Here is a 72,089-nt window from a genome sequence, read left to right on the forward strand (position 1 = left end):
CTGGGGCGGCGGATAAGCAGCCATCTCCAGGAGCAACCGGATGTGGACGACATGCAGCTATGGTGCGCTTTGCAAGCGGCCAAGCTTCGTGACATTGAGCTCACTACCGGTATGTCTGTCAATTTGTCTAATTCGATTTTGCATTTTTCCAATGATGAGATAGTTCATAATGCAAATCAATTAGGGGTCTCCCTAGGTAGTAATGATACTGAGATCAATAAATCCGTTAATGATATTCTCGATCTCGAAGCGGAGCGCGCTTTGGAGATGATTCGTAACATAGTTGCGGTTGAACCCATGAATGATCACGACATAGAGGCGTTGGGAGTTAGGGCTCTTGATAGCTTGTGTGCGGATCTGGCCCCTGAGGTACAGGAGGATGTGGGACTCGATTCCCCTTTGGTTTCAATCCATGTAGATGTTCTAGAAGATAAATCCCCAGAGCCCGGTTTTGAGGACCGGCAGGTGGGCACGTATAAGCCTAAGCGGAAGTGGAAACGGAAGGTTTATCCAGTTTCGGCTGTGCATAGAAGTGCTAGGATCCGTACCTCTAAAAAATTTCATGATGAAATATGAGAGGAATATTTTGAAACAGCAGAGGTCTTAAGGACTTGGCTAAAAGAAGGTTTCTAGCTGAAGCGTCTATTGATTACCACTTGGATTTTATTGCCCTATCCGAGATGGGAAGGGACAATTTTACACCCCAATTCCTTAGTACGTTATCTGGAGGTATTGACTTTGACTGGCACAGCTTACCTCCAAGAGGAAGGTCCGGCGGGATCCTACTTGGAGTTAGGTGTGATTCATTGGAAGTGCGTAGTGTGGTCATGGGGGATTTTGCGGTAAAATTTCGGGTCAGATCTAAAGTCGATGGGTTGACTGGGCTTTAGTGGCGGTTTATGGGGCCGTGCAACCAGAACTCAAACCAGATTTTCTGGCTGATCTAGTTTGTATTTGTGGTAGCGAGCAACTCCCAATCCTAGTTGGGGGTGATTTTAACATTATTCGAAGGAGGGAGGAGAAGAATAATGATAATTTTGACGGCAGATGGTCGTTTATGTTCAACACTATAATCAAAAGCTTGGATCTAAGAGAGATAGAGCTATCTGGTAGGAAATTCACTTGGGCTAATTCTCTACCTAACCCGACTTTTGAGAAGCTGGACCGTGTTCTCGCTAGTGTCGAATGGGAACAAAAGTTCCCACTCGTAACAGTCCAGGCATTATCGCGCGGAATTTCGGATCACACCCCGTTGTTGGTTGATTCTGGAGATCCATCTCACGTGGGGAATAAGAATATCTTTTCTTTTGAGCTCTCGTGGTTAGATAGAGAAGGGTTCTTTGAGATGGTTGCTAGAGAATGGGCGAAAGAGTCAGGAGGAAGGTATCCTATCGAGAGATGGCAAAATAAGATCAGGCATCTCCGAAGTTCCTGCGTGGCTGGGCTAAACATACGCATGGGATTTATAAGGCTAAGAAGGAAAGACTCCTTTTACTTATTCAGTCCCTTGACTTAAAAGCCGAATCCACTATTTTAGATACCAGGGAGATAGAAGCTTAGGTAGAGGCGGAATTAAGGCTGAAAGATCTCCTTCGGGAGGAGGAATTGAAGTGGGCATTGCGAGCTAAGGTTCGCAAGATCGTCCAAGGGGATGACAACACTCGGTTCTTCCATATGATTGCCAATGGCAAGCACCGCAAGAAGAGGATATTTCAGCTTGAGCAGGAAGAGGGGCCGATTGTAGGTCAAGAGAATCTACAAGTCTACACTAAGAATTACTATAAGAAGTTGTTTGGGCCGCCGGAAGATAACCATGTGTCTCTAGATGAGAAAAGAGTTGAGGATGTACCTCAACTTGCGTCCGACGAGAATGGAGTCTTGAATGCCCCTTTTACGGAGAAAGAGGTGTTTGAAGCTATTTCACAAATGAAGAACAATAAGGCTCCCGGGCCGGATGGCTTCCCGGCGGAGTTTGATAAAAAATGTTGGCATATTATCAAAGGGGACTTACTCCCGATATTCCATGATCTTTTCTCTGGATAGCTTCAGTTGTTTCAACTTAATTTTGAAACGATTACTTTACTTCCCAAGAAGACAGAAGCTGTTCGCATTGAGCAGTTCAGGCCCATCTGTCTTCTTAATGTAAGTTTCAAAATTTTCACCAAGGTCGGGACTAATAGATTTACGCAAATTGCGCACTCTGTTGTGCAGCCGTCCCAAACTGCTTTCATGCCAGATAGAAACATCCTGGAAGGGGTTGTCGTTCTGCATGAAACACTCCATGAAATCCACTAAAAAAACTTGATGGAGTAGTTTTCAAAGTGGACTTTGAGAAGGCATACGACAAGGTCAAATGGCCATTCCTTCAGCAAGCTTTGCGTATGAAAGGTTTTGATCAGGCCTGGAGAAATCAGGTAGACTCTTTCTCGCAAAAAGGGAGTGTTGGAATTAAAGTGAATGATGACATAGGTCACTACTTTCAAACACATAAAGGACTGAGGCAAGGGGATCCGATGTCTCCTGTACTCTTTAACATAGTGGCCGATATGTTGGCAATTCTTATAGGAAGGGCCAAGGATGCAGGTCAGGTAGGAGACCTCGTCCCGCACTTAGTAGACGGAGGTGTATCCATTTTACAGTATGCCGATGATACCATCATTTTCATGGAGCACGACTTGGCGAAAGCCCGCAACATGAAGCTCGTGTTATGCTTGTTCGAACAATTGTCCGGGTTAAAGATTAACTTCCACAAGAGCGAGTTGTTCTGTTTCGGAAGAGCTAATGATGAACAAGATGCGTACAGGCAATTGTTTGGGTGTGAATTGGGGGCTTTACCTTTTACGTATTTAGGTATACCAATTCACCATCGTAAGCTCACCAACAAAGAATGGAAGTGCATTGAGGATCGTTTCGAGAAGAAATTGAGTTGCTGGAAAGGCAAGCTGATGTCATACGGAGGACGATTAATTCTTATTAATTCGGTCCTCACGAGTATGCCCATGTTTCTTCTCTCGTTTTTCGAGGTTCCGGTAGGAGTCCCGAAGAGGCTAGATTTCTATCGTTCATGATACTTTTGGCAGAGTGATGAAGTTAAGCGAAAATACAGACTTGCTAAATGGGACATTATCTGTAGGCCAAAAGACCAAGGGGGTCTTGGTATTGAGAATCTGGAAGTGAAGAACAGATGTCTCCTTAGCAAGTGGCTGTTTAAGCTTTCTGTCGAGATGGAGGCTACTTGGGTGCAGATCTTGCGGAACAAGTACCTTCACTCCAGAACCTTGTCCCAGGTGACAGTGAGACCGACAGACTCGCCTTTTTGGAAAGGATTGATGAGAGTTAAATCACTCTTTTTCAACAGGACACGTTTTTTAGTGGGAAACGGTACTGCTATGAGGTTTTGGGAGGATACATGGCTAGGGGAGACGCCCCTCGCACTCCAATATCCTTCCTTGTATAACATTGTTCAGCGTAGAGATGCCAACGTTGCAACAGTGATGTAGTCCGTTTCGCTTAATATCCAGTTTCGGAGGACACTAGTGGGGACCCATTGGGAAGCTTGGCTCCATCTTGTTCGAAGATTGATGGATGTTCAACTGTCTCAACAGCCTGATCAATTGTGCTGGAAATTGTCTAAGAATGGCGAATTTTCGGTTAAATCCATGTATTTGGATGTTATCAACTCTAGTGTGATTCCTAGATCGAAACATGTTTGGAAAGTCAAAGTTCCTTTAAAGATCGAAGTATTTATGTAGTTTGTGCATAAACAAGTTATTTTAACGAAGGATAACTTAGCAAAACGCAATTGGACAGGATCTACCAGATGTAGTTTCTGCAACCAACACCAATCCATCAAACATCTCTTTCTGGATTGTCCCTTAGCAAAAAATTTGTGGCGGTCGGTCTATATTGCTTTTAACATTACACCACAAAATTCCATCAATACGTTATTTGGGACATGGCTTGATGGGATAAATTTTGATACAGCGCGACACATTCGTGTGGGAGTGTGTGCTTTATTATGGGCAATATGGAATTGCAGAAATGATTGGTTTTTAACAGAACAACAAATATTCATTTTTTGCAGGTTATATTCAGAGCCACGGAGTTGATCCGTATGTGGTCGCTACTCACTCCGACGGAGGCCAGGGAGCGTTTGGTTACTGCGTCTATCCGATGGGAGATGGTAGCTCGGGGTATTTTCAACCGGTTTGGATGGTGGTCATGTAATAGGATAGGCATGTAGTGCTCTTATCCTTCTTTGCCAGCCGGTTGTGGCTTTTTCTTTTCAGCTCTGGTGGAGCTTTTTAACTTTTTTTTATTCGAGACTTGGAGACCTTTGTTGGATATTTTGCTTATTAATAATATTAGCCGTATGCATCATTCAAATGCAGAGGCTGGGACATACCCCCTTTTCAAAAAAAAGAAAAAAATATATATAGGGTCCTGATATCTGCCACACGTGTGGCAGGGGAGGAGGCTGCCCACACGTTCGGTCTGGAGGGGCAACGACCGAATGATTTTCACGTGTGGCAGGGGAGGAGGCTGCCCGCACGTCCGGTCTGGAGGGGCAACTACCGAACGATTTTCGTTGCGTATGATCTCCCTAGCGCTCGAACAGCCTCCAGATCGCCATACAGGTCGTTTCCTTGTCAAGCCAAAAAAGAGCCCAGTAACCAAAAAAAAGCCCAGTTTTCGCTATGATATGAAAAATAAAATACCAGCCCCTATAAAAAGCAGAAAAATGCCATTGGTGAAAATGTTTTTTTTATGACCCAGAAGAAAACAAGACATGGAAACTCCCATCATACAAACAAAGATTATATTGCCATGGCAAATTCATAAGTTAAAAATGCCATGGTATTTTTCATGGCAAAAATAGAGTAAAATTTGCCATGGAAAAAACTGTAGTAAATTTTGCCATGGCAAAAATGGATTAAAATTTGCCATGGCAAAAATAGAGTAATTTTGCCATGGGAATAAAGTAAAAATTTCCATGGCTACATAAGTATATTTGCCATGCTATATATTTAAAAAAAATCATGTTCTAGAAAAATGTAAAATTTTCCATCGTATTAAAATTAATATTGCCATGCCCTATATAATAAATTTGCCATGTCAAAAAAATAGTAAAAAATGACATGTCAAAGAAAAGTAAAAAGTTCCCATTCCAAATAAAATGTAGAAAAATCCCACTTTTGGTTTGTGAAATTAAATACTTTTGTCGTGCCCCGTGAACAACAATTGCCATGCCCGTTAAGTTTGACATGGCAAGATTTGAATGTTTTTGAACATAATAAGTATCCATCTTTTTGAACATCTACAACTTTGCCATGTTTTTGAACATGGTAAAGTTTCCATGGCAAGTGTAGCGTGTCGTTTAACATAGTATGTTGCCATGTTTTTTTAATATCTATAAATTTGTGATGTTTTCGAACATGGCAAAGTTGTCATGGCAAGTTTGCCGTGTTCTTGAACATATTAAGTTGCCATGTTTTTTGAACATCTACAACTTTGCCATGTTTTCGAACACGGCAAAGTTGCCATGGCAAGTTCGCCGTGTTGTTGAACATATTAAGTTGCCATATTTTTTGAACATCTACAACTTTCACATGTTTCCGAACATGGCAAAAGTTGCCATGGCAAGTTTGTCGTGTTGTTGAACATATTAACTTGCCATGTTTTTTGAATATCTATAAATTTCCGATGTTTTTGAACATGGCAAAGTTGCCATGGCAAGTTTGTTGTGTTGTTAAACATATTAAGTTGCCATGTTTTTTGAGCATCTACAACTTATCCATGTTTTCGAACATCTACAAACTTTGCCATGTTTTGGAACACGGCAAAGTTGCCATGGCAAGTTTGCGTGTTGTTGAACATATTAAGTTGCCATGTTTTTTGAACATCTACAACTTTGACATGTTTTCGAACATGGCAAAATTTGCCATGGCAAGTTTGTCGTGTTGTTGAACATACTAAGTTGCCATGTTTTTTGAATATCTATAAATTTGCGATGTTTTCGAACATGGCAAAGTTGCCATGGCAAGTTTGCCGTGTTGTTGAACATATTAAGTTGAAATGTTTTTTCAACATCTACAACTTTGACACATTTTCGAACATGGCAAAAGTTGCCATGGCAAGTTTGCCGTGTTCTTGAACATACAAAGTTGCCATGTTTTTGGAATATCTATAAATTTGCGATGTTTTCGAACATGGCAAAGTTGCCATGGCAAGTTTGCCATGTTTTTATATAAAGAATGTGCCATGGCAAATCACATGAAAAAGTCATATGTGGCAAAATGTCATTGTTTACGAACAAGGACAGAGATAAAACTTGCAATGGCTAATGCATATACAAAATTGCCATGGAATTTTTTGTCATATTTGCCATGTAAAGATAAAAAAGATACAAGTCTGCAACCACAAAAAGTTCACAGATCTGAAACCTGGTGCTCTCTAGTTCATCACCCTACAAGCAGATTCTAACTAGTTTCGGTGCTATATGAAATTAATCAAAGGTACCAGATGAATCACATAGTGCAATAATCTAGCAACATCCTACAGAAATAGTAAACCCACATGAGGATTTCAGTAGCAACAACAGAGATCTATGGGTCGGTGCACACAAGGAGGGAAGGAGTGTTACCCTGAAGATGGATGGGAGGGTCATGGTCCATGGCGGCGCGCTCGCATCAGTGTGGGACGTGCCTGTCCACGTTGCGCTGAGCGCCGCCAACGGCCACCGCATCTCGGCCCTGTGGCCGGGCGCCGCTCGAGCTAGGCCATGACGGCCTCGTCCGCATCAGCGCGGGACACGCCCGTTTGCGTCGCTCCGGGCACCGCCAAGCAGCCGCCGCATCTCGGAGCGGCTCCTCCGTCGAGCTCGCCAATGCTGGGCTCGTCGTCTCTCCCGATGGCGGCGTGCTCCATCAGCCGAGCTCAGATCCGCCCACTCCAGCATCAGCCACCATGGGCCTCCCATCCTGTCGACGACGAGGCTCTCCTCTACGGGCGCGGTCGAGGACGTCCCCTCAACCCCGACCTTGTCGTCGTCGTTGAGGTAGTTGAGGGCCTCCGCCTGCTCGTCCCCTCGGCGGCCATGGGGAGCCAAGCCGACCCAGCATCCCCTCGCCGTCACCCTCGCTTTGGTCCCCGTCCAGGAGCTCACCATGAGGGATTTGAGATGTGGTGGTGAAGAGTGGGGGGGAGATACGGATGTGGGTAGGGAACTGATACGGCTCTGGGTGGGGAAGTGGGCTCTATGCGGGCGATGGGAGGCAACTGAGCTGCGTTCAGTCATGCGGCATGTTCGTCCTTCCTGCCACATGCTCAGTTGATGACGTGGCTGGGACACGCTTCAAGATTCGTGCTTTTTTCATCTGATGGCTCTGGACGCGTTTGGACGGTGTTGTGAACGCCCACACGTGTGGGCGTTAATATTTCCCTATATATATGCACACGAGGCTCAATCAATACAATCAATCGATTTCCCCAATCTCTCTTTATTCCCTTGTAACATGGTAACAGGCTAACTGATCCAAACCCTAATCGCCGCCCGTCGCTTCCACCCCGCGCGCCGTCCTTGTGGCGGTCGTCCGTCATGACCGCCGCTGGGGGCCGCGCCGCCCGTACCTAGGGTTCATCCGCCGGTCGTGGTGACCGGCTGTCCTAGAGAGTCTTTTTCTCGAGCCCTTGCTCTAGGTTTTTCTCTCTCCCGCTGATCATCTTGATCGGCGTCCTCTTTTTGGTTTTTCGATCTAAGATCAGTTTGCGTCGCCTGTCGCCGCCGTCAACCCCCGCGCCTCTATTCCGACATCGGCATGGACTACACCGGCCACTTCGTCATCAACCGTGCGGCAAGACTAGACGCGCCGCCCAAGGGACGCCTTCGTGGTTGCTGCCGGATGCTCGTCCGTGCGGTCTCCATTGCCGGTCCGTCTTCATCGTCCTCGCCCAGGACACCATCGACAACGTCGCCATCGACTCTGATCTATGCGTCGTCCCCCGCCATGGTGTGTACAGCGCCGTCATTGGTCTAATCAACCGATCACGCGCTTGTCTTTGCCAAGCACGTCCCCAAGCACGCGCCTACCGCCGATCAAGTCCCAAGTTGTCGTCGCGTCGTCCCTTCGGACCGCTGCGTCGCCGCCCCAAGGTCTTCCCGCTGGCTACCTCGATCCGCGCGCCGCTCCCGCCGATGCCCCTTCAGGTTGCCGCGTCATGGCCCACGGTCCACGCTGCCGCCCCCGAGATCCCGCCAGCTAGCCCCGTAGCCGCCACCGCCTTTGTGTCGCCCCTTAGGGCTGACGCGCCGCAGTACGCGGTCGACGCCCCCTCCCGTCGGGTCGTCGCCCCCGGGCAGTGGTTCTCCCCGCGGCTACCCCGCCTCTTCGGGCTGTAGCACCGCGGAATGCGGTCACCGCCGCCGCCTGAGGCCAACCACGCGGCATCACCGACCCATGCACCACCGCTGCGCCGCCCCTTCGGGCCGTAGCGACGCGGCACGTGGTTCACGCCGCCTCGAGGTCTTCCCGCCGTCGCCCCGATCTACCGCCGTCACTGTGTCCCCCCTTGGGTCGTAGCGTCCCGGCCCGCGGTCCACTGCGCTGTCACCGCGTGTCGACTTCCTGTGATATGGGTCACGCCGCCTCCCTCGGCGCGGGAACGCCATCGTCCGCGCCGGTCTTCGTCACGCTGTCGGGTTCCTCGCCTACTTCGAGCACCACCGACGCGCTCCTAACCAAGCCGCCGCCGTCTGGCCGCCGCCGCCGCTGCTACCCCCGTAGCCGCCGTCGGTCCACCTCCTTCGTCTTCGTCTAGCACTAGCCCGTCGCCAGTGTCGCCGTCAGCTACCCCGATCACTTCGTCTACCTCGACCACCGTTTGTGACATCGATCCCACGCCGATTGGCGTCATAACCGTCGTCGAGTCTCCTTCTATGCTGGCCCCTCCGACTCCTCGACATGTCGTACAACACGTGCAGGTCCTTCTTCTACACATGCCTGATGCTGGCAACACCGATGCGTGCCTTCGTCCACGACGTGTCCCCGGGCTTGGAAAGCCTGGTGCGGCGCTTCGTCACTTCGTATTTGTCCGTCTATGTATACCCGGTGCTGGCAACACCGACGTGTGCCTTCGTCTACGACATGTCCTCGGGCATGGCAAACCCGGTGCGAGCTCGTCATCTGCGTCGCTACCGTTGTGACTGCGGGGGATGTTGAGTATAATGGTTATTTAGGAAACGTAGGATAGCGTAGGGTTTATCTTACCTTGACTTGTACTCCAAGATGATCATGTATTTCTATATATATATATATGCTCAAGAGGCTCAAGCAGTACAATCAATCGATTGCACCAATCTCTCTCTATTCCTGTCTAACACAAACTAACTTTCGTCTACATTGGACGAGTGGCACTGCTGAGCAAATACAAATAGTGCTCTTTGTACTCTATGCACAGTAAGAGAGAAAATATGAAGAATTGGTTCATTGCACTGTGTTGCTAATCATTTTGTCTAGGAATGTAATTGCACCGCTAATCCAATACTGTTGTTAATCTGGATGTTTGATCAAGATTATTCCAGACGATTCATTGCCGGAACTGTTGCTAGATTGCGGCCGGGTCGTCCATCGATCGCTCTGATACGTGCTGACACTCAAGACTACATGATATATCGATCGGATACGGAGAGATCGGATACTGGATATGTGTATGCACTTGGTGAGATGCGTTCAGACCAATTTGGAAAAAATGATCGACAAAACGCGAGCAGATTGAACGGGGAACAGCCATGTTTTAACCGATTCTTGCTTGTTGGTGCGGCATTTAATTCCGGTGACGTCGACTGCTCCCTGCTGATCGTGAGAGATCACCTTTTTTTATTTTGTCCGAAAAAATGCACTTATATATTGTCCACTAATATATAAGCACACCGTCACACGTGTATGGCACAGGTAACAAAAATATAATGAAAAAGCATTAGGTGCATTCCCCTCGTCCCTCGAGACGAGAAAAATATTAAGGCATCTTCAACACGGACTCTCTAAACACCCACAAACATTCAAACATTCTGACCGAGTTATCCGTACGCTGCAAGCCATGCAACACGGACCGTATTTGTTTGCGGGTGCATCCGCGTCATTTGCCCGTAAACCGGAGACAAACTAGGCAGGCTTTACGGGAGTTCGGACCTCCGACACGTTGGACTCCGACACCCCCGGCCCACCCAAAACTGAGATAGAGTCCGCTCATTTTTAGCGGTCCGCAATGTTTCCTCTCCAAAACCGCCTCTTTTTTCCCACCCTTAACCCCAATTTTTGCGGGTTTTTTTTATTCCGCCGCCGTCTGGTGATTCAACCGACCCAAACAAAAGTGCCGCCCAAGAAGGTTAGAAGGGCGTTCCGGCAAAAAAGTTGGAGGAGGAAAAGGAGAAGTGAGAAGGGGTGGCGGCCAAGATGACGGAGATGTTCAAGGGCATCTTGACGAAGAAGAAGGAGGCATGTGTCAAGCGCTCCGACATGAAGGAGAAAAAGAAGACAAAGAGGTTTAACATCTTGATGGTGGTGACCGAGAAGAAGATCAACCTCGAAGAGAAGGAGGCCAAGCTCGAAGAGAGAAAGATTGAGCTCGCGGCTGCTTCGAAGGATACTCGGGTGTTGACCATGAGAATGGAAAAATTGGATGACCGGTGTGGCAATGATCATGCGTGTCATACGTGTCAAGATGTTCAAGTGCTTGGCGGCCGTGATGGGGGTAGCCAAGAAGGCGGATGGTGAGGAGGAGCCGGCGGCAGACTGAGCGAGAAGGCTCGGACAACCGGTCTGGCAGGGCAAAATTGCCATTTTTTAATGGACTACCAGACAGGAACTTCTGTGATGGGACACATGTAAAAGCTATGAACATCCACCTTTTCTTTTTGGTATGATCGGGCGTTATGAACACCGCATTTTAATTTGCTCATATACTATGCATTTGAAATGAAATTGACTAGACCAAACGAACGTTTAGGGGATGCGGTTGGTTGGATGACCGCCTCCTATATCCGTGCTTATGCACTTGTCCAACAAGTCCACGAACAAATAGTATGTCTGTTTTAGGAAGCGGCGTTGGAGATGCGCCTGAATCCATCCGGTCACGACAGCAATTTTCACAGTAACCTACCGATGTAGCGCCATCTCCCTACCCGTCATGCCCAGTTTGTCTTTGAGAGCTATCGACAGCAGTTGAGCCAGAAAGTTTAAGACGCTGGACACATGTAGGGAATGTAGTGTTTCAATCAACGGAAACAAAGAACATTGGCATGTGGCATGGACACACATGCGGGGTGGCGATTATGCAGATACGACTACTACATGATGTCATGATAGCTAAGTCCATGTGGTATGTAGACTCATGATGGATCACTGGCCAGGAAGACAGATAGCGAGGTGGAGGAGGAAGAAGGGGTCGCCGCACCGCCAGGGCCGGCCGGAGCTGTTGCGTCGTGTGCGCGGCGCGTGCATCGGCCATCGGTACTTGATTTGCTACGGAGAGCCCCACCCACACCCTTGTCTCAACTCTCAAGCCGGCTGGATTGACCCTTTCTTCTCTGCCTTCCCTCATCTTCTCATCCGTGATCATGGCGTCCTTCCATTTAAGAGCCAAAAATTGCAGACGGGAGGGCACGCAGGAGGAAGCGGGGGGCTCACGCTCAGGCGCCCAATGGTCAAGCCGTGCTGACTTTTCATTGAACAACCTCATCGGTCGATGGTTCAACCGCTGCTACTTGGGTGGGGGTTCGCCGTTTGGGGCCGGCTGTTGTCTCGGCGGGACAATTTGTCGGTCCGGCCAGCAATCGCAAACGCATGATGGTGAAATAAAATGACGAGCCACCATCTCTCACTCGCTCCCATGTAAGGGGCATCTCTAACATTGGTCGACTCTGATCGCTAGCACGAACAAACAACTGCGGAGATGTTCCCAAAGAAGCTGGATACAAGTAACTTCTAAAAGTTATAACTGGCTCTTAACAAAGATCACTTTTATCCCTCAACAGTCTCGATATACTCCCTCCATCTTTAAAAGAGTGCACTTTCAACTTGGTTCAGGGGCCAAACTATCTTAAAGTTTGACCGAGTTTGTGCAAAAATATATCAATGTTTGTGAAACCAAATAGGTATAGATGAAAACATATTTTATCATAAATTTAATGCTACTAATTTGATGGTATAAATATTGATGTATTATTGTATAAATATGATCAAACATAAAAAGAAGTTTTATAACTTCTACTATCTCCGTCAGAAGTAGTACTACAGATGCATGACCGTTGTTTGCACACGTAAGAAGATCCAAAAGAATACAAACTAAAAAATTATTGGGCAACTAGAAATGGAACCAAATATTTCGAAGGAAAACAGAAGTAAAAATATCAAAAGAAAAATATAATTTTAGCCAACAAATGTCAAATGAAATCTGATCTTAAAGGAAAATATGCAATTATCAAGAAAAACATAACTTTTTAGCTAAAATTTTACTGTGCAACTAGAAATGTAACCAGGTATTTTGAATAAAAATTCAGGAAAAATATATCAAAATAAGAACATAACTTTAGCTATGAAATTACTGAGTAATTAGAAATGGAACCAACATTTTGAATGAAAATATCAAAAGAAAACATAAGGTTTAGCTAACTTTCTTTTTGCGGTGTTAGCTAACAGATTATTGAACAGTTAGAAATGGGAGCGAGACACTCAGAAGCTGTTTTCCTTTTCGAATTCAAAGATCGATGGTGTCCACGTAGGACTAGAAAAGGGCAGTACTCCCTTCGTTCATAATGGTTGGTATTCTAGATATTGATAATTTTATCTATAAAATTGATTGAAATTTGCTAGATTTGATTTTGGAACGGAGAGAGTATTAAGAACCAGGTGTATATTGAACTGGAAAAAATGGAGTAGAAAAACATGTAGTGCAGAATCTGCGTTGTTTCACCACATGGCACATGCGATAAGCAATTAAAACCATTTAAAAACCTATTTAAAAAAGAATATGCGCTGTCTCATCCACCCACAACCCTGGACGACCAAAAAGGATAGGCCTCGCATGCCAAAAGCGGTGGCCGGCTGCTATCTTTGAGGCGCGCCATTACTGCTGGATCAGCGGCGCTGCGCCTCTGGGTGTTAATTAAGCACGGTACTATTTGCACCATTATTGAGGGCAATGAAGGAGGCTAACAACAGTGACCTTTACGCTAATATGGAGGAGCAGACGGCGACGAATCAATGGCCGGGCCGTGCTTCATCGTTGTAGCTATACTGGGCGCAATGTTCGGCCGCTGATTTGCCGAAACAGAATTGTGGGTGAGCGATGGCGATGGCTCCATGGATAATACTACATGCAATGCAACACATGGCTCGCCGCCCACCGACGTCCAACCAACCTGTCCGTCCGTGAGCAAAAGATGGATCGATCGATCAGCGTACGTCGGGCAGCAGCCGGTGAATGCATGCGAGGAAAGATGGATGGAAAGAGCTTTGTGCTATTTTTGACATTATTGCATAAACTCAATCAGAACACTACAACGACAGCTCGACGCGTCAATCTCTTGTACTAAGGGCATCTTCAAGGCGGACCGGCAAAGTTCCGGCAAGGGTCGCGTAATTCATTCAACTCGGTACTTTATCGGTCCGCAGAGTGGTCCAGACGCGATTTCTTCTACAAATGTGTGTGTGTGGGGGGGGGGGGGGGGGGGGCTTTACGGGAGTCCGGAACGATCCTACGCCCTCTTCTGGCCGTCCTGACCCACTAAAATCCCTCCGCCGTCACCTGCGGCGAACCCCAACTTCGTCGCAGAGTAGTGTGCCTGGCGTCCGCGCTCTAGCCGCCACTCGCCAGGAAAAGGCCGTTCGCGGAAGCTCAGTTGCAAGCGATCGCGGAGGAGAACAACGGCAGTCGCGCCTGCTACACCCTGTCGACGAACCATCAGCCGGCCCGGTTGGATGAAGACAACGTCAGCGCCACCATTTTCACCGTGAACCTCACATTCACCGGTGACGGACAGGTCGCAGATTCCTCCGAGAATGAGTAGGCCACGGGAGGCGGTGGTACCTTGTGTCCTATGTGGGTCAGTCCGTCTCCCGTGTTCTACTCTTCCTCGTCGAAGACCGCACCTTCACTTCATTGGTCTTATCGCCGGTGCTCACGGATACGGCGGATGGGGGACGACACGGGCTTGAACACCGGGCTCCGCTGCCGTAGGATAGGTTTAGGGTCGGGTCTTTTATTTTTTGTTCTAGATGTTCAAAATGTAATGAAAATTCATCATGTTTGTATGAAATCCATCATGTTTACGCGAAATCCGGTCGTGTTTGGATGAATTTCGTCCTATTAGTTTGATTTGTTGTCAAAATATATACGGCTACGGTTGGATGACGATTTCCCGCATCTGTACCCGTGGACTAATCTCCCTCCACGGACGGATGCGGGAGAAAATTTGCAGGTTGCCGTTGGAGATGCCCTAGCAAACTATGGAGGTGATAAGTAGGCACAGGACCTCACTCACTCCCCCCACTGCATTGCATTGCATGAACCGCACGATCCCACGAGCACGTAGGCCTGCACCTTCCTTCGTCACCAAAATGAATGAACACCGGTTGTCCTTAAAAAAAAGGGTGGGCATTGAGTTGTGGATGTAGACGTCACTCCTTGAAAAGCGGTGGATCTTGCATGTTCAGATCATGCAGGAAGCACACAAACTTTCGATATTCCAAATGGTGCTGCTTTTCAAGTTTGTTTCTACTCCGATTATTGATGCGTTTCACCAACAAAAAAAAATAGTACCACGATGCTCTCTCCGAGTAGTATAATAAAGTTTAGTTTGCGACTACCAAACTATCAAATTTGAGGGGTTCAAGGACAAGTAATATGGATGGAGGGAGTAAGTTTATTTCCATTCGAGAAAGGGAATCCAGTTAGTTACTCCGGGGGAGAGTGCTTCACAAGTGCTGGTAATATTTTGTTGTTTACAGTCTTTCAACAAATTACAAATATGCTAACAAAAGAGATGAAAAGTGCCTTTTAAAGTTACATCGCAACGGTTGGTACAATCGGATGGTTAGTTGAGGACCTAGTTAACAGACGATGGTTGTTGTGGTAATCCTGACAGGTTAACGGCAGTCCGTGCTTGTCTTCATCTATGAGACGACGACTATTGGTTTCTGGTCTAAATACAGGAGCCCACCGGAACCTAACTGTGTGGTCACTGAAACTAGATATTTATAGGGCGACAGCGACCTACTGTCTCCTAGTTTATACTCCATATAACATATGCTCAGGACCTAGACCCCTTTAGTTAGCAACACAAATATTTTTCTTTTAGAAAATACTCTTCAGTTAGAACCACACATAATAATTACTCCCTCCGATCAATAACAAGTGTCGTGGTTTTAGTTCAGAGTAGTATTTTTCTCATAAGGGGCAATGACAAATGCAGAGAAGGTGGCCATTTCTTCACCCAACTCTCTGTTCATCCTGTCATGTTTCTTTCTAAAGAAGCTGGCAGGGAAAAGGAAAGTTTGACAACAGAGCATTGTACTATATGCTCAAGTCCTACCAAATGCAGATTCTGCTCTCACCAGTACTTATTATACACTAGGATGATCTTTTTTTTTTGGAAAAGGATAGGATGATCTGTAGTGGACCACTAAACAAGAAGTTTTGAATGGAAAGGGCACACTTTGATTCTAAAATTATACAAAGGTAACCAACCGGCGGTTTATGTTAGTACGGCGTTCACCGTCATGTCTCGTTAATTGCGGTTTGAAAAAGAGCCACATCACCTTCATTGCATAGAATAGGGGCTGCTTACCGCACCGGATATGCACGCGCCTCACTCAAGGGTGGATATCTTGTAAACATCTAAGCGCGATTTCGCAGTCACGAGAATGGGCAGCAGAGGACATTGGGTGCATTAAGACGCCATTTCGCAGTCATAAGAATGGGCAAACAACATTAGGTACAGCAAACACAATGATAATCAGAATATATATCGCGTTACAGGCCCTTCCTAGTCATCTAATGGGTCACTCAATGGGCAATGTCACATTCACAAGTAAGCACAAAAACACACCCTCTCTTCGCTTAGCTAGCATAGCAATTTTTTATGCCAAGTAGAGTTGTCACTGGACAGATAACAGAAGATTTCTTTACCTTCCATCAGGAGAATGGCTTGCTAAAACAATGGAGATTTGGTAAGGTCCTTGCAGTCTGACAAGGTAAAGCAAAACTAGGGTTTACATACTTTTGCCATCAATCCATTTTTATTTCTGGGGGGCTCCCCTTCTTTGTTGCTAAGTTAAGGTCTTGACTGGACACATTCTTATAATTGACCACAAAGAAACATAGTTCCAACAGGATGCAGTCTTTTTTCCTGTACTTTTTATTTGTTGAAGATTCGTTGGTGATAAATGAATGGAAAATATATCTCTTCTGCCCTCACCGTTGCAGATAAAAAGAACTTCCCTTAGCTGGCATTCCTCTCAAAGTTAATGTACAGCCAATCCACACGTTTTGTCTATTTAAGTGTTTGTCGTGGTAAGAAGTTGGTGTGATGTGCAAGTTTATCAACTTCAGCAAGCACATTATGTACAGGGTGCAGAATAAACAGGAGCGAAAACGTACCGTACACAAGCCTTGCTTGGGAATGGCTAGCAATTGAACAATGGGCCACTCAATAGTGGCCTGGTTATTTGCAGCACTAAGCTAGATTAATTGGTGGCCTGTTGAGAGCAGTACGAGGCTACGACGAGACAGAGACATAATGAGCTCAACTAGCTTGCAGTACCAACTCTGGATTATTTTCGGGCAACATACGATGTAGTTGCGGTGTAACAAGACCATTTGCTCCCAAACTTGGACCACCAGTCCTTAATGCCCAAATAGTCCATTGATAAATCAAATGTTTCATGAAATAGTATTCATAGTCATTAACCTAGCCATGGATAAACATCTAGAAATAATCCACATATTTGGGGCTCAAATTCAGTTCGTGTCAATAGTTTTTGTAATCCACATATTTTTGCTTTGTATGTCCTTGCCACTTTGCAAAAAGTTAAAATGGTAACAATTTAAATGAAGCTGATTTGGAAGGAAGAAGAACGATGGCATGGACTTTCTTCATTTCCATATAATTTAACTAATCAGCATAAAAGAAAGATCCAGAGCTAAGACTAGTAGGTTACGACAAGTCATCTGAAAGGAAAAGAATACCATGACCTTCAGTTCCATAAGTACTGAAGATACAGCCAGGCCTCATAGATGACACAGGCCCAGCAAAATAACCTATACACAATACATGCTAGGAATCATTTGTCCTTTAATCATCCTCCTCCGGCTTGACAAAGAATTCGATAAAAGCAATCCGGCTTGGCTGTTGAGCCCCTCCAGCAAAATTATGGTAAGATTGCGTACCTAGCCTTGCAACTGAAACCAAGTGCTGGATTTTGAGCATCCCTCCCCTCCCAATCGTCACTTTACTCCCACGATTCTCCTTCAGGACGCTACTTGGAACATTCGAGGTAGTGGCACGAAGAAACTTGTACTTATACCTTGCAGAGAACCGTAAGTTCAGCACAAAGAAGCATGCTGTAGATTTTAGGCGCAAGAGTATTACCTGTAGGATAATTCTTGGTCACACTGGAATGCAATTAGAAGATCAGTATTTGCATAGTAGGAGAATTCGATCTGCCAAATGGATTAAGTAGCATTTAGATATGGAGACCAACAGAAGCTATCTGAATGACAGAAAGCAATTCATGACACACCTCCAAGTCACCATGCCCTTCGCCTTTAAATATTACTGAAGGGGGGTCTGGATGAAAATGAATCTGAATGCTGGAGCCTGGCCACTCAAGATCATCAATTGATTCTTTCAGGATGGCAGACTGGCATTGTAAAAGGTGAAAGATTAGTTCTGAGGAATTAAACGTTAGAACTCGTAGCGACGAGTGCAACGAGAAAAGAATGGATGAAGTATTGCAGGTACCTTAACAGTAAAAGTGACTGGAGTGTTCCCTGCATGCTCAAAATGGTAATCCCAGGCGACAGTATCAGGAATTCTGGTTCTGATTTCTGCATGTATACATGCATCTGGAGACCCCACTGACCTGCACTTGTGTTACCAGGATGAAAAACATGAGCAAAATGATTGACTTGCTTTCATTGAAGTTCAGAAGAGGGATACATATAGCTCTGCTTGTAGCAGTTACAGAACCAGACGTGTAATGAATCATGCATCGTGGGCTAGTACAGGCTAGGACTAAGTCACGGAATAACTGAACATGACAAGCTAACGTAACAGTGCAGCACTGAATCAATGTATACAATTAACAGCCCCTTGCAGTACAGCACTGAATCAATGTAATGATGCATACACTTAACACAAAAGTCCCACGAGAACCTCCTGGTAGTTAACCTTTTTATTTGTTTCACATTAGTACATTACTAAGTTACATCCATCTCCAGAATTAACTTAAATTTTGAGCTAAACATGAAGCTGAAATGTTTATTTGTTTTGGGCAATGGTGGGAATGTAGTAAAGTGAACTTTAGGAGCACTATTTATTGATCTCATCAAGGTTAAATATAAAGAAGAGGGTAGAGTCAATCCGAAGTATGAACAAATAGCTATTTAGTATTATCCACCACAGTATCCAAACGCTAAGTGAGTCACTAGATCAACTTTCCAAATATCATAAATCAGATATGCAATTTATCCCCCAGGACTATGCAAATGCCTAGTGAGTTACATGCTCAATATAAAGATGAACAAATAGCTATTTATATTTTATCCACCGCAGTCACAGTATCACGATTATGCAAATGTCTAATGGGTTACGATATCAATTGACAGCATTAAGAAGCAAAGACAAACAAAGAGAACCTAGTAGACAGAGAAGATACATACCTGAGGAGAAGCTGCATGTCCGGACCAGGGTACCGGATCTCGACAGGGGAGGCGAACCCGGGGACCGTAAACATGTTGAGGCAGTCGACGAGGAGCCCCAGGCTGAGGCCGAACCGTGGACGCCCCTCCGCACCATAGTCGTACTCCGCAAACAGCTGCAACGGTCAATCCCCACAAGAACTTAACAACCAGGCGCGGGTAGGAATAGACGCAAACACCTGGTGGGCACGAACCTCGGTCTTGAGGTAGACCTTTGCCTGGAGGCAGCCGCTCTCCTCCACGGTGACCACGATGCCGTGCTCCGACAGCTCCACCACCGCGCCCTGCGGGACGAGGCAAGGATTTTCGCTTGGGATCGGGCGGCCAGCGTGCGGAGGAGAGGAGAGGGGGGCGGGTGCTGACCTGATGCTTGTTCCAGCGGACGCAGGAGAGGGCGTCGACCATGCCGTGGACGCAGTCCGCCACGCAGACCAGGTCCGGCGCGTCGTCGCCCTGGCCCTGGCCGGACGTCGTCGACGAGCTCATCCCCGCAGCTCCGCTCCCTGGACCCGCGCCTCGCCGCCGCCGCCGGATTCGGTTCTCCCGCCCTCTTTTTTCCCGCGACGGCGCGAAGCTGGTCCCCTTCAGCTGGCCCATTCCTAGCGGTTCAGGCATCGGATAATGGGCCAATCCATAACTTTGCGGGAGAGACTATAATGGGCCAATCCCGCAACCAACCGGCCGTCGCCTGGCCCAGTTACCACGCAGTATCGCCACGTTGACGTCATACAGACGCCACGTGTTTCTTTTACTCTTCTTTATTTATTATTATACTTCTCCGTTCCAAAATAGTTGACTCAACTTTGTACTAACTTTATAAATTTATTACAAAATTGAGTCATCTATTTTGAAACGGAGAGAGTATTTGTCTTTCTATATATTTCAACAAGTAATTACATATGAAGCAAAATAGGTTAAACTACACTGTAAAATATATCTATATACATTCCTATGTGGTAGTTCATTTGAAATCTCTAAAAAAACAAATATTTCGGAACAAAGGGAGTACTTTGGAAAATACAAAATACATATATATGAAAATAATAATTTAATATTTTTCTAAAAATTGTACATTGCGCATTAAAAAATAAATGCAATGTAAAAAATGTTCGCCCTACTTTTAAAAATTGTTTCTACCATTTTAAAATGTTCGCACGTTTCACAAATGTCTACCTGACATTTTCTGAAAAATCTATGTCTATACTTTTATCTATATCTATATCTATATTTATACCTACTATTAAAGAGAGATGATATTTTTGGTTTCGTCCAGCTTGCTTTGGTCCCGCTTTAATTAATTTCGCGTACCTTATTTTGTTTCATTACTTGCCACCCGTTTTGGCCCAACGAAAGAAGCCCACCTGACGGTGCACTATGACTCGGGTCCGGAGAGCTGGCAAAAACTAAAATAGCGATGGGAGGGTTCGATCTCATAACCTGCAAACCCGGCCACGCACAGTTTATCTAACTGACCCAGCTGGAGATAATTTTGTTTCGTTAATTGCCATCCGTTTTGGCCCAACGAAAGAAGCCCACCTGATGGCACACTGTGGCTCAGGTTCGGAGAGCTGACAAAAACTAAAATAGCGATGGGAGGGTTCGATCTCATAACTTGCTAATCGGCCACGCATAGTTTATCTAATTGACCCAGCTAGAGATATGAAATGATTTTTTCCGTTGCAACGTACGGGCCTTTTTGCTATTTCGTATTATTAAAGGGAGGTGATATTATTGGTTTAGTCCTGCTTCAGTTAATTTCACGTACGCTATTTAGCTTCCTTACTTGCCATCCGTTTTCGGCCAAATGGAAAAAGCCCACTGGCGGCGCACTGAGGTCCAGGTCCAGGGAGCTGGCAAAAAAAAGCCGATGAGAGGGTTCAATCTCATAACCTGCAAACCGGCCACACACAGTTTGTCCAACTTATCAAGCTAGAGATATGAAATGATTTTTTCCCATTGCAACGCACGGGAACTTTTTGCTAGTGTTATACAATGTCAGAAACATATTCGGATAATTCAGAAAACAACAAAGCTAAAATCCGACTGGTTGGACGTTTGCAATAGATCCGAACGACTCGGATGCCATTCATCTCGACTCGGATGCAAGTTCGCGTGCCCGCCACTTCAGTGATCGACCGGTGGCGGGCCGTCCGCCCGCCACTGATGCCATAATACAGTGGCAGGAGGTCGGTAGCAGGCGGCCCTGAGAGCCTGGCCCGACACTAGCTACTAGGTTTTTTGCACCCACCACTGCTAGGCATTCCTGCAGTATTATTCTGATAACCCACAAGTATAGGGGATTGTTTGTCGCCTTTTCCGACAAATAAGAGTGTCGAAACCAACGAGGAGCTAAAGGTAGAACAAATATTCTCTTAGGTTCTATCGACCACCGATACAATTCTACGCACACTTGATGTTTGCTTTACCTATAACACGAATAAAACTAGAAGTACTTTGCGAGAATAAAACTATGAATAAATGCAAGATAATTAAAGTAGATAGCTTTTGTCACAAAAGAAAGTCATTTGTCCCTAGGTGATCGATAACTAAACCGGCAATTATTGTTGCAATTTTATATGACTAGAAGAGGCATGAGCTAACATACTTTCTCTACTTGGATCATATGCACTTATGATTAGAACTCTAGCAAGCATCCGCAACTACTAAAGATCATTAAGATCGTGAAACTCAACCATAGCATTAAGTATCAAGTCCTCTCTATCCCATACGCAATAACCCCCAAACTCGGGTCTGTGATTCTGTCACTCACGTCACCTATCATAAGAGAACTATGAATGCACTGCAACACCCTGCATCGGGGATCCCTCCATTTGCGCGACACGGAGGGCACCGTAGGACAACACCAAAATAAAATATACAACTCAAACCGATCATGATCATCTATCAACACATAGGACAAAACGGATCTACTCGAACATCATAGGATAATCATATATCATTAGAAAATAATATATTGTGTTGAGCATCATGTTTAAGTAGAGATTACAGCGGGGAGATGAGGTGTTACACGGCTGCATAGAGGGGGGAAAGTTGGTGGTGACGGTAGCAAGATTTTTGATGTAGATCATCGTTATGATCCTTGCCCCGGCGGGACTCCGGCGCCACCGGGAGAGAGGGGGAGAGAGCCCCCTCCTTCTTCTTCCTTAGCCTCCCTCTAGATGGGAGGAGAGTTCCCCCTCTGGTCCATGGCCTCCATGGCGGCGGAGGGGCGGGAGCCCTTGGATCTCCCTCTCTGTTCTCTTATGTGTTTGTGTTCCCACATCTGACCGGAAACCGTCTCTTAAATATCCGGAGATCCATAACTCCGATTGCGTTGAGATTTTAACACGATTTTTTTTCCGGATATAAGCTTTCTTGCATTCGAAGTAGAGCTCCAACTGACTTAGGAGGAGGGCACAGCCCACCACCATGCGCCTGGGCTACCTGGCGCGCCCAGGTGTCTTGTGGTGGCTGTGGGCCTCCGTTTGCGTTGATTCCGCCTCCCAAAAATCATAAACATTCCAAAATAATTCTCCGTAAAATTTTATTACATTTGGACTTCGTTTGATATGAATATTCTGCGAAACAAAAAATAGGAACTGCCACTGGGTACTGGATCAATATGTTAGTCCAATAAATCATAAAAAATGTTGCCAAAAATACGTGAAAGTTGTATAATATTGGCATGAAACAATAAAAAATTATAGATACGACGAAGACGTATCATATTCCACTAAAGATCTAATCATCGACTTGGCCAAAGAAAACTCATAGATCGGAAATCATTACATAACTATAACAATCAGACATAATAAAGTTCACAAATAGCTCAATTACTTTCAATGAACAATCTGATCATAAAACCCACAATTCATTGGATCCCAAGAAACATATCACAAAAAGTGTGTGTGTGTAGAGAGAGAGAGGCATCTAGCTACTGCTATGGACCCATAGTTCCTGTGAGGAATTACTCACACATCATCAGAGAGGCACTAAGGTTGATGTAGAGACCCTTCGTGATCAATTCCCCCTTCGACAGGGCGCAGGAACGGAGCTCCAGATGGGATAGTGGAAGAATAGAGACTTGCGGCGCCGGAATAAAAGTTTTAGGTATTGCTATGTGGGTTTTGGGATTTTAGGAAATTTATAGGGTTAAAATTAGGTCAGACGGAGCCAAGTGGGGGCCAAAAGACATCAGGGAGTGCCTACCCCCAGGGTGCGTCCTGTTGCCTTGTCGTCTCCTCGTCGCGCTTCTAGTCCTCCCCGAAAGCTTCTAGGGTCTCTCCTGGTACAGAAAAAATCAAAAAAAAATCATCACGTTTGAACTTTGTTTGGTAGGGATTTTCTGTAAAACCCAAAACATACAGAAAACAAAAATTGGCATTAAACACTCGGTTAGGTTAGTTCACAAAAATAATATAAAATTGCATATAAAGCATATAAAATTGATAATATAATAGCATGAAGTAATAAAAAAATATAGATACGTCGGAGATATATCAGGGACCTACTAGGCCTCGGTCCATTCAACCAAAAAGTCGGCGATCGCCTGCGACTTGACTGTCGAGCGTGGTTTGTAGGAGATCTCAAACGACAAAAGCTCGATTGCCCACTTAGCCACGTGACTTGTTGCGCCTTTGTCATTGATGATGTCGGAGAGCTGCTGACCACCATGATCGGGTTGGCCTGGAAGTAGTGTCATAGCTTTCTCGCGTCCATAAACACTCCGTAGGTTATCTTCTGGTAGTGCGCGTATCACGCTTTGCATGACATTAGTACCTCACTGACATACTACACCGGGTGTTGCACCTATTGTGTCTTTTCGGTCTCCTCTTTTTCCACCGCAATGACCACACTTACCACTTGGGTGGTCGCCGATATGTACAACAACATTGGTTTGGACTGGGCCGGGGAAGCGAGGAGCAGGTTGGACTGTAGTAGCCTCTTAAGGTCTTCGAAAGCTGCCTTGGCCTCGTCGCTCGAGTAAAAGTTGCCTCCTTTCTTTAACAGCATGTTTGGTTGGGGGTAGTTAGAGCTAGGGAATGGGAATTGAAGGGGTACGAGATTTCAAATCTATTGTTTGGTTAAGGGGATTGGGAATTGATAAGGGAATAGTCATGGGACTTGAGACTCCAACTCCCACCGTTTTATTAACAGGGGAGGGGGTGGGAGTTGGAAGGGAATTGTTTTAGTGAGTCAATCTTAGCCCTTCATCATAACTTACGTTAATTTTCCTTGTCTATTTCCTTGTCAATTCCCACGAACCAAACACGGGAATACAATTTCTCATCAAACTCTCACACATAATTTTCATCATGCGCCAAACAGAGGATTGGGAATAAAACGACTCATCCCATGTCTAATCTCAATACAACTCCCTACATTAAACTCCCATTCCCCTTTCCATTTTTTGCCAAACACGCTGTAAGAGGCGGTACATGGGAAGTGCTTTCTCTCCCAAACGAGAGATAAACCTGCTGATCGCATTCCGCGGGCTTCGATACATCTCGTACTGTCTTTGGGGGTTTTATGTTGAGTATTTCTTGGATCTTTTCTGGGTTTGCTTCGATCCCTCCTTGAGATACTATGAAATCCAAGAGTTGTCTTGCAGAGACCCCGAAGACACATATTTCAGGGTTCGACTTCATGTTGAAGTTGCGAAGGTTATCAAAGATCTACTGGAGTTATCCAAGGAGGCTGAAGCCCTGTCGTGACTTGACTACAATATACTTGATGTAGACCTCCGAGTTGACGCAGATCTGCTTGTTAAAGCACTTCTGCATCGTTCGCTGGTATGTAGCCTCGACGTTCTCGAGTCCAAAAGGCATCATTATGTAACAGAAAGGCCCGTAAGATGTGATGAAGGAGGTCGCCTCTTGATTCAGAGACCTTCATTCGTATCTGATGGTATCTGGAGTATGCGTTGATGAAGCATAGACGTTCGCAGCACGGGGGAGAGTCGATGATTTGGTTGATACTTGGAAGTGGGAATGGGTCCTAGGGGCAGGCTATGTTGAGGTCGGTGTAGTCCATGCACATACACCATGGCATGTTTTTTTGCGTACCATGCTTGGGTCGGCCAACCATTCTGGGTGCGCGACCTCTCTGATGAATCCGGCGGCTAGTAGCCGGGCTATTTCTTCTCCTATAGTCATCCGCTTTTCTGTGGCAAAGCGACATAGGGCTTGCTTTACTAGTCGTGTGATTGTTCAACTTTTTCGGCTTGTACTCCTGGCATATCGACGGGCTTCCGGGTGGATATGTCCCAATTTGCTCGAAGAAAGGCCAAAAGCTCTGCTTCTTGTTCTTCTAAGAGGTCTCCTCCGATCGTCACTGTTTTCTTGGCGTCCTCCGGGTGGACTTGAAATTTTTTCGTATCTCGAGCCGGCTAGAACACTGGTCCTGGTCTGGGTTTTACTGGGAGCTCTGTGTGTGACAGGTTTACATGTCGCTTAATCCTTCCAAGTTTCATGGAGGCAAAGGCGGCCTCTGCGAGATCCACATTGGCAACCTTTGCTTTGAAAGCTCTCTCTAGGCTCCTGTGGGCAATAATCGCGCCGTATGCATATGATGGTACCATCATGAATTTTATGTACGCCGGCCTCGCGAAGATGGCGTTGTAGCCGTTGTGGAAAGGGTTGACCTTGATTTGGAGTGACTCGATGTGAAAGTTGTCCTCGTCACCGAAGACGACCTCGAGCTCAATCCACCCCAGAGGGCGGACTGGACGTCCTGGTACGTTGCCGTGGAAGCCCGCATCCAACCTTTGCAGGCCGAATAGGAAGACTCCCATCTTGCTCAAAGTGTCGGCGAAGAATGCTCGAGGTTGAGACCACTTCCCCCGTCCATAAGGACACGTGGGCGACGGCGGCACCCGACGATTGGATCTACCATCAAGGCATGTTTGCTTGGGTGAGCAATGTTTTCGGTGAGATCGTTGATGCTGAACGTCACCGTCTCCTCAGACCAAGCGAGGGGCTCGCTGATTGCTTTCTCCGCCGCATAGATTGCACAGTGTGTGAGCTTATGATTTTCGGTGTGTTTTGGTCGCTGGAAAGATCATGTCTACCGTGGACTCGTTGGAGGGCTTGTAGGTCGAGGAAGTCCCAGCCCTCTCCCTCCGTGTGATGATCCGTGCATATCTTCCCCGATGCAGTATGAGTCGAGGAAGACCGCCTTCGGTCTCTCGCTGCTCATTAAAAAGCGAACTTGATCGCCCCGAAGCGCATATAGGGCGGAGGAGAAACGTCAAAAAGCCGCCCTGAGCCGTCGACAACCAGCTCAAAAGCTCGCGATGGCGACGGTCTTCGGTATCGTCCACGCTAGGAGATGTGGCAGCGGCCGGGTGGACGACCGAATCCAGCAAAGCAGGGCTCAGGCTCGGAGCAAGGATGAGAGGGAGGGGCAGCGGTGGGGCGGTGCTCCGATGGCAAGCACGCCGGCGGGAGCAGCCCGAGCGGTCGAGTGTGCTGCGGTGGACGTGCTGCCCACAACATGCTCGATAAAACAGTGATGCTACACTTACGGGAATTTTCTACAGTAAACACTTACGGGGCTGAGGTGGAGGCGCAAGGATTAATCACGGGCCGGTCTCCACAGTTAAATGCAGGGGAGGCGGTCGATTGCATTGGCACATGTCGTCCCGTAACTTCTTTCCGTAAGTGTAACATTTTTGTTGATAAAATGCATCGGTGAAGTGTACTTGGAGTCTACTGTCGGGTGGGCCCTTTGGTAACTTAACGATCCAGCAAACGCGTTTGATTTTGATGCCACTTCAGCATTGACAGCGGTTCCAGCATGTCATATTTTGCATTAAACGGCGAGCGTCTAGTGCTTTCAGCAAACTTTTATGAAAACTATGGTCTTTCGCACTGCGCGACGTATTTAACGCCAATATTTACTCCTACAAAAGCGAAAATTGGAGCCAGCAAACAAAAGCGCCAAACCAGAAGTTTGGAACGAAGCGACGAAGTGCGACACGGCCAAAGCGTCGGGGTACGCGTCGCACCTCGCACGCCCCCGTCCGTCCCCTTCCCTCCAGCCTCCACCCTCCCGAATGTTCCACCACCTCCACCGACGGCAGGCACCCCCACGAGCCCCGGCAAAAGACCGTTCGGCCCCTCCCGTTCCAGGCATGCCAAGCCACGCACCTCCCGGGTCTCCACCAGTACCCATGGGCAGTTCAGTCCATCCTTAATCCCATCAAAACCTCCCAAACCCGACCGGCGCCCCTTCCCCTCTTCCTCCTCCCCTTCCTTCCGCCCGAAGTCTCCATCTAAAACCTTCGCGTCGTCCCGCCTCCACTTTTGCCATTTTCCCTCGCACAATCCCCGCCGCCCTCAAACCCTAGTTCCCCCGCCGAGCCCAACGCGCTCGGCGGCGCCCTCTCAGATCCAATGGGGGCGGCGCCGTCGACACCGAGGCTGGGCGAGGCGGGCTCCGCGTCGCCGGGGGAGGCGCCGTCGACGCTGAGGCTGCGCGAGGCGGGCTCCGCGTCGCTGGGGGCGGCGGAGCAGATGTTCGCCGCGCTCGTCGGCGACAAGGCCTACCCGATCTCCTCCGAGTTCTGGAGGCAGCTGCTCGAGCTGCCCCTCACCCTGCAGGGGCCGCGGGACCGCGTGCTGCAGGCCTGCCACCCCTTCGGTAAGGACCGACGGCTCGAGATCCACGCCACGCCTCCTCCCTGCGGTAGCTCTGATCGCTTCCGTTTCCCCCCGTTCTCGCTGTTGCTTCGGGTGGTGATTACTTTCTGTTTTGTGGGGTTTGATCTGCGGGGGCAATGCGGATCATGTGATTTATGCGTGCGCGACTGTGGATCTCTCGCACGGTTATGTGCTGCGTTGAGGTGAGATGGCAGGGTTGATGTGGCATTTCGGGCACTTTTGCCGTGTTTACTGTGTCTTTAGGGGCGTTGATTTCTGTCTGACTGCGACCTGCATTGGTGCTTAGAATGGGAATTTAGGTGGCGAGCTTAGTAGATTGGAAGGAAACAAGGCATGCATTTGCCCGACCGAATTTACTGTGTGATCAAGGATGACTGAGCTTAGTGCGTTGCAATATATGAAACTTTTGTAATTTTAATTTATACCATGAGAGTTCCTGGGCCTACTTTAATTTAGTGCTTGGGTACTTTGTTGAACAAGAGAGAAATCTTACCTTTTAAGTAAGAAAGGCAAATTATGGATTCTTGTCCTGAAATTCTTTATGGTGGGTGACAATGCAAATAGATGATTTGGCTAATTGTAGTTAGGGCGAAGGATTTAAGTGCTTGTTATAGTGTATTGAACATTGCAATGACCTGTTGGTTCCAGAGTTTAACTCTGGTGAAGCATCAATGTGTAAACTAGGGGCTTGAGACCTGCATTTGCGATTCATGTTGCCAGCAGTGAGGGACTTCATTGGTGAATTGGCCTGTGTGATGGAATCGATGATTTTTTTAACTTAGTCTGGTTTGTAGTAAACAAGATAGAATATTAATAGGTAGTTAAAGAGCAATGCTACACCTAAGTAGAGCCTATGGGACTTCTAAGAAAAAAGCTGACGTGTTGTGATTTTATTGGATGTCACGGGCCCCACAGCTGGAAATCAGTTGGGGGGGGGGGGTTATGAGATTCAGTTTGTCTAATTCACATCTAGATGTTTTTTAAGGATGTCACATCTAAACTCCCACAAATATATAATGCAGCAACAAAAAACAGGAAAAAAAACCAGGACAAAAAAATGGTATGAAGGAATCACTTATGTACGTGGGCCTTTGTCAACATCTGCCCATAGGTTATTTTTGGTAGTTAAATGTGTATATTATGACTCACATTTTTGTCCATCTGCTGTTTGTTGTGTTCAGAATGTTAAAATGGAAGGTAGGCATATCCTATGGATGCTTGAGTTGTATGTTTAACTACCTGTTAGTATGGTATGCCTACCTTCCACTTAACACTTTTATGTACATTGATATGGATAGAAGTGCAACATGTTAGATATTTTCTGGGAAGCTGAAAGGGGAAAGGCGTGTCATACCACGATCACCAACCCAATCTTTCTAAGTAGTTTCATGTTATCGGAGCCACTTGCATGATATAAATATTTTGATATTTTTAGGGCGTGAATGTTCGCTGCCCCTTTGCACAGTGTGGTGTGCTCGGCACGTGCGATCAGGCCCCACACGGCTGAGTGCATGGCTGTGATGTGAATGACGCAAAGTGATGCGGGCATATCACGCGGTATGGCGCGCATCACGCCATGCCGTCACGCTATAGTTCATCCCTAAATATTTTACTTGATTATACCAATTGTTAAGTGTTAACCTTATGGTTCTAATGCTTTGACAGAATTTGTATTATTAGTTCCTGTACTTAAATCATAATTGTCTTTGGCTCATTGGTCTGACAGTCTGGGTTATGTGTATGTGCAGCACAAAACAACTACCATACGAAGTATCTTGCAAAGATCTTGATTCATTTGGTTTGGTGTTTGCAAGAGTGCACATCGGCTTCTTCTGTATCTTCTAGCGTCTATAGAAAGGCTATTAATGCTGCCTACATCTCATCCATTTTTCTCAAGCTCATTACTGAGAACGCCAAGGCAGATAATTGGCAAGAGCTATGCCTTGACACGAACAAAGATGAAAAGGGGCTGGATAATTTTCCTTCTGGTAAATGATAATTCAAATTCCAAATGCTCTACAATTGTTTGTTGTATGTCTGATATAGTAAACTCTAATGATATTTCATATTTCCATGCTCCTCCTAGACCAAAGTGTGGAGTATTTTCTGATGAAAGGGGTGCGGAACTACATTGGTAGTGTAATATAAGGTATCTTGTTGGATGGTGTATATCTATCTAGTTTTTCATTTTTAGAATTCTTATTTGCCATTTGAATTCCACTGCTTTAATATCTCTATATGCAGTCCGGAGTCATGCTACCTACATCAGGAGCTTCTAAACTTGATGCTAGTCCTTTTGTCGACTCAGTTATGTTCTGGACCATCTCCAGAACCAAAAGATGTGCATCCTTTCATTGATGTGGCTATGCTTCAGGTAAAAATGGAATCTGCTGATGCATTATGCATGATGATTTATTTACAGATATTATTGAGCTAAATTGGGGATGTGTTCCTTTGCCACATCTGTCTTCTGCAGGATGCTTCCATAGTAGCTTCGGTTGTTCAAAAGTTGCTACTTAATTTTGTAAGATGGCCACAAATCCCTTCAAATGGTTCACACCCTGTTTTCTCTGATGATGGTGGGTCTGGTGTTATGCAACGAATTGGTTCAGCAGCTGGTAGTGCGGGTTATATTTTCCACAGAACATGCTTATAGTTTATGTATCCTCACGATTGACGTCATGTGAATGCAACTCACTCACGTGATCATGTGAATGCAACTCACTCACGTGATGCCAAAATTCAGGGCCTGGTTGTTTGATTGACTAACCATGCCACACTTTGCCACACCACAAGTCGGTAAGTTTTGACTGAATGTGAGGTGGCAAGGCACAACCGTGGCACCAACCAAAATACCCACATAAGCAATTGTTGCGTGCCTAGGATTAGGCATTGCAGGCTTAGGCTGGGAACAGAACCCCTTAATCACATGTTTGGTTCAGAGCCACACTTGTAACAATATTCCTTTCCTGCAACACGGGTCTGACAAGTTTACCTTAGCCTGTCAATGTGTGGCACCCATTTTGATCGTCCCAAGTTTAGCAAAGTGTGGCACCCATTTTGATCGCCTAACCTTAGTCATGTTTGGCATAAATAAGTGTGGCAAATGCTGGTAACCTTAGTATGCTAACCAACTAGGCCCTACCAATGTCAAGGATGCACCAGCTTTTCATGAGAACCCTTACTGTAAGGCGCTAAACAATGCTAAGGATATTCAATGTAAGATACACCTGCAATATAGAGAAATTATGGCACTGATATACTCATATGTATCACTAAACAATTGCAGAAATGAATTATGCTGCAGTTGATCGTGCTGATGTTGAGGGAAATGCTCAAAATGGACCTGTTGTCAGGCTGTCTTTTGCATCGCTGTTTGATGCTCTTGGCACGTAAGTAATACATCATCATGCTAATTCAGTGATATGCTCGTACTTTATTTATTAGATTTGTACAATTTCACAAAATATTTCTGGGGCCGAAAACAATGAGATTATTTCCTTTTTCTTAACAAATGAAAATGTAGCAATTATTCCGGTCTAATATCAAATTTGATGGATAAAAACAACAGTGCACTCAGCGATGATTTTGGTGATCTATAGATTATGAATAACACTGAACAGTTAACGCTGCATTGCAAAATGGGGTCATGTAGCAGGGTTTGATGGTAGTAATGAGACTGCTGTTAGTAATTCGAAACTAATGTTTTAGAATTATATATTTTGACCCCATTATCTAGGACCTATCATTATTTATTCAAGATCGAGGATCATGTATGTTCATCTTGTTTCAGGATGTAAGTTACTATGTACCAAAAGACCTTTGTGGTGTGTAATTCATTTTTTTCCACTATCCATACAGATGCTTAAAAGATGAGAGCTCAGTTTTGTTGCTCTATTCTCTGGTCCATGGGAACTGCGATTTTCAGGAGTATGTTCTGGTTTGAACAGACTTGGATACTTTGGTATGTTTTCTTGTAACTACTTTTACAACCCTTCTTGTTGGAGCATTGGAGCATGTGGGCATTTAATAGTCGAACAAAATATGCTTTGAGTTAAAAAGACAGTTGCATTTAAACTATTTTCCCCTTTTAGTGAGAGAATATATCAGTGGTTAATATGTTTTTCATTAGTAAGAGCTGCACCATGACTTATTTTTCCTATACTTCCATGAATTGGCATATTCTATCTGTTGGTGAAACACATAGTAAATCAGTGACTATCTCAGTCAGCATGAAACATTATTAGGAGTAATATCTAAAGTAATGATCCAACACATACTCTATACATGTAAGGTAGCCTTTGATTACATATATTAGCAAATACCATTTATCGACTGCCTGAGTTGTTTTTCCCCAATATCGTGAGTTATTATAGTTTTGATTTTGTCGACAGCTTATGCCTACCTTTGAAATGCTCTATGATGCATCAAGGAAGACTTCCAATCAGATCTACATGCTGTTGATAATTCTCCTGATACCCAGTCAAGATTCAACCTTCAATGCTAATGTGCACAAATTGGTACCAAAATTAACTAGGTTTAGTTTATTTAATGAATTCTTTCATGATGCATGTCACACTTGCCTATGTAGAAGTTTCCATTTGCAAGGAGGACTTCCGATCATACCTCTAGAAGTTCCCTTTTGCATGTGAAACTACTGGTTCATAACTGTCTAATGGCAAGCTTGTCTGTACTTGCAGGATGTCTACCTTCACACAAACTGTCTTGTAATTCTAGCAATCATGGGTCCTCATGCGCATAGGCTGAGTGCATATGCATCTCAAAGGCTGGTTAGCCTCTTCGACATGCTTCCTCGCAAGTTGGTAGCTTAATCTCTCTCTGTTTTATTATCACTTTCTACACTTAATTATAGTTAACTTGTCCATTTGCTATGTTCCATTCTCCAGGTACACCAAATTAGCTGAGTTACAAAATGACAAGGCTCTCAAAGTTATGTCTGATCAAATAGAAGCAGACATCACTTCAGATGAAACGGTACTCCCTCCGGTCCTTTTTAGTTTAAAGTTTGACTATATTTATATGAAAAATATCAACGCCTACAATTTATCAATTAGTAAAGTTATAATAATTCTGGAGTTATTCCTTAATGTCGTGTACCATCTTTATATGCATGTATAATCTCAAAGTGTGAAGAATATGGTTTCGCTGAAGGTGTTACTACAAAGGCTGCTGCAACAAGTGATGCAAAAGCAAGCACCATTGAAGATGGCACAAAAACAGTATCTTCGGTATAACCCACCTTTTACATGTATCATGTATTTTTTTAGGATTATCCGGTATTTTTTTAGGATTATCCGACATTGTCAAATAGGATTATCCGATAAGTCTAGCCCAAATACACAAATAGTCCACTTTTTAGAATCACATATAAATATAATATAACTAATTCCTTATTAGAGTCTTACATGCACGTACAAGCACATCCAATAAACTTAAGAACATCATACTGTACTACTTAGTAGTTAACTTAGCTATTATTTAAACCAATTTTATTGCAGGTTAGAGAACAACATAATTATATAAATCTGTGATGTAAGCTATTAATCCCATTAAGAACACGTACTGTACTAAAACTGCACGTACAAGAACCGGCGGTCATGCTTGTTGCAGCTTGTAAGCTAGTAATCCCATTATAAGCAGTAAATAAAAACTGGTTGGTTACATATATTCGTATTGTTCTTCTCTGTATAGATCACATGTAGAAATATATTACGAAAAACATCTACATCAATATTTTTTGTCCGTTTCTTGTCCGAATCCGCTTCGAATCCGTAATCTGATATAATCCGCATTCGAATCCGCATCCGATCATTATTCGCTCTGATCCGAATCCGACCAAAAAAATATGGTTAAGGATATGGTAAAAGAGTTATCCGATTCGATCCGTTTACATCCCTAAGTCTACTCTACAATTTTTTAAGCTGGCCAAGGTTTTGCTTGCTCATGTAGGCAAGAAAAAATGAACTAGCATAGGCAAATGGACAAAATTTGACAACCACACAAACAAGGGGCAAAGTTTATGTTAGAGCTTCGTTACAACCAAGGATACTTCTATGTTTTGGGTTGATTTTCGTATTGCAGTTTTGGTGTGATTGTTTTTTCTATTATCTGAGTTTATCATGTATGTTCTTCACAGAATCTTTCATCATCAAAAGTGGAAAGCACTCAGTTATCAAGTGGCACTTATGTATCACTTGGGCAACAAAAAAATTAATGATTCATAAGGTATGGTTCTTCATTTGAATGATATGACCTTGTTAGCTTTTCATATAATTTTGGGCCAATTTTATTCCCCCCTAATTTCCGCCCGGCCTCATCTTTACCCCTAAATAAAAAGAGTGCTTTGCTATAGCCCTGTTCCGTCTAGTGTCCTAGAGTGCTCAGCTATACCCCTCTTTCGTCTAGTGTCTTATGAAAATACTCCTCCGTGCTGTTTCTGTCTGGTCAAAGGCCTTTGACCGTCTACAGACGTTTTCTGGACATTTTTACCCCTTCTAAAGAAAATACAAGAAAACTAAAACAAAAGAAGAAAAAAAGGCAGAGAGTAGGCGACCCATGTAGCAGCCCAGCCCAACAAGGGGCCGTCTTCAACCCCTCGCTAGGAGGACTCTGCCTCGCGAGCGTGCGTGCGTCGCGGCCACCTCCTCCCTGCGGCTTCCCCAGCCAGCGTGACAAGCCTAGGAGATGAGCACAAACCATAGACCACTCCCCTCTCTCTTAGCTCACTATCCCTTCCTCTCACTCGATCTCTAGCCCAGCAGAGAGAAGCTAGTGCGCAGCCATTGCCGCCGTCCCGCGCCCGTGTATCCATTGTTGTCGTTCTGCCTATCCATCACGTCCAATAGAACCGCCACACCATGAGGACTGAGGAGCTTCTAGGACTACGTATGCATCCAGAGCTTCATCGAGAGTAGACAATCGACTTCATCTTTGCCGCTGCTATCTGAGCGTCACCGTCGCTTGATTCGTCATGTGTAGAGCCTGCCCGGCCTCGCAAACTGCACCGGAAGCTTTGCTTTGAGCTCGTGAATCTTTCCCGTCTCCCTTCCTCAATTTCAACCCAGACCTATGATCCCCACGATGGCCGAGCTCTGTTGTCGCCTTCCATGCCGCGCGCCAGCGTTGCGCAACTCGTGCTCATCGGCTCTGACCCCGTCGATGTGTTCCTGCCATCTCTAGTAGGCTAATGAGACCCTCAGCCGGCTCGTCCGTGCCTTGAAGCATTGCCGCCGTCGTGCCCGACCAGTTACCACCAGTTAGGTCTGCCGCCAACTCACTTCCGCCCCCCTTGTGGCCACTGGATGCGCGTGAGCTTGAGCTTATACTATGCTCCTGTGGCCTGCTATGCGGAGTTCGTCATGTGGTTTGGTTGTCGGCGATGACCTCCTACTACAACAACAACAAAGCCTTTAGTCCCAAACAAGTTGGGATAAGCTAGAGGTGAAACCCATAAGATCTTGCGACCAACTCATGGCTCCGGAACATGGATAACAAGTTTTCACACACCCTTGTCCATAGCTAGTTCTTTGGTGATACTCCAATCCTTCAGGTCTCTCTTAACGGACTCCTGTGTCAAATTTGGTCTACCCCGACCTCTCTTGACATTCTCCGCATGCTTTAGCCGTCCGCTATGCATTGAAGCTCATGGAGGCCTATGCTGAATATGCCCAAACCATCTCAGACGATGTTGGACAAGCTTCTCTTCAATTGGTGCTACCCCAACTCTATCTCGTATGTCATCATTCTGGACTCGATCCTTCCTCGTGTGGCCACACATCCATCTCAACATACACATCTCCACCACACCTAACTGTTGAACATGTCGCCTTTTAGTTGGCCAAAACTCAGCGCCATACAACATTGCGGGTCGAACCGCCGTCCTATAGAACTTGCCTTCAGCTTTCGTGGCACTCTCTTGTCACGGAGAATGCCAGAAGCTTGGCGCCACTTCATCCATTCGGCTTTGACTCGATGGTTCACAACTTGTAGTACTGAAACCGCACATCATGTACTCGGTTTTAGTTCTACTAAGCCTAAACCCTTTCGATTCCGAGGTTTGTCTCCATAACTCTTAACTTCCTATTTACCCTAGTCCGACTATCGTTAACTAGCACCACATCCATCCGCAAAGAGCATACACCATGGGATATCCCCTCGTATATCCCTTGTGACCTCATCCATCACCAAGGCAAAAGGATAAGAGCTCAAAGCTAACCCCTGATGCAGTCCTATCTTCGTCGGGCAGTCATCAGGGCTGACATCACTTGTTCGAACACTTGTCTAAGAATTATCGTACATGTCCTTGATGAGGGTAATGTATTTTGCTGGGACTTTGTGTTTCTCAAAGGCCCACCACATGACATTCCGCGGTATCTTGCCTTCTCCAGATCAATGAACACCATATGCAAGTCATTCTTTTGCTCCTTGTATCTCTCCATAAGTTGTTGTGCCAAGAAAATGGCTTCCATGGTCGACCTCCCAGGCATGAAACCAAACTGATCTTTGGTCACGCTTGTCATTCTTCTTAAGCGGTGCTCAATAACTCTCTTCCATAGCTTCATTGTATGGCTCATCAACTTAATTCCACGGTAATTTGTACAACTGTGAACACCCCCTTGTTCTTGAAGATTGGTACTAATATACTCCGTCTCCATTCTTCTGGCATCTTGTTTGCCCCAAAAATGAGGTTGAAAAGCTTAGTTAGCCATACTATCGCTATGTCCCCGAGGCCTTTCCACACCTCAATGGGGATACAATCAGGGGCCATCGCCTTGCCTCCTTTCATCCTTTTTAAAGCCTCCTTGACCTCAGACTCCAGGATTGACCTCAGACTATAGGTTGGCTGTTGGGTTGGATTTAAGTATTAATCTTTGCATGCTGGGATTGGGAGGAATGGCAAAGCGCTGGTTTATAGGCAGCAGCCCGGGCTGCAAGCCAGCTATTGCACCTCGTAATGTGCGTATAGGCGAGCGACTAGTGAAGAGCCGGCTCTGCTCTCTATCCTCACTTCTCTCTCTCTTCCATGTAGGATTCTTATGATGTGGCAATTCTTGTAGCCTGCTGAGTAGGACTTATTATACTTGCTCTAAGACTAGTCACTTCCCCAGCTTTTCCCATAAGACTAGTCACAGTGGAGAGTAACATTAAGGTGCCTCACTCATTTATTTGGGCTTCTAAACTACCACTAGTACCTCCGTCCTGGTTTATTCGTCACCATTGTAATTTGTGCTAAATTTTGACCAAAGATTTAATTGATAAAATGTTAGTGCATGTGACATGCACTAACATTTCATTAGTTAAATTTATGATCAAAATTTGACACAGATTACAATGGGGACCAATAAACCAGGACGGAGGTAGTAGTTATGGGATTACTAATCTAGAAGTCTAAAAGAACTGGCCCCTCATACTCCTACTAGTAGTAGTACTCAAGTTGAGATTCCAATTGCACGACACAACTTGTTAGGCAAAAAATTCAATACAGGGTGTAGGAAGCGGTTTGGGAATTTGCATGCCTTTTCTGACCAGTGAGATACTCTGTACAAAGTACGACAGAGAAATAACCATAGAGAAGGAAGCTAAAAGTAAACAATCAAACGAGCATTTTTGCATTTGTTTTGCATTGAATCGTTTCACAAGCTTGACTAGTGTTGTTTTTCTACTTTTACAAAAACTGCATCGTAATGTTAAAACGAGCACTTGCACGTACATAAGTAATAGTAGTACTCCCTCCATCTAGGTGTATAAGTCTTCCCTCCTTCTTGGTCACGGTGCACAACCAAAGATGACTTATTCACCTGGACGGAGGGAGTAGCACAGTCTGCAAGCATATATAGAGAGAGACGTGTAGTGCGATAGTATATAGTAAAGTTTGTGCTATATGCACGTACTTACAAAATGCGTACGGATACACAAGGTTTCCAAACTTTCCCTTTTACATACTTAATTAAGGACGCTAATAATTCCTGAACGTTCGGGATTTATAACTTGCGTCCCAAAACTAATGAGATCGCCTTACGAAACTAAATTATACTCGTACTAAAAGCCACGACGCTTGCAAGAGTGCTTGCGGCGTGATACGTCTCCAACGTATCAATAATTTTTGATTGTTCCATGCTATTATATATTCTGTTTTGGATGTTTAATGGGCTTTATTATGCACTTTTATATTATTTTTTGGGACTAACCTACTAACCCAAAGGCCTAGTGCAAATTGCTGTTTTTTTGCCTATTTCTGTGTTTCGCAGAAAAGGAATATCAAACGGAATCCAAACGGAATGAAATCTTCGGGAACGTGATTTTTGGAACAAACGTGATCCAGAGGACTTGGAGTGGACGTCAAGAAACAACCGAGGAGGCCACGAGGCAGGGAGGCGCGTCTGCCCCCTGGGCGTGCCCCCACCCTCGTGGGCCCCTCGTGGCTCTCCTGACCGACTTCCTTCGCCTATATATACTCTTATACCCCAAAAACATCAAAGAGCACGACGAACCCTATTTCCACCGCCGCAACTTTCTGTACCCGTGAGATCCCATCTTGGGGCCTTTTTCGGTGCTCCGCCGGAGGGGGCACCGATCACGGATGGCTTCGACATCAACACCATAGCCTCTCTGATGATGTGTGAGTAGTTTACCTCAGACCTTCGGGTCCATAGTTATTATCTAGATGGCTTCTTCTCTCTCTTTGGATCTCAATACAAAGTTCTCCTCGATTCTTTTGGAGATCTATTTGATGTAACTCTTTTTGTGGTGTTTTTGTCGAGATCCGATGAATTGTGGGTTTATAATCAAGATTATCTATGAACAATATTTGAATCTCCTCTGCATTCTTTTATGTATGATTTGTTATCTTTGTAAGTCTCTTCGAATTATCATTTTGGTTTGGCCTACTAGATTGATCTTTCTTGCAACGGGAGAAGTGCTTAGCTTTGGGTTCAATCACGCGGTGCTTGATCCCGGTGACAGAAGGGGAAACGACACGTATTGTATTGTTGCCATTGAGGATAAAAAGATGGGGTTTATATCATATTGCTTGAGTTTATCCCTCTACATCATGTCATCTTGCCTAATGCGTTACTCCGTTCTTATGAACTTAATACTCTAGATGCATGCTGGATAGCGGTCGATGTGTGGAGTAATAGTAGTAGATGCAGGCAGGAGTCGGTCTACTTGTCGCGGACATGGTGCCTATATATATGATCATGCCTAGATATTCTTATAACTATGCTCAATTCTATCAATTGCTCGAATTTTTTCACCCACCGTAATACTTATTCTATCTTGAGAGAAGCCACTAGTGAAACCTATGGCCCCCGGATCTATTCTCCATCATACTAGTTTACATCTATTTTACTTTGCGTTCTTTACTTTCACTCTTTATCATAAAAATACCAAAAATATTATCTTATCATCTCTATTAGATCTCACTTTTGCAAGTGGCCGTGAAGGGATTGACAACCCCTTTATCGCGTTGGTTGCAAGGCTCTTATTTGTTTGTGTAGGTACGAGGGACTTGCGTGTGGCCTCCTACTGGATTGATACCTTGGTTCTCAAAAACTGAGGGAAATACTTACGCTGCTTTACTACATCACCCTTTCCTCTTCAAGGGAAAACCAACGCAGTGCTCAAGAGGTAGCAAGAAGGATTTCTGGCGCCGTTGCCGGGGAGTCTACGCACAAGTCAAGACATACCAAGTACCCATCAGAAACTCTTATCCCTCGCATTACATTATTTGCCATCTGCCTCTCGTTTTCCTCTCCCCCACATCACCCTTGCCGTTTTATTCGCCCTTTTTTCGTTCGTCTTTTCGTTTGCCTTGATGTCTTACTTGGCTCGTTTGCTTGTTTGGTTGGAATAGTTGAGTATTTATTGCTAAATAGAGAACCTAAGATCTATGGATCATCATCCGCTTGCTAATCTTTTTAAGAGATCCAATTATGATGAACCAATTGCTAGTGAGTTTTGTGCACTAGATTATCTTTATGAAGTTTTGCTTGAAATTCGTGAATCTGAAAATTATGATGAAGATATTTATGAAGAGATTCACGATAGCTCCTTGAATAAAAAGCATGACTGCAATGATTTTACTATAAATTCTCTTGATGTCAATTGTGCTAATAATATGCAAAACCCTAAGCTTGGGGATGCTAGCTTTGCTATATCTACTACTTGTTGCAATGATCATGATTGGGGTGATTCTTCTTATGATCTTGAAAATTTATTTAAGTCCCATGATGAATATGAGATTTATAATAGTGTTTGCAATAATATTGAAAGTGGGTTTGGAGAGGTCATGACTTTAGTTAATGATAATCCCACTATTTTGGAAGAGTGTCAACTTTGCATACATGTGGATCGTGTTAAGCATATGTTTTGTGATAGCTATATTGTTGAATTTGCTTATGATCCTACATGTAATTATTATTAGAGAGGAAAATATGGTTGTAGAAATTTTTATTTTACTAAATTACCTCTCGTCATGTTGAGATTGCTATCGTCTCTTTCTTCTTTCTTGCATATGCTAATTTTTGCTTGATATGATAATTTGTTTTCTTATAAAATGCCTATGCATAGGAAGTATGTTAGACTTAGATCTGTTTGTCACGTGTTTTATGATGCTCTTTTTGCGTTTTAATTCTTATCTTTTATGTGAGCATCATTAAAATCTTAATGCCTAGCTAAAAAGGCTTTAAAGAAAAGCGCTTGTTGGGAGACAACCCAATATTTATCCTTGCTATTTAGTAATAAATAATTGATCTAGCCTCTGGTAAGATTTGTTTTTATGTTTTAATTAGTGTTTGTGCCAAGTAAAACCTATAGGATCTTCTTGGATGATAGTTATTTGATCTTGCTGAAAAAGCCAGAAACTTTCTGTTCACGAAAACAATTGTTAAAAATCACTACGAAAATGTGATTCTCTCTTTCTAAAGAGGGTGTTAGCTACAATCATGTCATAGGCTAGAGTAAAGCTTAAGACATCTTCTCCTTCTTGATTCCTTATTCCATAGCCAAAGCTCCCATGCACCCCTTCAAAACCTGTGTTAGGTGTACCCACGTGGCCATTGAGGTCTCCTCCTATGAAGAGTTTTTCGCCAATCGGTACACTCCTAACCATGTCTTCCAGACCTTCCTAGAACTCTCTCTTGGTGTTCTCATCATGGCCTACTTGCGGGGCATACGCGCTGATAACATTGAGAACTAAGTCCCCAACTACCAGCTTGACTAGGATAATCCGGTCCCCACGTCTCTTGACGTCTACCACTCAGGATCTTGTTGATCAAGATGCCTACGCCATTTCTGTTTACAGCCGTCCCCATCTACCACAGCTTGAAGCCGGTATCCTCCACCTCCTTCGCCTTCTGACCCCTCCATTTGGTTTCTTGGATGCAAAGGATGTCAACACCTCTCCTCACCATTGCATCAACTAGCTCCCGAAGCTTCCTTGTCAGAGACCCTACGTTCCAGCTACCTAAGCGAATCCTCCTAGGCTTGGCTAGCTTCCTTACCCTTCGCACTCGTCGAGTCAAATGCGAAGACCCTTGCTCATTTTCCACTACACCCGTGCGCCGATGTAGCGCGCCACTAAGGATGTGACGACCCGATCCTCGCTCACTTGCCACCGTATCCAGATCAAGATACGGCGCGCCACCAGGGGGTTCCGATGTGGCGCGTCGCTGAGAGGGTTACGCCCCGATGAAAATCTTTTGGGTTTCATCTCCATAAGAGTGGCTGAGTTTTTATGTTGGCTCGCCAAGCCTATCACAACCCTTCACCTTTATCTGGGCTTGGGACCGGCTATGTTGAGACAACATAGGCGTAGTTCGGCGATGACCTCCCACTAGTTTAGGTTAATTACCCATTTAGTTAAACCATTAGTTTGTCATGTGGGACCCATGTTTAATTGGCCAACTAACTTCAATCTCAATTGACTCTGACCGTGGGTCCTATGGCCCACATGTCAGAGAGACATAGAGGTGACACAGAGAGTTTCCAGGGTAGCCCACATGTCAGGGAGAGGTGTGTGAGAGAGAGAGAGTTTCCAGGGTGGGTCCCACATGTCAGTGGCATATGCACACAAGGGCAACTATGTCTAGACTCTAGAAAACGTCTAGTAGACGGTCAAAGGCCTTTGACCGGATTGAAACGACACGGAGGGTATTTCCATACGAACACTAGACGGAAGAGTGGTATAGTTGAGCACTGTTTTTATTTTGGGGTAAAGATGAGGCCGGGTGGAAATTAGGGAAAAAATGTAAATGTCCCTATAATTTTTAATAGTTTTATTTCCGTGATGAAACAGGGCTTTTGGTTCACTGGCTACTTATTGTTGATCATTGTATCCATGTTTCTCCCTTTGTCCGAGGCAAGACAGATTGTACAACTTTCAGAGTCCGAGTTTTGCAGTAATCATTACTTGTTATCTAGGAGGATTGCTGTAGCGTGCATTCCAACACAGCCAGAACCTATTTGCTGTGAACTTTTAGTTCCAGCTTTGGATTCTAAAGGCTGTATTTGCAAATTGATGAATGACGGTACAGAATTGGATAACTTTCTCATGAAATATACGTCGTGTGGAGGGCAGCATCCGGAATTACTTGAAGATGCACAGAATTGCTCATCGGCACCAACAGCGACAGTGACTGAAGTTGCTCCGACCCAGAAGATACCTGAAGTGGCTATTATTGCTAGCAAACCAAAGAATGTCAAATCTCTTCGTTGGCTTTTAGTGCTCTTACTGGCTGTGGTGCTAATAGGATTGCTTTTTTGGGGTACTCTTGAGCTGAAGAAAAGAAGAGGTAATTCTTTTATTTAAGCAAATAGTAATAGCTCTTTGACATGAGATTGTACATGATTAATTCAGAATACTATGACAAAAATACATGTAGAGAAATAATTACTTTGCGAAGAACTACTTATATACCATAACAGTGGCCTTCTTTTTTCTGTTGCAGTAATTATGCAGAAGCTGGGAGAGTTGGACCTCAAACTCAGGAAGTTCAGTTAGGTCGCAGAGTGACCGTGCAGGCACGGCAAACTGCAGATGATTCAATACGTAATCAACACGTTGACATTCCTATTCTTGAAGATCTGCCGTTTGTTGGTCCGATGACGAGAAATCGTTTCAATTCAATGAAAGAGAGAGGTATTGTCAAAACACTTTATATGAATCTCTTAATTAGTTAGTTACACATTGATGGTCATCTGTGTGATATGGGAATTTGATAAAAATGAGTACTCTACTGTATCAATGTTGTTGGTTAGCTTATAAGGGAGTTTCTAATCCTTAAGCTGCAGAAAATCTGGAAGTTAAGGATTCTTATGAAAACTAAAAAAAATCTATGACAAGTCGTTGAGGATAGATTGCCTACCTGGGAGTTTTATGTGAATGGTATGTGCGTTTTATGTGATGGGTGGGTGACCAATCCTCACTGCTGGACGTGGGGAGTTTGAATTTTTCTTCTTCTGTTGTTTGGGTGGGAGTTGCTATTGTCATTTATGAACCATTCACAATTACTTGATCTTTCAAGCTAAGATCCTCTGGGACCCTGCTGATATTGTATACCGGCTGATATCTTTCTTGCAGCCGCGGGAACTAAGGAATCAACTAGTGACTGAGCTTGAACACACACGGGTCTGGTCAGCTTGAACTTGCATTTCTTGCACGCAGTAGTCCGTCGTAGACAGTCCAGCTAGCTGCTCAGGCAAGGACACAGGGTTACAGTCCTCATCTATGTTGCTCTCAAGAAGTTCATCTGACCATATCATCACTATCCCTGTCACAATGCAGAATTTTGATCAATTCAAGTACTTCCAGCAGACGCACATGATCGTTGTAGACTATCCCTGTCACAATGTATATATCCTGTTTTTGAATTTCTGGGATGATCGTTCTACAATATCTCAATGCAATAGAAATCTTCAGAAAGTTTGTTGTAGTTATCTTTCATATTGTATAACCGAACAGGGACAAAAGTATTTCTTTACTTTATGTCATATTCCTAGCCTGGCACGATCGTTGTACACTATCCCTGTTACAATGCATATATCCTGTTTCTGAATTTCTTGGATGATCATTGTACAGTATTTCAATGCAACAGAAATCTTCAGAACGTTTGCTGTAGTTATCTTTCATACTGTATCTCAATGCAACAGAAATCTTCAGAACGTTTGCTGTAGTTATCTTTCACACTGTATAACTGAATAGGGACAAAAATATTTCTTTACTTTCTGTCGTATTCTTAGCCTGATAGAGTAGCTTTCCTTGTTTCCTTGTTTGGGTGATGGATCTTAGGGGTTGTTTGGATAAGGAGTTTATACCAAACCTGTTTCACTAATCACGTTTAGGAGTCTAACCACCTAAAACCATGTTTGTTTAGCCCAACAAATCTCAGGATAAGAAAAACTTGGTCTTCCAAAAACCAAAAAACGAGCATATGGAAAAATGCCTATTAGTCGTTTTTCCACAAACCAGTAGCTGGATCGCAAGTCCTTCATCAGCCGCTCAGGTACCGTGGCTGCTGCTCCTCGACGAGGACGACGATCGTGTTCCTTCGGACCGCTGGCATGCTAGGCGCCGTCACGGCCGCCGTGGCTGCTGCTCCTCGACGAGGACGACGGCCGTGTTCCTCCGGACCACTGGCATGCTAGGCGCACCACTGGCATGCTAGGCGCCGCCATGGCCGCCGTGGCTGTTGCTCCTCAACGAGGACGACGGCCGTGTTCCTCCGGACCGCTGGAATGCTAGGCGCCGCCACGGCCGCTGTGTCTGTATGTCAGTTGTTCCAGGTACCCTGCTGTGCTCCTCGGCCAGGACGACGCCCACGTTGCTCCTAACCATTGGCGTGCTAAGCGCCGCCGTGGCCGTCGTGTCTGTGTCTCAGCCGTTCTATGTACCGTCATGCTGCTCAGGTTGGCCGCGCGCAACACCTTCTGTCATGGCCACCATCTCTTCGGCGTTGATGCCCACCACGAGGCAGCTCAGCGGCATGGCGATGCCACTTGGGTACATGAGGTTGACGCGCATCGCTGTGGTGCCCGATCTCCCTGCTGGATGCACGCACGCCCTGGAAGTTGCCGGACATGACGAGGCCGAGCACGCCCAGGTCCGTGTCCGTGACAGGCCCATCAGGAGCAGCACGAACTCTGCCATTGTAGGCGTCTTAGGCGTGATCGTGCCTCCCTTCCTCGATCTCCTCAGTCCTCACCTCTCGCGTGAACCACTTGGGCTATTTGCCTATTTCTTTAATGTTGAGGATGACGCGAAGTAGCGTTGGCATGAAAGCCTCGGTTGTGTGATATTGCAGCATGATCAATCACGTCAAAACAAAGTATTTTATAAGCTAGTTTTACGAAAACAACAACTTAAAACTGGTTTTTCCTAAAAATCCTCTTAAAACTGGTTTTCCTAAAACTACTCTCAAATACTAGCTATCCAAACAACCACTTAGTGTGGTCGTGAATGGAAATGTTTCCCTGTTTTCCTTGTTAGTTCTACTCCATTGAATCAGCAGCTTTGTTTGGGTGATGGATCTTAGTGCAGTCGTGCAGATCACCGGAACTTGGTTTCATTCTCTCTTTTTTGGGGACGCAACAACATATTGTATCCGTCATGACAATATGGACCAGAAAGTGCTCCTCTTGGCCTGCGGGAACTGCAACCACTAGGTTGCCACTTCTTCCCCACTTTGTCCATCCAAAGATTTCTTCACAACATATTGTATCCCAAGGAGTACTGCATAAGATGGGAGTAATAACAAAATCCACTAGAGGACTTAGTGAACAACAGGATATGTAATGGGTGCTGATTGCAAAAACTAATTTTTGTAAGAGTTTACATTGAACATTTACCCAGGAGTAGAACTAACAACCTAACAAGTGAATTGAAATCAATGGATGCCCACTTACAGTAGTCTTTCCATCCCAGCTTGCCCGGTTCTCTTTCATTGCAGTGACATAAACATCTTTAAAACATCTCCCAGCAGCTTCACTAAGATAGGAATGCAACTCTACACAGACCTTTGAATTTTTTAACACCAACCATAACCATTCTAGTAGGGAATAAAAAAAAGGAAAGACTGAATTAATGTGGCATTCTAGTAGGGACTGCTGTGCTGTTCTCAGTCTCAGGAAGAACCGAGCTTGAGCACATTGAACTGAAAGACAAGTGTGCAGCAACACATGCAAGTTCAGAAGTAGAGCTGATCAACTTGAGCATGCAAGTTCAGTATGCTGTCAACTTGGGACAGAAGTAGAGCTTGTTCAGTGTACAACCAATTGGTGGAAGGTTCTTGTTTTAATCTTGTTGCACTTGAAATGTTCTCGAATTCAGGTTCAGTGTACATCCAAGTCAAATGGCCTTCAGGATAGATTTTGAAAGAGAATCTAGTTTCTGGGGGAATATTTAGTTAAGAAAAACATAATTTTTATTTACTCCTTGCATTTTCATTCATATTCTTACTGTCAAAATTCAGAGCAAATTCTAGTAATATTTGTACTGCTTGTGCTTGTAGTAATATTTGTACTGTACTCTGAAAAGGTTGCTTGACTGAAGATTTTGACTGAAGTTGCTTGTGCTTGTGATTCTAGAGTACATCTGGAGTAGTAGGATCTGAAATGTTTGTGTATCTACATGTCGTTGCTACTGCATCTCATTTTTTGTTAGTTTGTGGAGTACACCTACCAAAATCACTGCAATCAAGAGTGCACAATGGATCTGAATTCTGAAACTACACCCCTGTCAATAGCTAGTTCTTTGGTGATACTCCAATCCTTCAGGTCTCTCTTAACTGACTTCTCTCATGTCAAATTTGATTTACCCGACCTCTCTTGACATTCTCCGCATGCTTTAGCCTTCTGCTATGCACTGGAGCTTCTGGAGGCATGCGTTGAATATGCCCAAACCATCTCAGACGATGTTGGACAAGCTTCTCTTCAATTAGTGCCACTCGAACTCTACCTCGTATATCATCATTCCGGACTTGATCCTTCCTCGTATGGCCACACATCCATCTCAATATACGCATCTCCGCCACACCAACTGTTGAACATGTCGCCTTTTAGTCGACCAACACTCAGCACCATACAACATTGCGGGTCGAACAACCATCCTGTAGAACTTGCCTTTTTAGCTTTTGTGGCACTCTCTTATCACAGAGAATGCCAGAAGCTTGGCGCCACTTCATTCATCCGACTTTGATTCGATGGTTCACATCTTCATGAATACCCCCGTCCTCCTGCAGCATTGACCCCAAATATCGAAAGGTGTCCTTTCGAGGCACCACCTGCCCATCAAGGTTAACCTCCTCCACTACCAGAATTTACCCAATTGCCGACGGCCAAATCTATGCTGACGGCCCCCGTCGGCATCGACGGATCTATCCCGACGGCCCAGGTCAGGCCGTCGGCGTAGAAAAGCCGTCGGCATACATCCACCTATGTCGACGGGGGCCGTCGGCACAGATGGGCCGTCGGCATCCCAATAAATATGCCTACGGCGGCCGGCGGCATAGAGGCTGCCTTCGGCATATCTGTGGGCCCGACTGCCCAGGCGGCGACATCCTTTGACGGCGTGAAGCCTACGCCGACGGGGCCTAACGGTGGCTGTCGGCATATCTGCCACGTCATCGATCCGCATGATCTGCCACGTCAACGATCCGAAATGCTCACCAGTCCGTGGGGTGGCATATCTATGCCGACAGCCTTGCCGTCGGCATAGGCTTGGCCCATGGACGATGCCACATCATCGATCCGCGCCATACGCCACGTCATCGATCCATGGCTCTACCCTTCTGTGGCTGTAGATATGCCGACGGCATAGTCGTAGGCATATATTTCTAATATTTTTTTTCATATTTTATTTGTTTTCTCTTTTTCCTTTTTATTTTTTTTCCAAAATAATTAGATTAACTTAAATGTGCCTTATGTACATAAAACATATCCCTCTGTACGAACCCGACCTTCGGGCTATCTTCGCAACCGTGGCTTCCCCCGCGAATTATTCTTGTTAGTCGTGTTCTATATGATGTTAGTATAATCTACAAACAATTTTTAACAACTAAATACACCTTATAAATAGGAATCTCACTCATAGGCGAATTTTGCACTCGGGTCGTGATGAACTCACGTTTTTTGCAATTTTACTGCCTGAGTTGTTCGACCTGAACTTCCCCTTGTGCTAGGTTGAACTTCTGCCAATATTGCCCAAGTGGGGCTTGCTATATACCGTTGGAAAGCTATGGACACCCGTATCATGACCTAAGTTAAATTTTTGGCAAAATGTAAGCGGTTTAAGAGCAGTTTTGAAAACCGTTTTTTCTTCATACAAAAAATGTGAATCGTATTTTCGATCGCATTTCTAAACCGTTTATCGGAATGAGGCATATAATATGGCATTGAAAAGCTGCTGCAAAACCGCTCCTTCCACATGTTGAAAGTTTTCCCTAATTCCCTATGGTGAAAGAGTAATATGGAAAAACGTAAAATTTCGCAAACCGAACAACCGAGTTCGTATTTTCGATGTCATTTCTAAACGGCTAATCCAATTAAGGCATATGATATGGCGTTGGAAAGCTTATGAAAATACGCTACTTTTTCATGTTGAAAGTTTTAGCTAATTTTGAACATTTTAAGAGTAATTTAGAAAACAGTACAAGTCCTACCGAGTTCGTATTTTCGAGCTCATTTTTTAACCTTGCGTCCGAATGCAGCAAATGATATGGAGTTGGAAAGCTTGAACAAATGTGAAACTTTTTATATGTATTGTTTCTCCCAATTCTTTACGGTTTTAAGTCGATTTTGAAAATAGCTAAAAACGTATTTTCGCACTAATTTCTACGAACTTTATCGGAATGGTGCAAATAATATACCGTTGAAAAGCTACGGAAAATGCGAATCTTTTTCATGTTGACGAATTTCTCTAATTCCTAGCCGTTTTCAAGTAATTACAAAAACAGCGAGATCATTCGTTCTGCCTTTATCGCGAAACAGATTCGTCGAAAATGAATCGCGTGAAGTACTTGAACTTCTGTTTGAACTTCACTCTGTTTTTTGACGTGATGTTTTTCGCCCGCAGTTCTCAAACCACTTACCGTAATTGAGCGAATGATATACCGATGGAAAGCTATTAAAACCACGCAACTTTTTTGTGTTGATGAGTTCTTCATACTCGCAACGGTTCAAAATATATTTTTGAATGCGTAAAGCAACGTTGTTTTTGCCTGTTTTTTACATGTAACTGAAGATCGGACGTCTCACACTAGAGATCTCGAACTTCACCGGGAGTAGCACGCGAACTTCTAGCAACAAAATCTTTTAAGCCTTTTGTTTTCTATTCTTATTTTCCTATCTGAAACACATTTCGTGTAGTAGTTGAACTTCCCGCTGTTTTCATCTTGAACTTCTGTCATGTATTTTTGTTCAACCTCTCTCACAAGAATTTTTGAACTTCCCCGGACAGAGCACTTGAACTTCTAGCAACACCTTTTTTAGAAGTTATTTTATTTTTGAACTTCTTGTTTCCATTCTTTAATAACGAGATAAATCTGAGTTTTCTATAATCATCAAACTTCTGCATCTTTTTAATTTGGACTTCCTTGTTTTATTTCTTAATTTTTTTCTATGAAATTTTGAAGCGCTCTATTTTTAAAAGTTGAACTTCTTGTTTCCATTCTTTAATAACGAGCGAAATCTAATTTCTCTATAATCATCGAACTCCTCTATCTTTTTAATATGGACTTCCTGGTTTATTTCTTAATCTTTTTTAAGAAATTTTGAAGCGCTCTATTTTTAAAAGTTGAACTTCTTGTTATTTAATTTTTGAACTTCTTGTTTTCATTCTTTAATAACGAGGAAAATATGAGTTTTCTATACTTCTCCATCTTTTTAATATGGACTTCCTGGTTTTATTTCTTAATTTTTTTATGAAATTTTAAAGCGCTCTATTTTTAAAAGTTGAACTTCTTGTTATTTAATTTTTAAACTTCTTGGTTTAATCTTTAGTATTGCGGAAAATCCAATTTTTTTAAAAAACAGGGAAAATCTTTTTAAAACTTTTTTTGTTGTTTTATTATTTTAATTTGAAATTATTAGTTATTCTTTAGAATGAGAATCTGAGATTTTTATCAAATTAAATCTTCTCTGTTATTTTAATTTGAACTTCTTAGTTTTATTATTTAGTAACGAGGAAACTCGAGTTTTTAACCTCTTTGTTTTAAAATTTTGAACTTCTTGTTTTTTTAATAATGTGAAAAATCCGAATGTTTTATAGACATCGAACTTCAGCATTTTTAAATTTGAACTTCTTAGTTTTATTGGTTAGTAATGGGGAAAATGCTTTTTTATATAAAACAATGATACCGCGCGGTTACTTGAATTTTGAATTTCTAGTTTTTATATAATGGGGAAAATCAGTTTTTATACAATCTTTTGAAATGCTCCTCTTTTTAATTTGAACTTCTCTGATATTTTTACAAACGGGGAAAATCCGTTATAAAGATTTTTGAACTACTTTTTTTTAACTTCTCGCTCAATTTATTTTTAACTTCCAAATTTGTCTTTATGATATTAAAACTTCATTTTTTTAACGTTGACCTGCTTTGGTTTTTAAATTTGAACTTCTTATAGAATTTTGTCGCGACATTTTATGCATTTTTTGCTTTTCGGTGAAACGGGTTAGGCGGTCCCTTTTTTCATTTGGTCATTTTTCTTCTGTACATCGTACACGTGAACTTCGAAATTTTCTGAAACATGAACTTCGCGTGCTACTAATTTTTTTTCATGAAACTCCATAATTTTTATTCTTTGAATTCACATATAGTATCTGCCATTCGAACAACAATTTAAATGTAAAAACGTGGCTCTGGCTTGTTTGTGGCAATCTCATGTAACCAGTATCTAACAATCCAACGCCATATATGAGAGAAAAAAATAAAGCTATCTTAATTTTACCTGAACAGAAAAACTACTGTTAATGCTGTCAAGGAGGAAGTAGGATCAGTTTCAGGAAACATGCTGATCACTACTACTATAATTAAGCAAGATATGTATGCATGCATCCTACTATATATGTCAGTATTTTTAGTTGCTTACAATGGTGAAGTGATGAATCTACATAGCGAAACGACGTGATGCATCATGCATCCCTTCCAATACATACAGTCTGAAAAAAAACAGTCATGTGAAAAAACAAAACACCAGGTGATACCTTAGATTACACTACTTGATATTATATATTAGATCAGATTCCCCACTAATTAACTAGCTGATACTAGCTAGAATTTTGCACTCAAAAGCAAAAGCTACAATCTGAATGGAGGACTGATGAGAGAAGAGAGATACATATGTTTACAATAGGGAAAAGAACAGAAATGGATGCCTTTTTCATAGTTGGACACTCCGCTAAATTTTCATAGTTCGTTTAGTTCCAGATTCAAAAGGGATCCAAAAGTAATCCTTTTCTTGTTGTAAGGCTCTGTTTGGATGAAACATCAAATGGTAGAAACAAACCGTCACCACTCGGTTACAGCAAAAATCGAAAGAGCTGTCGTAGAGCTCGCTATGAGCTCAGATTCAGAGTTGTTTGCATGAACAAAAGGCGCTGGAAACACCACACAACCCATATCTATGGAAATAGCTTTCGGGGCTATCATGCTTGGAAGTTTGTGGCAAACGAAGGACGAAATCTGGATAAAGGTTCTCGAATTCCAGCGAATCTTATTCCAGCTGAACTTGCTCTGTAGAGGTATTACCACACGAACTGATATAATACACATGTATGAATATTCGTTGCTCACAATAATTTGGGCAAAGGACAAAAGCTGATGTTAGTTATCAGAGACATAACCACAAACATGTTGAGGGCATCAAATCAGCACAACTTTCATGGAACTTGTGCAAAAAAATCTCCAAAGAAACAGGGGACTAGGGGAGTAGCCGCTCACACATGCAGCAATCACAGGAGGGGATGTACAGAAAAGGCAGAACCTGAACGGGGACTAACAGTGTAGTTGGACTGATGCCAAGCCGTCCTAGGTGTGAGCCAGCCAGCTCCTCTCCATGTCCGAAGCATGGAGGCCAGCACCATCCTCACGTGTGCGCGACGACCATGACATGGAGGAGATGGGGGTGCAGGGCGTTGGGTTCGGGAGGAGCCACTAGCGGCGGTGCTGGATCTTGGTGGCGGGCGGCGGCTCTGGTTCTTGGGGGGCGGCGCTGGCGTTTGTTCCACAGGGCCGACGACGGCTTCAACGCTGGCGGAGGAGGTGATGCAGGGGCGGAGAGGGGTGGAGTAGTTGTGTCAGAGATCCCTGGATGGCTGGGTTTTGGGCGCTGAAGTGGTGAACATCCAGGAGCTCCGTCGTTGAACGTCCGGAAGTGGTGCCGAACGGCATGAGCACCGCGACGGTGGATCCCCATCGGGAGGAGGCTACGTGAGTGAGGGGGCCGCGGGCTTTCTCGTCTTCAGTCGGGGACCATGGCGGCGGTGGGCGCGATCCAAATCTAGGCGTCGGCGCCCCGGATCCACGGCCCGTGGCGGCGCGCGAGGCCTGTGGGCGGTGGAGATTTGGGGCGGCGGCACGGCGCGCAAGGACAATGGGCGGCAGCGGGGGTTCGCCGGTGGACGGTGGCGCGAGGCCGGCGAGGAGTGGCTACGAGATGCCGGCGGGGAGGGGCCGCGTGGTCCGGCAGGCACGGGCGACGCGACGCGGTAGGCAGGGGAGGGGCGGCGTGGTGGTCTGGTTGGTAGGGATCGGGGGACGGTGAGGCGTCGTCGAGGGAGAGGAGAAGGTCGTGATTGTGGTAGTGGGCCGTTCGGGTTGTGCACAACGGGCCGACATGTACCTCTATTTTCCTCCGTTCGAGATCTCTATATAGCGACGTTGTGATCAGAATAACTATTCTGGTCCCAGGATCAGAATAATGTTACTATATATCGATTGCCCCCTCTTGGGCGTCGCTTCCGTCATGTTACGGAGAGGGGAGACGGAACGGGGTACCTGGGGGGGGTAGCAATGCCGCCAGGTGTTGCGGTCGGCCCTCCTATGGTTGTGGAAGCGTGGTGGCACGCACAGGCACCCGGCACGCGGCTCCGGGGTGTGCCCCTCCCCTCATGGGCGTCGCTGCCGCCGTGTCTCGGAGGGGGGAAACGGCAACATCGGGCCAACACAGAGGGAATCTTGGAGTGGGTTGGGCCGGGACTGTGTTGGGGGTGTAGCTATGGGCTGGGCTATGACAACCAGGTGAAAAGGTCCACCGGTCAAACCCCGTGCGGTGAAAGTCAAAGGGCTAGACCCGGCGGTCGTCTGTGTCAGGTTAGACGGGATGGTGTACCTGGGGGGTAGCAATGCTGCGAGGTGTCGTAGTGGGCCCTCCTACGGTTGTGGAAGCGTAGTGGCAGACTTAGGCACCCAACACGCGGCTCCGGGGTGTGCCCCCCTCACGGGCGACGCTGCCACCGTGTCACGGAGGGGGGAAACGGCCACGTCGGGCCGACACGGAGGGAATCTTGGGGTGGGTTGGGCCGGGACGGTGTTGGGGGGTCTAGCTATGGGCTGGGCTATGACAACCAGGTGAAAAGGTCCACCAGTCAAACCCCTTCCGGCGAAAGTCAAAGGGCTAGACCCAGCGGTCGTCTGTGTCAGGGTTAGACGGGACGGGGTACCCGGGGGGTAGCAATGCCGCCAGGCATTGCGGTGGGCCCTCCTACGGTTGTGGAAGCATGGTGGCAGGCGCAGACACCCGGCACGCGGCTCCGAGGAGTTCCCCCCTCACGGTTGAGGTCCCAGTGCGACGCTGCCGTGCCATCGCTACCCCCAGGGCCCCCGTCCCGCCTAAACCTGTAGCGTTTGACCACGGGATCTAACCCTTTGACTTTGCACGGACGGGCTTTGAGCAGTGGACCTCTCCACCCGGTTGTGTTAGGTCAGCCCATAGGAACACTTTGGAGCAACATCCGGGCCAGACCCACAGCAAGATCCCCTCCGTGTAGACCCGACGCGTCCGTTTCCCCCCTCCAGGTGCCGGCGGCGGCGCCGTCCGTGAGGGGGGGGGGGCACACCCCGGAGACGTGTGACGGGCGTTTGCACCCGCCACAACACTTCCAGACTTGTGAGAGGCCGCCTACGCAAGATTTGGCGCCATGCTAGCCCCCGGAGGCCGCCGACCACAGTCGTAGACGCGCGAAGGGCAATCCGCGTAGAGGGAATTTTTCGGATACTTCTCCATCACCAAAAATTATGAAAAAATACCATCCGCGTAGAGGGGAGGCACACCCCGGAGATGCATGCCGCCTCTTCGGACATGCCACCACACCACCCCGCATGTATGAGGTCCCGGTGCGATGCTCCGGTGGCATTGCTACCCCCAAGGGCCCCCGTCCCGCCTAACCCTGTAGCGTTTGACCATGGGATCTAGCCCTTTGACTTTGCACGGACGGGCTTTGAGCAGTGGACCTGTCCACCCGGTTGTGTTAGGTCAGCCCATATGAACACTTTGGAGCAACATCCGGGCCAGCCCCACAACAAGATCCCCTATGTGTAGACCCGACGCGTCCGTTTCCCCCCTTCAGGTGCCGGCAGCGGCGCCGTCTGTGAGGGGGGGCACACCCCGGAGACGCGTGCTGGGCGTTTGCACCCGCCACAACACTTCCAGACTTGTGATAGGCCGCCTACGCAAGATTTGGCGGCATGCTAGCCCCCGGAGGCCGCCGGCCACAGTCGTAGACACGCGAAGAGCAATCCGCGTAGAGGGAAGTGTTCAGATACTTCTCCATCATGAAAAATTATGAAAAATTACCATCAGTCATATAGCACATGTGCCCATGTCGTGTTAAAAACTCATGATTTTATCGCGCTCTGAGTATTTAATAATATTCACGTCGCATCGTTACCGCAGAACGTCTACTACCGTGTCATCGCCGTTCGTGAGGGGGGCACACCCCAGAGACGCGTGCCACCTCTTCGGACATGCCACCACACCACGCCGCATGTATGAGGTCCCGGTGCGACGCTCCGGTGGCATTGCTACCCCAGGGCCCCCGTCCCGCCTAACCCTCTGGCGTTTGATCACGGGATCTAGCCCTTTGACTTTGCACGGACGGGCTTTGAGCACTGGACCTCTCCACCCGGTTGTGTTAGGTCAGCCCATAGGAACACTTTGGAGCAACATCCGGGCCAGACCCACAGCAAGATCCACTCCGTGTAGACCCGACGCGTCCGTTTCCCCCCTCCAGGTGCCGGCGGCGGCGCCGTCTGTGAGAGGGGGGGGCACACCTCGGAGATGCGTGCTGGGCGTTTGCACCCGCCACAACACTTCCAGACTTGTGATAGGCCGCCTACGTAACATTTGGCGGCATGCTAGCCCCCGGAGGCCACTGGCCACAGTCGTAGACACGCGAAGAGCAATCCGCGTAGAGGGAAGTGTTCAGATACTTCTCCATCATGAAAAATTATGAAAAATTACCATCAGTCCTATAGCACATGTGCCCATGTCGTGTTAAAAACTCATGATTTTATCGCGCTCCGAGTATTTAATAATATTCACGTCGCATCGTTACCGCAGAACGTCTACTACCGTGTCATCGCCGTCCGTGAGGGGGGCACACCCCGGAGACGCATGCCGCCTCTTCGGACATGCCACCACACCACCCCGCATGTATGAGGTCCCGGTGCGACGCTCCGGTGGCATTGCTACCCCCAGGGCCCCCGTCCCGCCTAACCCTCTGGCGTTTGACCACGGGATCTAGCCCTTTGACTTTGCACGGACGGGCTTTGAGCACTGGACCTCTCCACCCGATTGTGTTAGGTCAGCCCATAGGAACACTTTGGAGCAACATCCGGGGCAGACCCACAACAAGATCCCCTCCGTGTAGACCCGACACGTCCGTTTCCCCCTCTAGGTGCACGGCCACGTTGGGCTGACACGGAGGGTATCTTTGGGTGGGTTGGGTCGGGATGGTGTTGGGGGGTGCAGCTATGGGCTAGGCTATGAGAACCAGGTGAAAAGGTCCACCGGTCAGACCCATTCCGGCGGAAGTCAAAGAGTTAGATCCGGCGGTCGTCTGTGTCAGGGTTAGACGGGACGGGGTACCGGAGGGGGGGTAGCAATGCCACCAGGTGTTGCAGTGGGCCCTCCTATGCTTGTGGAAGCATGGTGGCACGCTCAGGCACCCGACACGTGGCTTCGGGGTGTGCCCCCCTCACGGGCGTCGCTGCCGCCATGTCTCGGAGGGGGGAAACGGCCACCACAGCTTACACCCGGGCACCGGGCCGGTAACTGAACGTTTCACCATAATTGTCCATTTTCTTAGCACAAGTCTAATGAATACCGGAGCTCACAAATATGCCGTAATAAAAAATAAAAATAAAAATATGCCGTAATAAAAAAAAATGCAAAGTACCTATGCCGACGGCTAAGCCGTCGGCATAGGCTGACCTTATCCACAGCCGCACCCACCCCCTCCACTCATTCTTCCTCCCCCGCACCGTCTCTCCCCCGCCCGACCCCGATCCCCACCCGCGCCGCCGCCGCCGCCCTATCCTGACCCTCGCCGCTGCCTCACCCTCGCTGCCGCCGCCGCCCTATCCCGACCCTCGCCGCGCCGCCACCCCCATCCCCTCCCCCAACTCCGGCGCTGCCCCGCCCCCACCCCCATCCCATCCCACACCGCCGCCACACCGCCCCCACTTCCCGCGCCGCCCCATCCCCCCCACCGCCCCCACTGCCCGCGCCGCCCCCATCCCCTCCCCCACCGCCCGCACTGCCCGCGCCGCCCCCATCCCCTCCCCCACCGCCGCCGCACCGCCCCCACTGCCCGCGCCGCCCCCATCCCCTCCCCCACCACCGCCGCACCGCCCCCACTGCCCGCGGCGCCCCAAGACCGCCGTCGACACCGCCGGGCCGGCCCGTCCCTGTCCTCGGCCGCCCGTCCCCGGCGGCCCATCCCCGGCTGCGGCCGCCCCGTCCCCGACTGCGCCAGCGGCCGACGCCACTACCCCGCCCGTCGCCGCCCTTCTCCACCCCGACCTCGTCGCTGCCCCGCCTCTGCTTCGCCAGTGAGCCCCCTGCTGCTGCTTTGCTGCTACCGCTGTCGCTTGCTGCTTGCTGCCGCTGGTTGCTGCTTCCTGCTGCTGCCGCTGGTTGCTGCTTCCTGCTGCTGCCGCTGCTTGCTACTTGTTGCTGCTATGTTAGGTTTGTTAGTTCAGGGTTTAGATGGATAGATTAGTTAGATATATAAATAGTTAGATAGATGGATTATAAGATATAAAAATTTTGTTGATAGGTTAGTTGAGAAAAAAATTGTTGTTGATATATAGATGGATAGATGAGTGGATACTACATCATGATATATAGATGGATAGATGATGATGATGAATATGTGACGAATAGATGATGAGTCCCTCTAGTTTTTTTGCCTACATGATGCAAAAATAATTGAATGCATGTTTAAATGTTTTAAATATGCTCTATGAGTTGTGATGTTCTAATTATTTGTCGCGATGGAATTTGCAGGCTTTGTGGTGTTGCATTCATCGGAGTGACTGTTGTCTGACGCGTTGGTCCCCCTGAGCATCCCTTTGCTGTTCGACTACTTCCTCTACAACCGAGGGTGAGCTACAAGTCCATCTCCTCCATTTTTTCATATTACTAGATTTCATTCTCAAGTCAAGTGGCGTAACCTAGGCGTCTCCCGTCCGAAAGGGTTGCATCGATAAATATGCATTCAATTGCATATTTATCACCGCAGCTCTTTCAGATTGTCCAGCTTTTTCCATGGATAGCCCGAGGATGTGTAGATTGGGTATGTTCTCCTTGTTCTACCCCGTTCTGAGACAGGATTTCGGCGGCGCCTCCCCATTGTTCTCCGGAGCACATTCTCTCGGCTATTTGCCGAGACGTGTATCTGGAGACCAGCGGGGAGGTGCTGCCGAAATTTTGTCTCGGAACAGGGTAGAATGGAGAACGTACTCAATCTACACATCCTCGGGTGGGATTAGGACCCATCTTTACCTATTAGAGATGTAGGTGGATTCAACGCAGTAGAAACTGAAAATTTGATGTGATTAATTTAAGTGAATCCTTAATTATGTTGTGTGGCTTGCAAAAAAGCAGAGGATGGCAGATAATCAGTGGATGTACAGTGGTTTTATCCATCGGAATCGAGTAACATCAGAGTGGATCGCGAAAACCGATGTATAGTTGAAGGAGATATTCCATCGTCCAATGAGAATTATCCCACCATGCCCCTGTGCGAGATGTGCTAGACATCACCGTAGAAATCAGACGGACATGAGTGAGCACCTTCGCACGCACGGATATATGCCAAACTTTGACATGCCGCTGATAAACATAGCCGAGCAGGACCGTGGTAGAGAGGAGGTGATGCGAAAACACATCGATGGATATGAGGACGACGGGGTCAGGGACATGCTAGATGATGTCATTGTTGCAGAAACGGCAAATACGACACCTTCAGAGAATGAACTGGAGGAGCCAGAGGCAACCGCAAAGGCCTTCTTGGAGGTCTTGGCCTCGTCGAAGAAACCTCTTTATGTGGGTGCGAAAATATCTCAGCTGGATGCCATCTCGCAACTGATTGCAGTCAAGGCTGAGTACGGCTGTAGCCAGAAATGCTTCGAAGCATTCCTGGGAGTATGGGCTAACAGCCTCCTTGAGGGTCATGAACTGCCGAAAAGCATGTACGATACAAAGAAAATCATGAAGGCACTCTATGGATTATGAGAAAATAGATGTTTGCCCGAAGAATTGCCTTTTGTTTAGGCACGAGTATGCGGATGACAAGTACTGTAGGAAGTGCGGTTCGTCTCGGTACATTGAGGTGGTCGGTGAGGATGGTGAGAAAAAGCAGCTAACCATCCCCATTAAGGTTCTTCGGTATCTTGATTTTATAAAAAGACTGCAACGCCTTTTCATCACGAAGGAGTCTGCCAAAATGATGAAGTGTCACAAGGAAGGTATAAGGTACAATCCAAAACAAATCGTACATCCATCAGGAGGGGAAGCATGGAAGTCGTTCGATGAAGAATACCCCGAGGAAGTAGCCGAGGCTGGGAATGTCAGAATAGCCATATCAGGTGATGGGTTGAATCCATATGGTATGTCGTCCAATCCATACAGCTGCTGGCCTGTGTTTCTAATTCCGCTCAATCTTCCTCCCGGTGCCCTAATGCAACGGAAGACCATGTTCTTGTCGCTCATCATTCCGGGGCCTGAATACCCGGGGAAGCAATTGGGTGTGTTTATGCAGCCGCTTGTGGATGCTTTGCACCATTCTTGGTACTTTCCGAGGTTGACATATGACCGGGATCTGCAGAGAAATTTCTTGATGAAAGTTTGCTTGCACTATTGCATGCATGATTTTCCCGGCTATGCTCTATTCTGCGGATGGTGTACAAGTGGGAAGATGCCATGCCTAGTGTGCATGCAGGCTCTGCGAATGATTTGGCTGAGTAAGGGTGGCAAGTATGTAGCCTTTGACCTGCATCGACAGTTCCTCCCTCCAGACCATCCAGACAGGGAAGACAAGAAGAACTTCACGAAAGGCCGGGTTGTTCATGAAGTAACCGAGATTCCAACATTTTCAGGGGCAGATGTTCTTGCTCAGCTAAAAGCTCTCAAGCCTAAAGTCAAAGGCAAAGGCAAAGGCAAAGCCAAAGGCTTCGAGGGATATGGTGAGACGCACAACTGGACTCACATTACCCCCTTCTCGCAGCTTCCCTATTTCAAGGACCTCAAACTTCCTTACAATATTGATGTGATGCACACCGAAAAGAATGTGGCAGAGTCCCTTTTCAAAACGATCCTCAACATTCCTGATAAGACGAAGGATAACGTAAAAGCTAGAGCCGATCAACAGAGAATTTGTGATAGACCACAGCTGAACATGAAGCCTCCCACAGGCGGTCGAAAAAAACTGGTTCAAGCCAGATGCTGACTTTGTCCTTAAACCGCCAGAAAAAAAGAAGTACTTATCTGGCTGAAACAAATTTTGAAGTTCACCGATGGTTATGCATCGAATATAAGTAAGGGAGTCAATCTTTCAACGGGAAAAGTGACCGGCCTGAAGAGTCATGACTACCATGTATGGATTGAGCGGATAATGCCGGTGATGGTGCGAGGCTATGTCCCCGAGCATGTCTGGCAAGTGCTTGCCGAGCTTAGCCATTTCTTCCGCACGCTCTGTGCTAAAGAAGTAAGTAAAGAGGTGATTGAAAAATTGCATAAGAAGGCACCGGAGTTGATAGTCAAGCTAGAGAAGATCTTTCCGCCAGGCTTCTTTACTCCGATGACACATCTCATTCTGCACCTCGCGAACGAGGTATTGTTGGGGGGGCCTGTGCAGAATCGCTGGCAGTACGGCCCTGAGAGGCAGAACAAGCATCTCCGACGGAAATGTGGAAACAAAGCTAAGATTGAAGCTTCCATAGCTGAGGCAGTTATCCTAGAGGAGGTGTCAGACCTCAGGACATCATACTATCCAGACCACGTTCCCCATCTGCATAACAAGGTGCCTCGATACAATATAGAAGAGCCCAAGTATCAACCCAGGCTCGATCTATTCAACGCGCAAGGTGGGAGGGCCGGGGCCTCGAAATCTTATAACATGCCATGACAAGAGTGGGAGGACCTCATGTTCTATATCTTGCACAACATCAAGGAAGTTGAGGAAGTGTGGATGAGGTAATACCACTACACCATTCCTTTATGTCTTCCACATCATCATGTTCCATGTTCACTTAGTCCCGGTCTAACACCGCTTTTATTTTTTTAGTGATTTCGTTCAAGAGGAATGGACGGGAGTGAATCCTCCTACTGAGGCAGAGACACTTACTCTTCTCCGTCATGGAAACCCTGGACGTAAAATTTTTGTTGCTTTGTTCATGGAGAAAGTAATTTTCCACACTCCCCTATTAAATACCTAGTTCAACATTTATTAGTTAACCGAACTAATGCACGCAACAATTTCCATTATACTTGTAGGGAAAAGATCCGAACATATCTATGGATGATGAATTGAGATGGGTTTCCATGGGTTTTGACCCTGCCCTCATGACATGTAAAAAGTATGATGTGAATGTGTCACAGCCCTAGAACCTAATTGCAACTAGTTGCATAAGCATCCATGTATCATGTCTATATTTGTTTGAAATTTGAATTGGGGATTGTTCAAGCCCTAGTAGATAATAATTTCAACTAGGATCAAAATAAAAATATTTCAATGAACCCAAAATGCCCTTCATAAATGTCCATCATTTTTGAATTGGTCTAGAACCTCTGCCAAAAATGATGCACATATTTCTAGGCCATTCTGGATTTTTGAATTAATTCATATTGTATTTGCATTTGGGCATTTAAATGGTATAAAATATTTTAAATGCTCAAATAATCATAAACTAAAATGTTTACTGTTGGATATATTCTAAACAGTAGCCATGATTAGTTTCATGATTTTTGGTAATGCCCTGGCATTTTTAATAATGCCCTAAAGTTTACAGAATAATAGAAAACATCAATAATTAGAAAAGAGAGAGAGAAGAGCTCACCTAGCCCACCTGGCGGCCCAACTGTGCAGCCCAACCAGCACCGCAGCCCTCTGTCGTCTTCCTCCTCACGCCAGTAGGCAGGGCACGTGGTTGCCGCGCGCGCTGGCCACCTCCTGCCTGCCTGCGTGCACCCTCCGACGCTCTGGACGACTCTGGCATCGCCACGCAGACCCCTGGACCCCCCTCGACCGCTCCTCTCTCTCCCTGCCTCGCCTCTCTCGCTCCCTCTCCCGAAGCCGAGCGAGCCCGTCGCCGCCGCTTGCTGCTGCCGCGGCCACCCCATGCCCCGCCGACGCGCCAAGAAGCTCCGCCACGATGCCCTCTTCCTCCTCGATGAGTCACGTGAGCTCGGCCGCTCTGCATCACCGCCTGCATCACCTTCTTCTCCCTCCGGTCGCCAAGATCGCCGGCAACACCATGATGCCGTCCGTGCTTCCCCGAGCCCACTTCGACGCCCCCTACAACCGCAGTGAGCCACTACGCCGAACCCCTCTCTCCCCGTGCTCATTTGCCCCCTCTGGCTGTCGCTTCCGTCAAGCCCGAGACCTCACTATCGCCGGCCATGGTGCCACCACGGCTACTGATGCCATAGCTCGTGCCTGAGCATGTCCCCGTGTTCAGTACTTCCCCAGGAGCACGTAGCACCCACCAGTTCCTCCCCTAGTGCACCATAGCGTTGAGTCGGTCGGCGCCCGAGCTCCGGCCGCCGCTGTTGAGGTCGCCGCCGCCGTTTCCGGCCACCCCAGCCGCTGACTCCGGTCCCGTTGGATGCGGAAGAGCGCCAGCTACACGTAGAGCCTCTCCGCCGCTTGTTTGGTCACCGGACGGCAAAACCCGACGCCCTCCGCCGTGTCTGTCATCGCCGGCGTCGAGCCGTGGACCAAGTCCGGCGGCTTTGACCCCGCTGACCAGGGGTTTGACCTCCCCTGGCTCAATGACAGGTGGGGCCGCCCTGCTAACTAACCTAGATTAGGGTTAACTAAACCTAGCTAGTTTAGTTTAGCTACTGACACGCGGGACCCACTGGTCAGTTTGACCTGGGCCGCCCATGTTGACTTGCTGACGTCACACCGACATCATGCTGACGCAGTTAATGATTTTCTGGAATTTAAATAATTCAAGAAATTCCAGAAAATAGCTAAAACTTCTAAAAATCATAGAAATTAATCTATAACTCAGATTGAAAAGATTTATATATGAAAAATTATCAGAAAAATCCAAAGAATCTCTTTATGGCATTTGCATGCATTTTTGAGCAACCTAAAGCTACTGTATATGACAATTTGAATTAATGGCATTTGAAATGCCTTATGTGGAGTTTGAATTTGAATCTTGCGTTCAAACCAACTCCATTTAAATCATTGCTAGCTACATTAGCTCAAATCATAGCATTTTGACATGTCATGACCATGCATCATATTGTTGCATTGCATTGATTGTGTTCTTTCTCTGTTGCCGGTAACTGTCCCCTCTCAGTAGACGATGTTCCGACGATTATTCGATGACACCGATGAAGAACTATATTATCTTCAGGAGTGCCAGGCAAGCAAAACCCCCTTATTCATTCCGATACAGTCCCACTCTCTCGCTCCTGCTCTCTTTTACTACATTAGGACAACAGCGATTCATCTGTTACTTGTTGCAGTAGCTGAACCCCTTTATCCTTTGCATGACCTGTCATTGCCACAGTAAATAGATGAAATCCACTAGCATGAGTAGGAGTTGTTTGAGCCTTGATGTGCCTACTCATTCATGCTTGTTTGTCGTGCCTGCTACTGCTTAGAGTTGAGTCGGGTCTGATTCATCGGGAATGAATTGGAATGGTGTTGAACATGTCCTACTGTGTATAAGCTAAGTGTGTGAACACGATTTGGTAAAGGTAGTGGTGAGAGGCCATGTAGGAGTACATGGTGGGTTGTCTCATTGAAACCATCCTCAGGAACTGAGTTCTGTGTTTGTGATCCATGGAACAACTACTACCACACTTGGGCCCTGAAATATGACCCCGCTCGACTTACTGACCCCTCTCGTCCTCTGTCCAGGAGTTGCAAGTAGTTTCTGGTGTTTGTAGTATGCTGGGGGCCGCACGCAGTGCTGACCATAGGGGTGGGATGTGTTGTGGTAGGCACGTGGCACGGTGTACCGGGCGCCCGTTTGGTGTCCCGGGAACCCTGCACACATCGTTTGGGGCTGTGAGCGAAACTCCGGCCGGATCTCCTCATGGATGGAATCCGAATAGGTGATAAACCTGGACTATAGACTTGTGTGGTTAGTTAGGTCGTGGTCTACACCCACGTCGGCTTTCGCTTGAAGTCTGCCGAGCACATGTCGTGTGCAGGCGCTAAGTGGTGGAAACATGTGTGAAGAAGTACACCCCTGCAGGGTTATAAATGATCTATTCGAATAGCCATGTCCGTGGTAATGGACTTCTGGGTTGCCTATAACAGTTCATAGACAAGTGAAAGTGGATACTCTAAAATGCGCAAGATAAGCGTGAGTGCTATGGATGGCGTTCTCGTAGGAAGACGGGAGCGGATCCATAGTGGTATATTGATATGGCGAATATGTGGACTCGTGTGCGCCACCTCAAAAGAGTTACTTGCAGTCATAGTTTAGGATAGCCACTGAGTCAAAGCTGGCTTGCTGCAGTCAAACTCCACCGCCCCTTTGTTGATACTGATGCATATGTAGCTAGTTCTGATGTAAGTCTTGCTGGGTACATTTGTACTCATGTTTGCCTATTTTATGTTTTGCAGAGAGACGTCAGTCTCGCTAGTAGTTCCGTGTGGACTTCGACGTTTAGCTTGATACCTCAGCTACGATCTTGTGCCCTCGGCAGGATCTGGTAGATAGTCAGGCTTCTCAGCCTTTTCATTTGTAGATGTCTGTACTCAGACATGTTAAGCTTCCACCTGTGCTTTGACTTGTATGCTCTGTTTTTTGGGTCATGAGACCCATGTTTGTAATATCTCGCTCCTCGGAGCCTAATGAATAAATACTTTGAGTCGTAGAGTTATGTTGTGATGCCATGTTGTATTTACACATATCGAGCATATTATGTGTATGATTGAAATGCTTGGTATGCGTGGGATCCGACAATCTTGTTGTTTATCCTTGGCAGCCTCTCTTATGGGGAAATGTAGTCTAGTGCTTCCATGAGCCATAGTAGTCCGCTACAGCCCGGTTCACCAGAGTCCTGCTAGCCCAGCACTACTGCTCAGGACACTTGACTGGCCGGCGTGTGTTTCACTTCATTCCTGTGTCTGTCCCTTCGGGGAAATGTCACGCGGTGACATCCGGAGTCCTGTTAGCCCAGTGCTACAGCCCGGATTCACACGCTGTTGACCGACATGCTCGAAGTTGATTCATGTATGCCTGTCCCCATGGATTAGTGCCGCTTTGGGTTCACGACTAGGCATGTCGGCCCGAGTTCTTTGTCATATGGATGCTAGCGACACTATCATATACGTGAGCCAAAAGGCGCAAACGGTCCTGGGCCAGGTAAGGTGGCACCCGCGGGAATACCGTGCGTGAGGCCGCAAAGTGATATGATGTGTTACATGCTAGATCGGTGTGACTTAGGATCGGGGTCCTGACAGAATGGGTATCGCTTCCATACAGAGGAGCACCAAAACAGCCGGCCCGATCCCAAAACTATAAATACCAGAGTGTACACCCCCGGTCAAAATTCAGTAGACTACTACGGAAGGGTACAAAATATATACGAGGTTAAATTCCGCCAGGGGCGTGAGACCCTATGTCTGCCTGTGTTCAAATGCCGATGGTTCGATCCGCGGGAGGGGGTAAAACATACGCCTTCCATTGGTTTGGTCGAAGTTAAACCATCAACCGTCTATGCCGGAGCCGATCTCTTCATTGCGGCTACCCACACAAGTATATTATCTGCCTTACCCATGCCAGAAAGTGTATCTAAAGGGTTGGGAAGTTGTGTTCAAGGTGTCGCCACATGGTAAGCTACCAGACCCGAATGAAGACGATTACTACAACATTAACCCCATGACATACGAGGGAGTGTTCTATCAAGAGCAACCTGATGATGATGATGATGTGGTTAGAAACGATGACGCTAGACCATTGGGTGATGATGATGTGGATCCAAACGTCGATGATGCACGGAATGATGGTGAGACCATTGTCAATGAAAATGACATACTTATGCTAGAAAAGTTAAACGAAGACACTGACGACGAGGAAGAGCCTCCACCTCCTTCGGACAACGAAGATGATATGATTGATAGTGATGATGAGACGGACCGAGAAAGAGGTTACAACAGTGATGATTCATATGGGTTCTAGCAGATGTACGTTTCAAGTCTTTTTTTCTATAGTTTAGGAATAGGCCTTTTTATGCATTTTTATTAATGTGTTTATTATCATGCCTTTTCCTTCATTTCATTAATTTACTAATTGCTTATTCTCTTTTCAATGCAGGTTCGTGGAACATGGGAAAGGAGAAGGCCGACAACGTGGGTTTCCTATACAAGGTCGTCGGCCTGCCTAGTCGGAGTGGTCGAGCACGTAATCCTCCCCCTTGGCTACTTGACGATAACTCCTCACAGGGAGGTCGAGGGAGAGGTGCCCCTAGAGGAGGAGGGGGCGGGGGGAGAGCCTCTAGAGGGCGAGGTGGTGGGGGGAGAGCCACTACAGGGGGTCGCGACCAGAAAGAGCGCACCCACACCAACTTAGGGGTGTTGTCTTCGAGGCCCTCCTCTAGTGAGGTACACTCTAGGGAGGAGGAGGACGAGGAGGAGGAGGAGGTGGAGGAGGAGGCAGGCGAGGAGGAGGAGGTTGGGGAGGGGGAGGCAGGCGAGGAGGAGGGTGGTGGCGGGGATGATGGTGGTGACGGGAAGGGGGTTGACAACAAGGGGTGGCTGCGCGGTAACGCAAAGCTACCAAAGCAGGTTCCTGCTACTGAGGAGCAGAAGTGGCTCATTGAGCCCACGGGAAAAGAGTAAGTGCCACTTTGTAATAATTTCATTATTTTGCTTGTCACATGCTTATTCCGGTTGTTATTTATTTTGCTTGTCACATGCTAATAGTTCATTCTTTTGCAGCAACTGGATATATTCTAAAGGGGTCCGTATTCCCAACGGCCTCATCACCGTCTTGCTGAAGTTATACTGGTCGGGGTTGTACTTTCCGGATCCAGTCAGGCAGCCGGATCGTCGGGTTTTGGCCACGAGCTGGGACCACTGGGAAGCGGCCCACCACGCGGACCATGAGACCCATGCCAAGGCCGTGATCACTACTTTCTGGGCGAGTTCTCTTCAGAAGCACAAGTCCATTCTAGTTTCATGAATGATTTAACTCATGGCTTCTTCCATTCTTGTTTCATGCATGATTGTAGAAATTCTATCGAGTTCTTCCGGAGCACAGGGCTAGAGCGGACCAAATCGTGCTGCGCCAATGCAAGAAGAAGGCCCGCCAGATGCAGTACGAGGTGCGCTATGTGGCCATCTCCACATACTACCACGACGTTCTTGGTGTGAAGATGACCAAGGAAGAAGCGCGGAGGATGGGCATTACCTTGGAGAGGCCCGAGTTCTTGGCGGTAAGTATAAAAGATTTTTCATTATGCTTTCATATATTATGCTTTCATTATGCTTTCATTACGTTGTGGTACATTATGCTTTATGCTTTATGCGTCCATAACACCAATTTGGACACACCTACATGCCATTATGCTTTTATTATGTAGGTGTGTCCAAATTGGTGTTATGGAAAAGACGAGTCCTGGGCGGCATTGGTGGATCTTTGGTGTGATGAGGCTGGAGCCTGGGCGGCTATGAGAACCAAAAATAAGGCTAACCGAGGGACGGAGGGAGTACATGCTCAGGGAAACTGAAACCACTATCTCCAGAAGGCAGTTAATGTATGACTAACCCCATTAAACATTCTTCTTCTTCTATTTACCATCACTTTCTTATGTATGACTAACCTCTGTTTGGTGGTGCAGGAGGAGAAACTGAAGCGGCCGCTCTCAGACATGCAGGCGTGGGAGATCGCCCATACGCGAAAGGACTCCAAGCCTGGCGAGCCCAAGTACTACGGCAAGAAGACCGCGGGGAACATGAAGGCCTACTCCACAGCATATCTGAAGTTACATCCTGGCACACCTGACCCCATTGCGACGGCTCTGGATGAAAGGGCGGTGGTGAGCATGGGGCCCAAGGAGCACGGTCGGGAGGCGGTTCTCGATGCTGTGATCACTCCTACTATCTCCTACACACAGCTTTGTCGGATCGACCCGAGCCTGAGCCAGCGCACGAGCCAGCCAGTGACCAGTGCACAGTCTCTCTTTCAGGAGCAACAATCTGTAAGTATTTTCCCTTTTATCTTCATTGCTCACTTTATTTTCCGCATTTAGTAGTTTTATGAGTTCCATCATGGCATATAGTAGGCCTACCTGGAGTACACACACCAGGAGACCATGTCGTGGCATCAGAGGCTTTATGAACGCCAAGTGCAGAGGGATAGCCAGATGCAGCAGGCTTTTCAGGAAATGGCGGCCGGCAGGTGTCCTCAGTTCCCTCTAGCACAATGCCCTCCAGCACAACCAGTGCTGCTGACCTTTGAGGAGTTTGTGGCACAGAACGCTGGCCCCTCGCGGGTTAGTTCATCCCCAATCTATTCACCCAAAGCATGTCATGCCTTTCAACATAGTCATATATCCTGTTAATATGTCTTTTCAACATCCAGGGAACAAGTGGATCTACCGTTGGCGGTGGTCTTCGGAGCACTCCGGAGACACGGAGCCCGACCACTCCGATCCACGGAGGCGGAGGTGGAGGCGGTCTTGGCAGTAGCACTGCCGCTAGCAGTGACGACCTGGGCTTCGACGATCTTGGCAGTGACGACCTCCGCGGTGCTTGACGTCCTGGCGCTTAAGCCTTGTGTGTGGTGATGATGCTTGAGATGACTTGTGTGTGGTGATGATCATTTAGATCACTTGTGTGCTTTTCTATATGCTTTTGCTTATGTTGGTTGTGATGATGATCATTTAGAGACTTGTGTGTGATGACGCTTATGCAATTATTGTTGTGATGATGCTTATGCTTATGTTCGTTGTGTTCTATATGTCTATTCCATCATATATCTGCTGATATGTGCTATTATTTGAATTGAATTGATTTGAAAACAAACAGAAAAAAGAAAAAAAATTCAAAAGCAAACTATGTCGACGGCTATGCCGTCGGCATAGGGCTGGCGTGAGCTCCGAGTAGCTGACACGTGGCACCTATGCCGACGGCCTAGCCGTTGGCATAATTTTTTAACTAAGCCGACGGCTAGGCCGTCGGCATAGGTCCCACGTGTCAGCTACTGGGAGCTCTGTACGAAGGAGTATGCCGACAGCTAGGCCGTCGGCTTAGTTTCAAACTAAGCCGATGGCCTAGCCGTCGGCATAGCCCTGATCCACGAGCAGCGTCTAGTCGCCACGTGGCAAACCTATGCCGACGGCCTCGCCGTCGGCGTAGTTCTTGACTAAGCCGACAGCTAGGCCGTCGGCATAGGGGTGCCACGTGGCGACCTGTCGTTGGGCAAACTTGACGGCGGCCACCGTTAGGCGCGATCGTTGCCGACGGCCGGGGCCGTCGGCATAGATGTACGGCCCCCGTCGGCGTAGCATATATGCCGACGAATTTTCTATGCCGACGGCCTCCCTGGCTGTGCCGACATATATGTTGCCGACGGCTCTATGCTGACGGGGGCCATCGGCATAGGTCTGTCCCGACGGGAAGCAGGGCTATGCCGACGGCCCTGGCCGTCGGCATAGGGGGCGATTCCGGTAGTGCTCCTCCTCACACCTAGTAGTACTGAAACCACACATCATGTACTCGGTTTTAGTTCTACTAAGACTAAACCCTTTCGATTCCAAGGTTTGTCTCCATAACTCTAACTTCATAGTTACCCCCGTCCGACTTTCGTCAACTAGCACCACATCATCCGCAAAGAGCATACACCATGGGATATCTGCTTGTATATCCCTTGTGACCTCATCCATCACCAAGGCAAAAAGATAAGGGCTCAAAGCTGACCCCTGATGTAGTTCTATCTTAATCGGGAAGTCATCAGTGTCGACATCACTTGTTTGAACACTTGTCACAATATTATCGTACATGTCCTTAATAAGAGTAATGTACTTTGCTGGGACTTTGTGTTTCTCGAATGCCCACCACATGAGATTCCGCGGTATCTTATCATAGGCCTTCTCCAAGTCAATGAACACCATATGTAAGTCCTTCTTTTGCTCCTCGTATCTTTCCATAAGTTGCCGTGCCAAGAAAATGGCTTCCATGGTCGACCTCCCAGGCATGAAACCAAACTGATTTTTGGTCACGCTTGTCATTCTTCTTAAACGGTGCTCAATGACTCTGTCCCATAGCTTCATTATATGGCTCATTAGCTTACTTCCATGACAATTAGTACAACTCTGAAAACCCCCCTTGTTCTTGAAAATTGGTACTAATATACTCCGTGCCCATTCTTCCATCCATTGGTTCCCATTCACTTTGTGTTTGTGTGTTTGATTTAGAGTTGGTTCTCTTTTTGTGAAGATCCCTCTCTTCTCTGCTGCAGGAGAGCATCTCTCTCTGATCATGAAGCAACCCCAACCCTAGCCCTGCTTTGGCCATGGCGATTGAGCAGGCAGGAGGTACGGATCCCTCCGCCCCTCCCAAAACCAACTCCTGGGTGTGCCTCAACGTGTCGAGCCATGGTGATTTTTTCTGTGTGCTAGCCATTGAGACATGGCGATTTCTAGGGTTTTATCTACTATAATGCCACATCTGTTAGTACTTGGAGAGTTGTAGGGTTTTATACATTGCTCGTTCCGCCTTAGACACTTAGGCAATAAGGCGCAACGCCTTACAAATATTCCCGCCTTAGGCGTTTAGGCGTCGACTAGGTACTAGAGTGGGTGGTGCTCGCCTTAGGTCGCCATACCGCCTTACAAACCATGGTTTTATCTACCGTGAGGACTCTTGCCTTATTTGTCTAATCCACACTTTGTTATTTAGATATATTTGCTACATCATGTTTCAAGCATGTGACTATGATCCCATTTGTGCAAGAGCAACTCGACTTACGTGAAGCCTCACGGCCGCTAACGGACATGGACCATGCGAAGGTACTATTTCTTTAAACTCAACAACTTAAAAGGAGCCATGTTATGTAGACTACAACGTATGCAGATAAACAAAGCCCGCGTGGTGTTCGTGTTGAAACAAACCACCAGAAAGACCAAATCAGAAAATAGAAGATAACAGGGATTACTCATCTAAAGAGCCAGCCGAAGTAATAATGTTTTTCGCATGATATTATATTTTCGATTTTGTCATTACTCTCTATGTTCTAGAACAACAAATCAGCCCATTGTCTTGATGGAAAGATGTCGCTTGTAGACTTGGGGCCTTCGTTGCTTGTTTGTTGATGTTGGTGTGTGAGGAATTAGGTAGGTGAATAGCTTTGGATACAACATTCTACGTGAGGCCCATGCATTTGATTTTTGTAACATAGCAATGGTCTATCTGTATTAATTGATCTTACAACATCTTAGATATTTCTTTAGTGTGTAAAATGATACCTGCGGAATTTCCCATATGCATGTTTACCCTATAGTGTCCTTTTAGCATTAATGCATGGTGGTTACTTTCTCTCTCTAATGTTATTTTACTCATGTTATTTTGTTGTTGTTAGATTTCCTGTTGATGAGAGAGGAACAAGAATGACAGTCGTTCAGTACTTCGAGGACATATACAACTACAATCTGGAATTGATTCTCGGCTTGTATATTTGCCTATGGAGGTACTATATGATTCCTCCTGTTTTAATTAAATAGCGTTTGTCCAGTGTTTCCTACAAATTGGTTGTAGGCATGCAAGCTGTTGAAGGTCAAAGGTACTCTAAGAAGTTGAATGATAAACAGGCCACCGCCTGCGCATGCTGAAGGATCCGCCACCGCCATATTTCGCCACCCCGTCTACAGGAGGAATCACTGCATAGATCTTGATAGTCCTATCTGCCATCGACATCAGCACGACATCAGATAGCTCCACCAACCTACACGTGTCGATCAAGCCGCGTCCAACTCGGAGACTCCACTGCTCCATGCCACTGAGACCCACCGTCTTCACTGCGGTCGATGTAACACTGCTCCACCTATTGGCCTCTCTAGTGAATCACTACTCCAAGATGATGCCCCCAGGAGAGAGAACGACACCAAAGTCTCCGTCATCATTTGATCCGGGAGACTTAGACCTAGGGTTTCCCTCCTAATAGCTACCACCTGGAGGAAGAGGGGCACGCCATCTGCAACTACCGACTCACCCAAGCACATAGCTCTCAAGACGATGCCTTTAAGAAGGACACGTCACCAAGAGCGCCGTCACCGCCTTAGGGTTTTCACCCGAGAGACCTTGAGGTGGGAAAAGGTAGGGCAAATCCGAACGACATCTCTAAGAAGAAAAGCGGCACCATCAGGTGTCGTCGCTATCGCGGCCGGCATGAACGGACATGTGAACTATCCCAATCCGTATCCCCACCTCCCGCTTCGTGCCAACCCGATAACCGGCTAGTAGCGCGACCATGTTCGGTAAGACGCAGTGCACGCAATATGGGTTGGAGGAAGAAGCAGCTTGGCGCCATTGGCCACCGGTGCAACAAGCCGTAGCACCAACCCGCCGGTGAATCTCCGACCATCCGGTCCGATCCCTGGCAGCCCTCCAGCTCCGTTGTGCCGCTGGATAGGGAGGCCATCCCAGGGGCCGCCGCCCCTAACCCAAGCCCTCCACCCCAGATCGGGAACGACTGCGCCAGCCCTATTGCCAAGGCCACCGCCGAGACGTCGGCCGGC

The 72,089-nt window shown here is 46.4% G+C and overlaps 2 protein-coding genes, 1 long non-coding RNA gene and 2 pseudogenes across 4 annotated transcripts; 3 read left to right on the plus strand and 2 right to left on the minus strand.

Moving 5' to 3' along the window:
* Positions 1-576, plus strand: part of LOC147957545 (uncharacterized) — a 977-nt pseudogene extending 401 nt beyond the window's left edge.
* A 16,444-nt stretch (positions 577-17,020) lies between these two features.
* LOC125531055 (uncharacterized) lies at positions 17,021-19,590 on the minus strand. The gene is made up of 7 exons (XM_087537178.1): positions 19,342-19,590; positions 19,173-19,262; positions 18,940-19,094; positions 18,020-18,140; positions 17,799-17,918; positions 17,648-17,718; positions 17,021-17,582 (listed from the first exon to the last, which is right to left on the minus strand). Exons 1-7 carry the CDS (start codon positions 19,573-19,575, stop codon positions 17,351-17,353), a joined length of 1,023 nt encoding a protein of 340 aa, XP_087393304.1. The 5' UTR covers positions 19,576-19,590; the 3' UTR covers positions 17,021-17,350.
* A 5,776-nt stretch (positions 19,591-25,366) lies between these two features.
* Positions 25,367-25,771, minus strand: LOC147957546 (uncharacterized). The gene has a single exon (XM_087531757.1). It carries the CDS (start codon positions 25,769-25,771, stop codon positions 25,367-25,369), a length of 405 nt encoding a protein of 134 aa, XP_087387883.1.
* Positions 25,772-27,090: 1,319 nt separating this feature from the next.
* LOC125524770 (uncharacterized) lies at positions 27,091-38,493 on the plus strand (annotated as a pseudogene). Its single transcript, XR_015612391.1, has 12 exons — positions 27,091-27,621; positions 29,390-29,629; positions 29,728-29,797; positions 29,886-30,015; positions 30,118-30,827; positions 30,931-31,033; positions 31,503-31,605; positions 32,036-32,161; positions 32,342-32,460; positions 32,549-32,636; positions 32,789-32,890; positions 33,799-38,493. The product of XR_015612391.1 is annotated as an uncharacterized LOC125524770 (transcript).
* Positions 38,494-42,161: 3,668 nt separating this feature from the next.
* On the plus strand, positions 42,162-43,594 carry LOC125521487 (uncharacterized). Its single transcript, XR_007289303.2, has 3 exons — positions 42,162-42,454; positions 42,611-42,801; positions 43,243-43,594. It is a non-coding gene; the product is annotated as an uncharacterized LOC125521487 (long non-coding RNA).
* The last annotated feature ends 28,495 nt before the right edge of the window (positions 43,595-72,089 follow it).

This window comes from Triticum urartu, chromosome 7A, assembly GCF_056163025.1.
Source record: "Triticum urartu cultivar PI428250 chromosome 7A, HENAU_Tu73, whole genome shotgun sequence".
Classification (NCBI taxonomy): domain Eukaryota; kingdom Viridiplantae; phylum Streptophyta; class Magnoliopsida; order Poales; family Poaceae; genus Triticum; species Triticum urartu.

Excerpts from the sequence above, each read along its gene's own strand:
- LOC125531055 (XM_087537178.1), bottom strand. The coding sequence starts at position 19,575 with ATGGGCCAGCTGAAGGGGACCAGCTTCGCGCCGTCGCGGGAAAAAAGA. Across the intron at positions 19,263-19,341 it reads TCCGCTGGAACAAGCATCAG|GGCGCGGTGGTGGAGCTGTC; the intron begins GTCAGCACCCGC and ends CTCGTCCCGCAG. Across the intron at positions 17,919-18,019 it reads CAGTCACTTTTACTGTTAAG|TCTGCCATCCTGAAAGAATC; the intron begins GTACCTGCAATA and ends TTACAATGCCAG.
- LOC147957546 (XM_087531757.1), bottom strand. The coding sequence starts at position 25,771 with ATGGGAGTCTTCCTATTCGGCCTGCAAAGGTTGGATGCGGGCTTCCAC.